At 38.6% G+C, this 72089-nt stretch overlaps 5 non-coding genes across 5 annotated transcripts; 4 read left to right on the top strand and 1 right to left on the bottom strand.

The window, feature by feature from the left end:
* Window positions 1-512: 512 nt before the first annotated feature.
* Window positions 513-584, bottom strand: Trnah-gug. The gene has a single exon. It is a non-coding gene; the product is annotated as a tRNA-His (tRNA).
* A 17455-nt stretch (window positions 585-18039) lies between these two features.
* Window positions 18040-18111, top strand: Trnag-ucc. Its single transcript has one exon. It is a non-coding gene; the product is annotated as a tRNA-Gly (tRNA).
* Window positions 18112-18876: 765 nt separating this feature from the next.
* Trnag-ucc lies at window positions 18877-18948 on the top strand. The gene has a single exon. It is a non-coding gene; the product is annotated as a tRNA-Gly (tRNA).
* Window positions 18949-38980: 20032 nt separating this feature from the next.
* On the top strand, window positions 38981-39052 carry Trnag-ucc. The gene has a single exon. It is a non-coding gene; the product is annotated as a tRNA-Gly (tRNA).
* Window positions 39053-40462: 1410 nt separating this feature from the next.
* Trnas-uga lies at window positions 40463-40544 on the top strand. Its single transcript has one exon. It is a non-coding gene; the product is annotated as a tRNA-Ser (tRNA).
* Window positions 40545-72089: the final 31545 nt, after the last annotated feature.

Below are 72089 nucleotides of genomic sequence, written 5' to 3' on the forward strand. Positions count from 1 at the left end.
TTCACGATTTCATCAATTAATATAAGTATGTGTAATTCTTTGGTGAGAGTTTTAAATATGAAGTTTTGATGGCACCCGAACCTTCCTTTACATCATTATACCTCCGATACGTGGCAAACCTTATCTACAAATGGGCTAAATCGGACTAGACTCTTATTTCTCACGTTTCTCAGGCAATATACATATGTATGTATGTATATCTATTATAACGATTTTAGAACTTCTGGTTGATTTTAAACCTTATATGTATATCGGCCAATATAGAAGATATCTTAACAAAACGAGTTAAATAGATTTTCTTAGATATATTGAAATAGAAAACATACCGAAAGCATAGTCATTAGGTCAAATATCAAATTTGTGGCTTTTAGCTATCAACTTCTGCCACATATACCATTTATACACAAACTGTTGAATTATTCCTTAAATTAAAATTTAAAATTAAAATTAAATTATAAATCAAAAAACAAAAAACTCATCTCCCTCCGTGACAATGCGCTACTTGAACACATTGCCGTGACCAGGATTCGAACCTGGGTTACTACGGCCACAACGTAGGGTCCTAACCACTAGACGATCACGGCTATGGGAGACATGTATGTCACGTGAGCAAATTGCACACAACTGCCGTTAGCCAGCCAAGCGAGTTCAACCTAGCTAATGAAGTCGTCATCAATTGTTGTTGTGCTTGTACACTACGCTCGCCCCACCACCTATGAAAATCAACAGTAAATTCAGACACTGCTCAACCAGCTTTTTAAGCGTGCACTGTCTTATCGACTCTTTGGAGAGCGCATGTGTACGAAAGGTGAGTAATGCTGTTACATATTGTTGTTGCTTTGGCGCTGATGAGCTGTCTAAAAATAGTTATGCGTATCACTAAGCGCATACTAGGCAATGCGTATGAGAATGGTGATTAAATTATAGCGACAATTTATTTTTGGTTGTTTATGTGCTACTCATTTGAAGTAATCTTTTATAAGAACAACAATTGTCTGAAAACTTGACTCTTTTGCCCTTTAGGAAGCTCTTATCAATTTTAAAATATTATTATATTTAACTTTACATTAATTTGGAAGGTTTGTTTTAAATTTGTTTATTTAACTTCGTACTAAATAAAGAATTAGCCTTGTAACTAATAGTAGTGAATGTCCATTATATACATATAGCACTTCAAGCAAACCTTTAGAACTGCTAATTAATGCATATATTTTTCACTAATATCTTCGAAGTGGACGATGAGATCAATGTACATACATACATATGTATTTATATTCACCAGCCCGATTATACCAGATTTAGATGCAGGTATCTTACTAAATACATATGTATGTATATGGATTCCATGGAGAAACTTTCTGCTATTCCTTTGATCTGTCTGCAAAAATATATTCAGAACTCTCGAAGCCTTTAAAAGTGGAATATTTGTCATTGTTTCAATTATGTACGTCCAAGTGCCATGTCTTGAAATTCTGTTCTAAACTGACCTAACATAAACTTGTTGTACACTGAAACGTTTCACAAGTTCATTTTGAAATGTCTTGGAAACACTGCTCTTTAGCGGTATTGTATGGTATTGAGGAGAGTGGGTAAATAGTAAAAGGGTAAGGTCAAATATCAAGTTTTTATTAAAAAAGATCTAATATTTTGTTTAACTATAAATTTTTTAAGTTTTTTCTATTTCTCTGTTCCCTCGTATGGCAACATATTTTATTTAATTTTCGGTCAGTAACAACCTTAAATTATTGCTTGACAACTTTTCTTTATTACAACTCTTATTTTTTAGAAAATAATTTAAAATAGTTCACAGTATTCGTAGTCGCCAACAATTCTTGAGGAAGGAATACCTTTTCCACCTTGGTCTGGTTCGAGACCTATCTAAGACCTCTGCCGTGCTGACACAGAACTGAATTTTCAATTCTACCTAATTTTAGGTTTAAATCGCAGCCGCCACGTATTTCCCCAAAGGACTGAACCCAATGATTGAAGCGAACTTCTAGAGCTAACTGCTCTCCGTGATGTCAGCTTTAAGTCTCCGGTCAGACTTGGCTTTTGCTACTACCAGTTGAGCACCCATCAAACTCAGTGACTGGTGACATTTGTCGCTTGAACTTCAAATGTTTTTTCAGTAGAAGGAGACTCATTCAAAGCCTGAAAAAAACTGATATTATGTTCAAATCGAGTATTACAGCACTATTTCTGACAAGACTATGCTGAAATTTCGAGGCAAACAAAATATGCAGACACGATGCGCAGCAACTCGGACTGACGTATGGAACGATTTGGCGCATTGCTCATCATTCGACCTTCCTAAGCGACATCGCTTCGCTCTATTGGTTCTTGAAAAGTTCCAAGAAGATACAACGTCAAATTTTGTTCAGCAATGAGGCCCATTTCTGACTCAATGCTAACATACACAAGCAAAATAGCCGCATTGGAGGCGAAGAGCAACCTGGAGAGATTCAAGAGCTACCACAACATCTAGAAAAACCCCAGTTTGGTGTGGATTGAAGATGTACTGAGAAAACACTTTGGTGAGCAGATAATTTCACGTTTTGAGCCGGTCGATTGACCACCAAGATCGTGTGATATCACACATTTAGGCTTTTTCCTGTCTTAAGTCTATGCGGACAAACCCTCTTCGATTCAGACCTTCGAGCTAAACATCGTCAGTTACCGGCTGAGTCATCGAAAATTTAGCTCAACGGCTATGTCATCTGAGATGTAGCCGCGACCAGCATTTGAGAGAGATAATACTAAAAAAATAAATGCCATATAATCTTCTTTCAAATGAAAATAAATATTTTCCATTAAAATTGAAGGTTCAGTGTTTTTACTTTAAAAAAGTAGGGATGCTCGAAATACATCACCCTTTATTTCCTCAGTTAAATTTAGAAACAACGTGGAACTATAAAATGTTTAAACTTTCAGCCTCAAAAATCGTTCGCCTTCATTAGGTCGGTAGTTATATGAATTATCAGTCTGATCAGCTTAGCCGATTAAGCAGTCTTAGTTTGAGATATCTATCTGAAATTTAGCACGCATAATTTTTTCCAAGAAGCCACTCATTTCTCGGAAACGCCTATATCGGAAATTTGACATGGAGTATTACCTAAGGCAACATTATAATATCTGAATCCGACTACTCTAGCATACTGCTGCCTTACAACCTGAACGATCAAAATCAAGATAGAGATCTTAGTATACCTTTTATGGTATAAGAAATACAGCTGTGAAGTGTATAATATATATTTCTGATTGAACGGCTTAGAAGCAACTGCGTCCATTTATTTGACGATTTAGCAAAAAATCATTAATTAAATACAAAAACAGAGCTATGGATGCGCTCATAAGCAATCCGGTCACAATTTCACACTTCATTTGTGTCATCAATACCCGCACGCATGCACATCCCATACATATACGTACATATGTAAATGGCAGCAAGTTGCAACACACTGTGTGGCAGAATTCTGCGTAATCTCTGGTCATTTAATCAAAAGCTAAGGCAATAAAAAGGCACCAGCGGTGTTGTTGTTGTTATACTTTAAGCTTAATAAGAAGCGTTAATGAACACGACGAAAGATCGACGGACGGATGGACGGACAGAAGGAAGAACAGGCGATAGCAAGGGAGCGTATAGAGATTTTTTTTGTAAATATATATGTATGTAAGTAAAGATGTGTGTGTATGACTGTGTACTTTAGGCCGGTGGTCGCATTGGCTGTTGATTTCTACAACAAGTGGCAGCCGTCTGATGCAAGTGTAAGTGTGTCTGCAAATATGTGCATAGGCAACTTGCAACACGTGAGTTGTGCGCATGCGAAAGGACCCACGAAACGCAGAATCCAAGGCAGCGAGCAAAAAAGCAAAGCAAATAAATGCCTTTCGGTGAATTCGACGGAGTAAAAATGCAAAACAGTCGAACGCAGTCGATCGTGTGGCACAGAGACATATTATTTTCAATATTTGCTGTTGTTGTTGGCGTTTTTTTTCGCAATGAGAAGCGCATGTTGCACATGCGCATGCGCAGAATGTGCGAATTTGATTGGTGATTTCATGGAAACAACGTGCCGTTTGCCTCCGGTGCTACATGCATACCTTGAACGCTATCAAGCAGCTTGCCACACACTCCACGGCACACTCGTCAATGAAACAGCAAAACGAAAAACCTGGCCGTGAGGCCTCGATTTCAGCTGCGTGACTGTCTGGTGCTTATGAATCGCCCATAGTGGCTGTTGTTGTTTTGGTTTTTGTTGTTTGTGGCAGTCACACTGCGTTCTGTGGCACACTCGTTGGGGGCTTCAATCATTTCGGGAACTGGATTTCGCACGCTGTTAAGTGCGCACACGAGGCATCAACTGTGAAATGGCATGAAAAACGTTGCACGCCGCCGCAAGCGTGTTGCATGCACACGCAACGGTAACTGCCAGCCTTCGCAGCGAGAAGAACGGTAAGAAGAGTGCAACAATTCGCATTCTTATTGAATTTATGAACAACTTAATAACATTCGACCAATTAAATGCCGAAATGCAATTAATCAAAGTTCGCAATTGAACTGTGTGCATCACTCGATCGTGCATTGTGGCATGCAGTTAGTAGTGGCTGCCACATGTCAGCTGCTCGGTAGCCCCACTAACAACTTATACTTATTGCAGTAGCTGACAGTTCGCCAGCAGCCACTCGAGATGCGTGCGTGCCACATCGATTGGCTGCGCCGCTGATGTATCTGCCACGGCTTCTGTGCGAGTGTGAGTATATGTGTGTATTGGTGGCATACAAACTGCAATGCCATGCAATGTTTGCATTTCGTTAACGGGGCAGCAGCTCAAGGCACGCATGCGCTGAAGGAAGACGCAACAAATGTTGTGGCAATGTCAGTGGCAGTCGCACAGGTGCTGTGCCTTTTGTTGCAAGTGCATTTGGGCAACGCTCGCTGCTTTATTGCACTTTCCACTTAAAACAAAGGTGCGAGGAAGGTGATAGGAAGATTTAAACCTTTTTTGGGTTGAATTTTTTTCATGGGTTGCCATATACCTTATGTTTTGATCTGTGTATGTGTGCGCGGAGACTTGCCCCTCGTTCGACAAATTTTGTGCGATTTCATGTTAATCGGTTTGTGGCATCTTGTAAGCCATTAAATATTCGTGTTTGTGTAGTAGGCAGAGATAAAAGTGGAATTAAGCTTAATGGAGAATTGAAATGTAAAAAGTACAAGTGGTGAATTTAAAAAGTAAGACAGTAGTGTAAATAAGCGTTTTAAGGACTACTTGCAGCACAAACGTAAGGGTTGCTCAAAAAATCAAAAATTAAAAGAAAAAAATATTTTAATTCACCATATATTTTTTTTAATTTTTTCTTTCTTCAAGGTGGCAACGCTTTATATATTACCTTAAATCAAATGAGTATATAACCAAAAAAAAAGAAAAAAAGGAAATATTTTAATTCACTTTATAATTTTTTTCTTTAATTTTTTTCAAGGTGGCAACACTGTATAAATAGCACATCAAATAAAATTAGTATACAACCAAATATTAAAAAGGAAAAAATAATTTATTTCGCAATAATTTTTTTTTTAATTTTTGCTTTGATTTGTTCAAAGTGGCAACGCTTAATACATATTACTTTAAATAAAATTAGTATGCAATCAAAAATTAAAGAGCAAATTTTAATTTAATCCATAATTTTTTTTATTTTTTTTTTTATTTTTTTCAAGGTGGCAACGCTAAGTATATATTATTTTAAATAAAATTAGTATACAATCACAAATAAATGAGAAAAAATAATTTATTCCAAGATAATTATTTTTTCTTTGATTTTTTTTCAAGGTGGCAACGCTATATAAATATTACTTTAAATATTTTCCAATTCTAAACATCTCGGGGAGTAGGATTGCTCTAACCATCAAGTCCAAAAACATTTTAGTGGACAGCCAAGCAACAATAAGGGTTAAGGAATCAGGCAATAACTAGACTCTTAGTAGATAGCACGGTTAATATCATCTTGGTATTATAGTAGGGGTTATCATTGGGCACCTACACTTACGTTTCCATCATATGAAAATTGCGAAAGTGAGTTCCGGCGGAATGCAGTGCATGCGTGGAAGATGAGGAGACGTTGACTTTGTGAATGCTCACCCTTCAGCAAATTGAAACAGGATATCTTCCAAGGCCCACCATGATAAAAGTCAGTTTTTTTTACAAAATCCACTTAGTTGCTGAATAAGTTTTAATTTGGTTACCACACTACGCACTATGTGTTTCCGACTGTGACCTGGCACTCCTGCTCCTCATCTTTCAGGCAAATAATGAACCAACCAAGCATGCCACATAAAAACCGGCTTTCCATACAAGAACTTGAATTTTATTGGTCAGTTTGTATGGAACCTATAAACTCAAGTTTTCCAATGTCGGCGGTTCCATAAAATGACCAGCTTTTTGGTGAAAACATGACGTGTGCAAATATTGAGATCGATAACTCAAAATTTCAGGGACTACTTCGCATATATACAGAGGTAGACACATTCCCCTCCTTCCCCTCGTGTCGGTCAAAGCTAAATCGACTCAGCTCGACACACAAACTTTTAAATACATACATATATACTTTATAGGGGTCGTCATCAAAAGGGGGGTCAATTATCCGAAGCTGTTTTCTTCTTTTCATTGGCAGGGTTTCCGATGAGTCGGCGTTACGAGTTTTTGAGAGAAAGGTTCTGCAGAAGAATTATGGTCGCACTCGACGGAGCGATGAGATGTACGAGATATTTGACGACATTGACATAGTTCAGCGAATTAAGAGACCGTGACTACGCTAGCTAAGTCATGTTGTCCGAATGGATGAAAACATTTTAGCACTGAAAGCTACTGAAAAGTTCATAGAAACGCAGTACCCGCCGGTTGAAGTAGAGGAAGAGGAAGACTTCCACTCTGCTGAGAAGATCAGGGCCCGGATATAATTGATATTTCGAATTGGCGCTAAATTGCAAAAAGAAAAAAACATCTGGCGCGCTTTTGCTAACTCGTCTATTATCGGGTAAATGTTGTCTACAGCAGTAAAGAAGAAGTATAAATAATTCATATAAAAATGAGAGAGAGCCAACCCTTAGGCTACATTGTAAGTTGACTTCATTTTCTAGCATTAAAAAGTTATCATAATCTTTCGCACTAATCGGGGCATATAGTAAAAACTTACCCTTTTTATTTCCTGTCTTCATAATTCCTTAATTAACGTTCATTATTTATCAACTCAGCATGTAACAACACGCACTTTTGACTTTGGGGCGTTAGCTCGAGACCCACATTTTTTAGCAATAACCCAACACCTTCTTAAATTTATTGATTTATTTCGCTTCTAATTGCGCGCGTCTCTTTTTTTCTCACGTTGCCATCGGTTAGTTAATTGCAACACCTGTAAATATAAATATGTGTGTATGTTTGTGTGGTTGCACATGCAACACACTAAATGCCACTTAACATTGACAAGGTAATAAACAAATGTAGTCTATCTCGAAGATATACCATAATAGTTTAATTTCGGTCATAATTTCTAAGTGTAGCAACAAGTGGGAGATAATGAGGGGCAAACAATGTGCTATAAATTACAACTAGTGTAGAAGTCACTTGTTGCAATGCCACAAATGGTGGCGCAAGTTAAATTGAGCAAACGAGTGGAAAATCGTAAGCGGAAAGTTGCATATGAGTAGTGTTTGTGGTGCAGCATACAGGGTGTATCAGGCATTCCATTCTGTCCGCTTCAGTTTTGAGAGCATTACATCCATTTAATTTCATAATATTCTTTAATTCGTAATAAACGAATCAGATTCGTGGTAAATTAGAAGCAGAAGATTTGCAGATGATCATTCAGCCGGACTAAGAACAACTACATTTTCACGCATGTTAATCCAAATCTTCATTATCGCCTTAAAAATATACTCTTGAGTCGATGCAGATATGCTAACACTTAATCCAATTTTCCATACACTTCTTATAAGCTTCGGCTGCCAAGCCAAGTCTTTTGGTATGAGAATAGCATTGACACTCTTCATTCGGCTTGCGCAAGCAGTTTAATTAGGTTAAGTTAATCTGGTATGCCAATAAACCACGCCTAGACATGTTTGGTCCTTTGTGATACCGGATGGAGTTCAGTTGCTAAGTCCAAAAGTAGTCATCGTTGAGGTGGGGCCCCAGATGAGGACAAGTGCACAAGAGATGCTCCATTCTTTCCCTGGTGCCCTGCTCTAGGCATTTCCTGCAGTCTTCCCTATCTGTCAGTTCCATCCTGCGGGCTTGTGTCGCCACCAGACAGTGAACAGTGAGTACTCCCATTATGTTCCTAAAGTCTCTTCTATCGGGTACCAGTAGGAATTCCGAGTACTTCCGAACTACCGCTTTGCAAATGACTTTTGCAGTTTTGCACTCAGTTCCATCGGGTTTTTCTTTACCATGCTTCTGTCGAGATCATCATATAGACAATGCATGGGTTTCGAAATATTGATCACGATTTCGGCCGCACGCCATTCTTGGCAATCTCGTCCACTATTCCATTGCCCTCGATGCCTTTGTGGCCTGGCACCCATTACAAACTTTTTAAAAGCCCACAAAAGAACCAATTCAGAATCATCTTATATCTAACCTTTGAGTTTATAACTTCTTCAACTTCTTCAAAAAATGAGTGGAATTACAAAAAGTTATTGGTTTCCGAGTATAGACATAAGATAATAACGATTATTACAGAAGAGAATCCATTACCATCTTATATAAACTCGATCAATATGAATTTTCAGACGGTCTTTCACTAAAATCTAAGCAAAAGTATTAGTTCGGTTAGTTAGTTTTTCTCTGGCGGTTTTGAGATGTTATGAGGAGTAAGTGGATGCTATATTCTCTTACACTGATCTTTGGGACACTGGAAAATACGGAACTATTAAGGCGCTTGTTCTTATAAGAAAAAATTATATATGTCTTATTTAATATTCCATATCTTAATAGTTCTTTTTCCTAGGTCGACTGCGAAAATGGAGATGGTGTCATATATCTTTTCGTTGAAGTCGTTACGGAATAATAGAGCATGCCAACAGAGCTCCCAGGTATGATCGTACGGAATGGTTCGGCACTCGTTTGCTGAGGAGGCCTACAGAGGCGAATGCATTATACCTTTCTGTCACTTGAAAGCACTCTTGGAATTGTATTGGCTGTAAGATTCTGCGATTTTTTAGACTTAATTTAGAGCTGACGGTCGATTACTTATATATTTTGGTTTATATGAAGGTTGTTGCTAAGAAAGAAAACTGAATAAAACTGCAAAATGTCACTTGAAAGCTCACCGTGACCAATCTTTTCAAGTCTTTTCAAGTTCTTTCAAGTTTTCTCAAGCTTTTGTTCTGAGACACCCTGTATATAACTACGAAGTTCATATCCATATTCATGACTGTCCGTTTGTACTACATAAATGTGGCACTCTTTACCACGCATCGCAATTAAAATGTAATTTTTCTTCCAACACACAACAACAATAAATACATAAAAAAATTGCAAATTTTTATTGCGAAAAGGGCGCACTCGCCGCCGAAGTGTGTAAAATGTGCAAATTATGCGCAAACAATGTTGAAACAAATGAAATGCGAAGCATTTCTGACAAGCCTACAACGGCGGTTGCGTTGCCACAACAACCATGCGCGTGTCCATGCCGCTGCAACGCAGCGTTGCAACATTGCAGTCGTGCAACAGTGCGAGAGACGCAAGTTGCAACAGGCGAGCGCATACTGAGACAAAGGTGTTTGCAACGCATTTATGCGCGTATAATTAATAACTCAATCCAGGCGGAAATATGTTTGTGCAACAACACCACAAACAACAGGAACTACAAGAAAATGCGGCAGCAACATAAATGCCTGTGCTGCGAACATGAGAAATGCATGAATTGCGCTTGTTGCATGCCACATATCGGTGGATATTTAGATTTGCAGCGCAAGTGGCGTTCTGTTATGCGTTAACTTGTTTGCTACACACATACAAACTTGTATTCACATGTGCTCCAAGTTATTTTGCTGCGTGCAACAAACTTTTTTTATTACTTGTTGTTGTCGTTCGCCTTGTGTTACAACTTGTACGTAATCAATTAAAGAGGTAATAATTATTTACGTTTATATGGACATGAGTGCCGGGCAGATAAAAATAATCTTAATTATGTATTAACGCTTAATGAGCGTGTTCGTGAAAAAAATTACATAAACAAAAACAAATATATACATATGTATGTATGTACATGTGTATTCATATCAGTCATATTGGATGTCAGTGAAACACGGATAGGATTGAGCTCAGGCGACTACCGGTTTACCGTCACAGCTGGCGGATAGTGGACGGGCGATGCTAAGTACGTTAGTTGCATATAGTAATACATAACCCCCAGACCAAGAATTGCAGGAGGGGAGGGCTTTGGCTCAAAACGCCACATGCGTTCAAGGAACCTCCGACGAAAAGGCAAGAAGATGCCGCCCTTAAACAAGCATCCAAATCCCCCACTGGGGTCACACTAAGGGAGAAACTACCCTTGAAAGGGAGGCAACAAAGTGACGAGAGAGCAAAAAACAGAGGGGATAAAACAGCGATCAGCACCAAATGTGCACAGACGACTTGTAGTCAATGAAAACACTGGGCAAGCGTCCATAATAATCAAGGCCTGTAAGTTTTTGATTAAGGTGTACTGGAAACCCAGAATGGATTAATTTGACAAAAGACTTGGGCGACCAGAATTATATCCCCTCACCAGATACGAGTGACATCTTACCGAAATGGCTGGCAGGCTGATACTGTTCTCACCTCTGTTTCGTTGAAACTCTTTTAGGCCTTCAAGTAATTTCAATGCACGTCGTCATAATTTTTTGGCCGTATAGTTTCAGTTGAAACCTGGCTCTGAACATAAGCTCCCATAAGGACTTGTGTCAACACTCGCCTAGCCTCCTTGCCTGCATACAAAACCACGGGGCTCATAAAGGGCAACTGTTACAACGTGCGGAGATAGCGGCTTGAAGCGGAGACCCACATGAAAAAAATGAATACACCGCAACAACAACAAAAACCCCAACAAAAAAAACAACAAAATAAATATGGTCAAGACGAGAAATACGTTACCGTCTTCCGTTAAAGTAATAGGATACTTAGATCTCCTATTTTCACTATCACTGCAAAACAATCGGACGAAACTGGATAAAAGATAGCCTCAAGGGAAACTCCGGCCACACACGCACCATCAGCAAAACAAGGAGAAGGGAAGAGCTCCTCAGTTGGCACCAAAAAAGGACATCAAAACTTACTGAAACAAGAATGCATTACTCATATGAGACGAGCAGAAGAGAAATCTTTAGAGAAGTACAAGGGTATCGAGGAAATTATGAAAGGATGTTAATATCGGAAAGGCTCAGCTAGGCGAACTCTTCAACGTAATCAATAATTACCGTAGAAACTGGCTCTTGGCAGAAAATGAGAAACGACGGGGACATCTAAGCAGACGCATCACGACCCCCGAGTCAGCAACCTCGAAGCGGCGCGCAACAAGCCCTGTGGAGTTTCGAGAAACATTGCGACCAAGAAACAAAAAGGACGGCCTGTGGCAAAATGTTTTGCCTCAAAGAGAAAAGAACACCCACGTAAAGAAAGGAACAGTGGAGGAAGCACATAAAAACACAAAAGAGAGACAACAAGAAAAATATAGCCGCAAGTCAGAAAGCATTTATGTAATATAATATCCAAACGAGGTCGTGATCATAAAGCCAGCAGAAGTCTATAACTACGCCGAGGTCCTTGAGAACATCCACAGCAAGGTAAATCTTAAAGAACCAGAGCTTAAAAACAAAGGGATCCGAGAGACAAGAGCTTCAGAAGGGACAGATTACAAAAGCCACCTTCTGCAAGGTATGCAAGACCATTCTTCAAGAATCTGAAACTGTGGCCGACCTTAATCTGTGCAGATAACACCTTAGCCTGCAGTGACCTGTATAAAATCCCATCTGTATAAAATCACACTAACTGCTTTGATTTGTTCCTGCGGAAAACAATTAGTTTCTTGAATCATTTTGTATCGAATTTTTCCTAATAAAACTCGAGCATTTATTGACTGTGGAGATTTCCTCTTCTCGTAGCTCTTTTCGTATTGTATAGGGTCCGCAACGAAAAACACCTCTAAGTTAGGAGCCTTTAGAAGAACCTATAAAGTAGGTCCAAAAAAGTATTTACACCCTCTCAGATACCATAACTGGGCATTGGTCATTTGGAGAAGATACGTTAACAAGAAGAATACCCTAAAAGACTATGTGCCACAGCTGCAAATTCGTTAGAAATAAGGAAATGGTCTTACGCTTCTCTGTGAGTGCCCAGCTCTATTAGAAATTGAAGAGTGTGCACAGGTTCGGTTAAAAGGTGTTCGGAAGAATGTTTGGATCTATTTTAGTTACATAAATTCCATTAGGGGGTCTCTCATCCGAGACTGTTCTGTTCTTTGTTACGTGGCAAGTCCCAAACCCAGCGCACAACCCTGGGGAGGGATGTTTCACCTTCTCACTTCAAACGGATGGTTTTTTGGCTACTTGGTCTAAGACCGAAAATTGTGAGCTGCTTGAGCACTTTGACTTTGACTTTTTCACAAGGCTCATCCTCCGGAAGGCTAGCTCATGTCGTCCGCCTGGATGAAAATACTCCAGCTCAGAGAGTATTCGACGTAGTACCCAACAGGGAAAGCAGAGGAAGAGAAAGACCTTCACTCCATTGGCAAGACCAGATGGAGAAGAACCTGGCTACACTTGGAGTATCCAATTAGCGCCAAACAGCCAAAAGGACGAACGCTTGAGTTTAAGTAATGAGCCTTAGTTAGAAGTTGCTCCAGTCCATCTTTAATATAATTATGGGACCTCGTCAGAGTTTACTCGAGGTATTTATAATTAAAGAAATGTGAAATATCGCCTTCTACTCACACACATATTCATTGTCCGAACACATATATTGCTAAATGAAGGAACATAAATAGGAAAATGTCTAAAAAATCTGAACGAGAGGCAAACTAAGAACCTAATCCTTAAAACTGATTAAACCATCGGAAGATGAAGTGATCCCGTAGGCAAAATTCAAATAGTTTGTTCCAAAAATAAAAGAAAAATCAAACACAGACGAAAACAAAGCAACTCCACCAACAATGCGAATTTACGGTTGACTCCGAACTGAATAAAAAACGCCGAAACTGCGCACCAAAACGCAACTGCCTATCTATAAGTGCGCGCGTATGTGGCGCCACGGATGACAAAGTAAATAATGAATATGCATCAAGCAGGAGAGCAGGCGGGCAGAGCGCTGCAAAAAGGACGAAAGCGCCGGCAACTCAACTAACCGAACGGACCAATGCGACTCGGGCAAGGAGGGCAAAAAAGCTCAACGGAAGTGACCACTGGTCAAAGGCCGCTGCCAATTTTCATTTTATGCACGCCGAGACGGCAAACAAACGCATACACCAGCCGGGCTCCATCAAAGGAGTAGATGCAAAAACAACGAGAAAAGCAAAAACGAATTGTGAAAATGCGAAGAAATTCTAAAACTAGAAAAGGAAAAACAAAAGTGAAGAAGCGAAAATCCAACTGGCTTACAAATGCACATGTGGCACATACGACGCTGCTGTTGTTGTTGTCGTTAATATTGCTGATGTATGGCGCGGAGCTAAAAAGAGCACAAGCAGAGTTGCACAGCCACCCAAGCAAGATTGCTGCCTAACACACACGCCCTGCTGCTGCTGTTGCTACTCCCCGCTGCCTGTCGTTGGTGCAACACGAAACGTAAAACGCATAAAAACTTGATGACTCGCTTGCATGCTGCGTCGGCAGCGGCTGGGCGCACCCAAGGGGTTGCACGCGGACGATAGGCAGACAATCGAACGAACGTGCCACCATAAACTTGCCACACGAAATGCGTCGCACCACCAAATAACTGAACTGCTGCCGCAGGCATAAGGCCGGGCAGGGGGCGGGTGGCGGTCGCATGTGGCAGTTTTGCAGCGCATTGGCGCAAATGAATCCTGTCGGAGGCGATTTCCTGTGTGCGCCTTCGTTTGCGCCTTTTTATGCAACATCCTATATGTACGTGTATTCCCCGTCGCACACTAAAACACACGCATACACTCGCACAACTGCAGGCACACCTTCAAAAAGTGAATCGCAAAAAAGCCCATCGCCGTTGCTGATGATTAATCGAATTAGTTTTTCTTTCTTTGCTGCAAAACAGAATTTCTGAATGCCACACATATTATTGCTGCTGTTGTTGTTGTTGTTGCTAATGCCATTTCATGCTGTTTGTGCATGTCCTGCGCACAGAACGCAGCACTCGGCCGTAGAGGAAAGACAGCGTTGTGAGCGTCTGACGGATGCTGGGCAGGAAAAAAGTCGAGAAAATGGCAAAATCGCATAACTGCAAATTGCATGGGCGTTTCAAGTGTTTTTTTGTTTTTGTTTTTCAATTTTGGATTTTTTCCCCGGCACATTGGATATTTTTGTTTTGGCCTTTCTTCAATTTGAGTTTAGTTGTTGCTTTTTGGTGCATGTGGCAGACGCGGCTACCACATCCATAACGAGTGGTCAGTAAAGAGGATATGCAGGAGGTGCCCATATTTAGCATTTGTGCTTGTGTGCACCCTGGAAGGTGTAGTAAGATACGGTCTTACGGTTAATGGAATGATAAAGTGGGAGGAATAAAGCTCTACCTTCTTATACTTTTTGTGAAAAAGTAGAAAAAGCTTCATTAGCTTTGTGTATATATAGCTAAAATCAACAAAATTCAAAGTTTTAAGAGAAAAGCTTTTTTTTAGTTCTAGAAAGCTGTTTTAGTTCGAGGAAGTTTTTTTCAAAAATTAAAAACTTTTTCTTGAGCTTCGGCCGACCATTATTAATAAAAACTTTGTATGATAATATCTAGATGTATTTGAACAAAATCCAAAAAAACTGTAATTTTTTTAAGTATTTACTGAATATAAAAGCTCTAGAGAATCCTCAAACTTTATGTTTTACCATTTTTTACCAAGCAAGCATTAATTTATCGCCGTGTGAGCTTTTACAGTGCTGTATAGCACACAAATGCAAAAACAACTTTGTGGCGAAATAAAAGCTTTATTTGAACTTTTTTATTTTTTTGTTACACTGAGAGTCCAAATTTTCGTGGAATATAGTCCTTAGTCTTTTAAGAGTTTGAAAAAAATTAAAGCTTTGCCAATTGAGCCTTAAATAAAAATAGTTTATGAATATGAAAGCTCTGTCCATAGAGCTTTCCTAAAACTTTTAGAAATTTTGATTGTTTCCAAACACTAACTACCAAACAAACAGCTGAGAGCTTTTAAAAAATATAGTTTTGTTTTTATTTTTTTGACTTTTACCATATTTTATGCCTTACATCTTTAGAATCCCAAAATCTTAGTTTGGTAGCATAAATGTAGGCAACAGTTTTTAAACAGATATGTAGAACGTGCTATTAGTGCTTAAAAACGACTATCAAAATAACGTAAGAGAATATTCCCGCTATTTAACTGTCACACGTTTTCTCCCTTCACTCCCTTCGTAGCATCAACCAATGGAACTGAGACCAAATAAAAAAGTGAAAACATATTTTAACTCGCACAAAATATTCTCTTCAAGAAAAGCCGTAAAACTTAGTCGTAGGGGGAAAACTGCTTACCGTAAGTTGCGAGTGCCAAGAAAATTGAGGTTATCTATTGTTTTAGAAGTAGACGCTTTAGCAAGCAGCAGGCTGGAAATGGGTTGCAAGCCGTTCCTAAGTGAATATTTCACAACAAGAATGTCTACAAGTACATATCAGCAAGAACGAAAAATAAGGGTCATGCAGAAAAATTTAAACTGAAAAGGATTGAGTCAGAAATGGAACTTTTTTTGACAGATTTCTGACCGAAATAGTTTCAATAATATTCTTATTTCAAGTTCTTTGTATCTTTCTTGAGGTTCTGATATATATACATATGTAATACTGATTAAAATGATTATTCTTATCGGCAGTTTAGTTACTGTTCTTTTTATCCATATATTTTACAATAAACATATATCCTATACTTAAAGTTATCTATAAATTTGATTGTTTCGTGAAACTCAAAAAAAAAAAAAATTGTTTTTAAATTTTTTATCGATTAATTAATGGCTGATTAAATAAATAGTAGAAAAAACACAGCAGTTCACCAAAATATAAATTAAAATATTTAAAAAAGTGTTAATTAATAAATAATTTTTTAAAAGCAAAATTATAATATAATAATTTAAGTCGATAACATTTTATCGACGTCGATACGTTATGGGCTTGAAATTTAGTAGACATTTTATATTTTAAATTGAATTAACTGTGTGCGAAATGTTGGTAGAAAAATTTTGTATACCACGGTATAATATTTGGAACTAATAATATCGATAACATTTATTTGAAACATCGATAACATTAATATATAATAAAAAATAAACAAAATGCCAACGACAATTGCAATTAAAATGCAAGCGATAGAAAAATGTGTTATCGAAAGTTATCGATATAGATTTATCGAATATACAAAATATCGATATTTTTGCTAAAAAGAACTTTTTGATAAGATGCGTTTTTTTCAACTATTACAATTACAAATTATCGTTACTAGACCAAATTTCTCAACAGGTTTTTCTTTAGCCAAACTTTTTAAGATTTTAAGTAGAACTCTTCGTACTACCCACACTTAATTCAACGATTTTTTTTTGTTTTTGCATTTTATTATTGTTTTTTATGTTTTTCTTTTCAGACGCGTCACATTTTCAGCGTAGCCCTTCGTCGCCTAAGAATATTGCAAGCAGTCTACTGCGAAGAATGCATTTACACTCTATGTAAGTATGTAGGTACTTATGTATATATAGGTATATATTTCCATATATTTGTATGTAAGTAGTGAAGGCCCCTGTATAGATGGCGCAAGTTTTTGGCAAAGATTGATGAATTCCACTGATGATGGCGGCAATGATGATAATGATGCTAGCGTTAAACGTAATAAGGTTGTTGTTGTTGTTGTTGTTGTTGTTGTTGTTGTTGTTGTTGTGTCACCCACATTGCCAGGAGAAATACGGTCTTATATATACATACATATATAGATATTACGAACCGGGCAATACTTATAAGCACTTTCGAGCTGTTTCCATTCGCAATAGTCATATTTGGGCTCTTATACATATGTTCGTGTATATGGCGCTTGTTCTTCTTTTAGCATCTTTGGAGTTACCTTAATCCTTCCACCAGCAAGAAATAAATCGCTGCAAAGGCACGCGTCGAGGTCTATGAGCGATCTCTCCCCCACACCCACTCTACCACTTCGCACCTCACCAAACTCTCCTTTCCGCATTGCAACACATTAGCAGTTTTGCTGCAACGCCTTGTTGCAAGCATCGTTTGTATGTGTGTAATTGTTGTTTGTATGACTGTTGGCCCACGTTGCATGCCGCCATGACAGTTGATGCTTAAACTCGCATATTTCGTTTCGTTTCGTTTTGTGCGTGTTTCCTCTGCTGCGTGCGAACTGCACAAAGCTTTGAACTCTCCAGCGCACCGCAACAACTTTAGCTTAGCTTGGAGAATAATACTAGCTCAAAAGCTTAATTTGTTAGAAATTTACTTTTTTTGACTAACATTTGACAATGCCACGAGTATTTTTATGTTTCGTGCTTTGAGGGACGAAAAAATTATATTTGGGTCTTGGAAGATTAGATAGCACTTGTAGATATGTATTCGTGCTTAGTCTATTTCCTACTAGTTCGAAAGCTAAGTCTAGAATAAGCAGTCGAGCTTAACAAATACTTATGTACCAACTATATATTTCTTCTATGTCCATAGTTATATATTACTCTCAAGTAAATAGCGAGGTCTCTATTTCCACAGCTGTTAGATAACCCTAAATTTACTGTAAATATAATATTTATATAAAGTAAATAAAAAAATATATTATATTTTATAAAAATCCCAGACACCAAAACTGTTAGTTCAACTTAATTTATGCGCGTCGGTGGTGTAATGGTCAGCATAGTTGCCTTCCAAGCAGTTGATCCGGGTTCGATTCCCGGCCGACGCACACTTTTTTGTTGTTGAATCGGAAAAGCTCTTGCTTGGTCATTGAAAATTATATTTATCATCTTAACGGGATATGATCCGAGATCATGTATACAAATGATTACTAGATAAAAGTATTCTCATAATTGAGCCAGGCTGGCTGTTAGCTCTAAGTGCACGTATACCACAATAGAGAGCTTTCGGCCGGAGTAAGCTTTCGTTTGAATTCTGAAATAGTTGTATACCTTCGATCTCTATATAGTACGTAAAAGTTTTTCATTTTCCTTGTTGGAAACTTTTATTCGAGCTTTCAGATATTGTAAAATAAGCTTTTGGCTGAAAAGATTATCCTTTGAAAGGAAAATATCGAAGTTAAATTGGATCTCTAGTCTTATTTTTGTTCTAATCTCTGTTCTTGAACTATACTTCTCTTACTTATCTGTTAGAATATCAATGGTTTGATTACCAGGAGATTATGGTCTTCTTGCGGCAATGTCAGTTAAAAATCTCTTTACAATATATATGTAGCTTACATATTTGGAGCAATAGCTCTTCTAGAGTAAGGTAGTACTATTAACTAGATAAGGTTTCCATTTCCAATCTCTTCATATTTCAAAATGACATAATCCAAGTGCATAATCTCTTGCAAACTCTTGTTGCAGTTTCGCCTGATGCCATTACTTTAAATAGCATAAAAGCTCGGCTTAACAGTAACTTAATCGTGTAAATAAAAATTTAATTAAGTTTAATGAAACATCAAGCAACACGCCGACATTCGGAATTGTTCGCGTCGGTGGTGTAATGGTCAGCATAGTTGCCTTCCAAGCAGTTGATCCGGGTTCGATTCCCGGCCGACGCACAGTTTTTTCTTAGAACAAGAAAACTATTTTTAGTGGAAGTGATAAAAAAGCTTCAAATGGGATCCAGCTGACTTACAAGAAACACTATTAAGCTGGGATATGGATATTGAAGTGGCATTGGCCGTACGGAGGCGAACACTTAACTTTGCGAGCTTTGTTCTCTTGACTGATAATACGCGGTACGCTACTCGTCGCTCATGCCAACAAAGGACCGAAGTCCAGGCGGTAGATTGGAAAGGAGTATGTTGATTGGTTGAAAAGGTGGAGCAGGAGCACCAGACCGTAGGCCGCCGCACTTAAGCCAACATTAGGCCCGTTGTGCTCCCTGGTGGTAACCAAATTAAGTCTTATCCAGCTACTCAGTAATTTTCATACTTAATTTTTTCCCCCAAGCTGCTCAATGTTTTTTAAGTTGGAGCATTGGGAGCAGTAAATACATATGTATATCCCATATCATCCGGCTAAAGGCTGGGCATTCACAAAGATAATGTTTCAGTGTCTCATAATTACCTGCACCTGCCCTGCATTTTGTCGAATCCGTTTTTCCAAATTTGTGAAGGTGGGATCTTAAGGTTAGGTGCCCTGTGAAGACCGCTAGTAACTTTCTTAAAGTAGAAGCTGCCCACCATTAACATTACCCTATGTTCTGTATTGCTAGTGCTTCAGAACCTGAGAAGTTTCTCTGAGATCCGTTACTTGAAACAACACTTGAAGCAGCTGAATGGACTGCATCAAGTTAGGCGAATTGTGTTCCTAGCCAACTCATCTGTCTTTTCGTTTCCTTATATATCTATATAAGTAGTATGTCTATGGTAATTCTTCCAGACAACTGACAGAGACAGAGATGGCTGTCATTAAGTGCAGCCACGTTCTTAGAAGTAAGTGTTTACTCTGACAGATAGGCAAGGACTTCAGAGTTAATTCAATGTATCCTCGAGCTATGCGTAGAGTCAAGCTGAACTAGTTACCGATTGAATTCAGCAACGTCGTTAAAATTAAAAGAACCTAGCCTTAAAAAAGAATTGAGAATTGCAAGTGTGATGAGCTTGCATGGAAAGATTCTATCATTGAGTTAGAGTTCTGCTATATTTTTGGGGTTTGCTGTTGTTTTGTAGGTCTTATATGAGCCCAGTAAGCGCTAATCAGCTGTCATTATGAGCGAAATTGACAGTTCGTTTTGGGTCAGGCTGCATCGCAAGAGGTCTAGTCAGCTCTCTACTCTCAGTGGAGTATGCCTGCCCCTAGTTTTGGAGGTTCTGACCGCCTTTAATGCGAGGCGTGAGGGATGGAATTGCTGAAATTGCTTGGAGGATGAGGAGGTAAAATAATAAGATTAACAGTTCCGCTATCGTAAGACAAGAGTAAAGCTGATACACCTTTTTCACAGTAATTGAAAGAGCAAGCTGCATAATAAATGTTGCATAAATAATAAAAATGTAGCAAAGTTGTCTAAATGTGAGTTAAGTAATTCACTTAGGCGATTGGCTTACAAAGTGTCGATGCCAACATTAATCACTTAATCAAAATAAAAATTATAAAATCTATTACACCAGCTAATCACTTACAACAACAACAACAAGAATAACAACACCGGTAACAACAACAAAAAGGTATACAATAAAAAATATTTGTACTTAACGGCCATCATCCGAGTTAATAGCTAATGACGGTGATTAATCAGAAAGCCTGATGTGGTCAACATATAGAGAAAAGGAATTACAACAACACATTTTATGCCACTTAACTTTAGCTGCAATTAGTAACGGTTTTTTGCTTTGTTTCCCTTTATGCTTTATTTAAGCTGCAACAACTTAGAACTGCATTTCTAAGTTTTTCAATTTCACAGGCAATCGGCGCTGGTCGCAAAGTGTGGGCCCAAACAGCGAGCAAGCGCCGAGTGGCAAGTAAATAAGTGCAGTTGGAATTAAAATCTTTATAAGCTCATATAAATACATATACTCTTAAATACTGTACACTGGTTTTTTCTTATTATTCTTCTTCTTCTTCTTGTGCTTCGAAGCACATAATCATTCAGTGGAAATCGGCCGCAAAACGCGCACAATTCATTTGCAAAATCGTCCAATTGTGGGTAGGCTGTGTGCGCACGCGCAAATGGCGCACTCAACGCGCTCAGCATGAAGCATTTTGCCAAGCGGCCTGGCAGGAGATTATCTTAATTCACGTTGTGGGAGACGACAACAGCGACTACACAACTAATGAGTGCAAGAAACCGTGCGCATCGTGGCCACCAAATGAGACGCTGACGTAGAGGCATGTTATTGGAGCGCGCACACACATACACATATACATAGATAAAGCTATAGGTTCGTACATGCACTGATAGACCCTTAAATGACTGACTGATTGGACCTTTTGACTGGTTTGGGCTTTAAAGAGGCATACAAGCTGGCTTGTTAATCAATTGCTATACCCTTTATATTCATACCTGTATGTACTATATATAGCTATATAAAGTAGAAAAAGTGCGATAAATATGTTCATGTAAATTTTGACCTTTTCTTCAACACTTGTGCCTTTTTAGTTGCGTGGTGCGTGCGTGGCATGCAACTTCGCAGAAACGCAACACAATTTTTTTTTATATTTTAATTCAGTTTTTATCACGCACAGTGGTTTTTAACTTCAAATTGAATTACAAATCAGTAAAGCTTTATGTGCTATGTTTAGTTTACCTGAAGACTAGTTTAAGATTAATACTATATAATCGTTGTAAGATCATAAATGAAATCTTTAAAGAGTTATTTATAACTCCTCTCTTACTTTTTTAAATGTTTTTTATAGAGCTTTCCTTATTGTAAGAAGAGCTTTCATCCAGATAGAGCTTTTCGAGAAAATCACATTTCAAGGGAAACTCCCAATCATTGCAGTAGTACATAGAGACTCTTCTTTTTCTACATTGGAAGTTCTTATTATAGCTTTCACTAATTGTAAGAAGAGTTTTTAAATGAGCTGCGGAGAGAGATTTCGTCTGCAGTCAGAAAAATAAAAGTAGAAAATGTAATCATCATAGCAGTACATAGAAGTTCTCCTCTTTTTTTGGTTTATTGCAGCTTTGACTAATTGTAAGTAAAAGCTTTCGTCAAGAAAAAACTTTCGTCAAAAGAAAGCTTTCGCTTGAATTCAAGGAAATAAAAATTGTATAAGTACATACAGCTTCTTCCACCCTTTGTTTTAAGTTTTTGGGGGAGCTTTCAGTTTTTGTAAGAGTAGCTTTCATCCGCTTCGGTATACTCGAACAGAAGTTTTTTTTGTAAGAAAAATACATTTTATTTATATATTATTATTTTACATCTCAAATCAGAGCTTTCATTAGAGCTTTCACGAATAGTAAAAAGAGCTTTAGCCCGAATGAAGATTTCGCCAGAATTCTGGAAAATATTAGTTAAAGTAGATCCGACCACTATAATACTATATATAATATCTTTTGTCTTTCTTTTTTGAAAGCTTTTATTGGAGCTCTCAGATTTTGTAAAATAAGCTTTCGACCGAAAATAGCCTTCGATTAAAGGAGTATCTCTGAGTAAAACTGCATCTCACGCGCTATAACCACGACTTTCAACAAGCTTGATTCATCAAAGGGAAACCGATGAGATGTTTACCACATAAAGTGTTACCTTTGTTAACCGAGAGAATGAGAGAATCTAATTTCTCCATTAGTTGCTTAGTCTTAAGAAAGTCTTATTAGGAAAAGTGATACTAAATTTTATGGACTTAGAGTCTATTAATCAAATTTTCGGATCGTTTCACTTGAACTACTTCTTCACCATTTACCTCTTGTTTCCGACTTAACAGCTTGGATCTTTCTCTGGGCCGTGTGTTATTTTCGGAAAAAGTGCATTTTTAATTAATGCAGATAACTTAAAGTCGACGGAAGGAAATTTCGGCAATCAAGAGGTTTAGGATAGTAGGTGACTGACCTTCTTCGTCCGAGCCTTGCTTCGAGGCTGAAGGTATTGCTTCTTCGCAAACAGATATATCCACTTATCCATTGATCCACTAAACTTTTAACCTTCGGCAGTTAAGTCATCGTTCACCTCTTTTTTAAGAGACAGAACACTGCAGAATGAGTTGATGAGCTTTTCTTCTTGTTGTTAGTACCACTGGTTTGCCTGTGCTTGTTTTGTGTCACTTTTAATTAGGCATAAATTACTTTGACCCTGAGAGGCAGAAGTACAGGATTACTTACACAAATACATACATACATATGTACATGTATTCATACAAATATTGAAATTTTCTCATGCTAAGAAGTAAAGCACTTCCAGCACGCATAATAACCCACACACATATACATAAAACGCACACGTGCTTGGGCGTCTTGTTGACCGATTGTTTTATGGCTCAAATAAACGCATAATCCATTGCCCAACAAGAACACATAGAGCACGAAGAAGTACAGTTTATAATAGCTTGTAAGGAAATGCCACCATCGCATTTTATGTGGCATATAAAATGTGCAACATTATGATTTACACAGTGCGCGGAGTAAGCCACTGAAGCTAATTGAGTCATTTCTTCGTGGTGTTGGCGCGAGCGTGCACCATCAAGAGGCAGCATGTCAGCGGATGTATGGCATTATATTTACCTACGATGCACCGTAAAAGAATAAGGTGAAGTACATATGAACATATATACTATATCTGGATATATACATATATATATAAATATTTTTGAAAGTGCCTGGTGCTACTAAACACTACCGACACTTTAAAAATGGATGAAATCGGCTGGTAACTCCTCCCACTTCCCATATAACGGTTCAGTTAGAAGCTAATACAAGTGCGATAAGTCTATAAATAAATACATCTCGGATGACACAAGTGGACTTAATAGCAGCCTTGGTCAATATTAGGCGATGAGTGAAAATCCATATCTCAGGAACTACTCGACCGATATCAACTAAATTTAGTACATAATGTTATTATGACATTCCTATCCTTCAATGTAAAAGTAAGCTAAATCGGACTACAATCACACTTATTTCTCATGTAAAATAGTTCTAAATTTTGTATGATTTTTTCACTTTCAAGCACCATTAAATGTATCGGAATAAAACTCTGCTCGAATAGTGCTTCTAAGATCTCCCACTTTACGACCAAAAATTGGTCCAATTCCAAAACCATTCAAGCCCCCAGTCCCCGAATATGTGGATCAACGTTTCAATCGCGAACTTTTTACCAAAAATATCGGTCAATCCGTAAGCATATAAACTCAGAGAGAATATGTCACAAATGGGTTGAATCGGATCAATCATCTTAGTCCACATATACCCAATAGAAATATGTTCGAACTTTCGCTTGGTTTTATACCGCAAGTATCGGAAAATATGAGTTATCTATCTTCATAAAATTGAGAGAGCATAATTTTCTAATAACGGTTCATCGTTCTGCCTAATATGGATAATTTAGGGTGAAAACTTAACCTAGACCTCATATGAATATATGAAATATTCGGTTACGCCCACCTTAAGCCCTTTCTCATTTGTTATATATGTATCTATTCAATTCTACGCAGTTTTTGATGTTGTAGTAAGCAACTCTTCGATAAAAAAGTACGGTGAGGTGAGCTGCAATCTTTCGACATATGGATCCAAAATAATACACCGAAGTCCAAAACAATTAACTTATTCAAATAAACGTGTGTACGATAAAAATGTTCACTTATCTGGTAACGCTGTTGCTTGAGTGAGCTCTGGTTCCAAAAACATAAAAAGCGGTTCCTTACTATTGACGGGAAGACTGTGGTTCCATTCAACTTTTAATGTCCGAACACTCAAAGTCCTTATAACTCGCCCAAGGAAATAGCTGGTGCTCGTCATATGTAAGCGCTACATACTTTTAATCTACGAGGGCTGCTATATATATTCTGGCCTAGGGCAACACTAAGTGCAATCTGACATTTCCATTGGAAAGTTTGACATTTTTAGCATAACATCACTCAGAACGTTTTGTCATTTAATCGTGAATTGTTTTATTTGCAGGGAATTAAAAAATTCATATCGGCCAAAAAATGGAATTAACTCGTGAACATTTTCGTGCGATCATTTTTCACAACTTTCGACGTGGATTATCACGACAAGAGTGCATCGATGAACTAAAATCTTTGTATGGCTAAGAAGCACCATCCTATAGCACTGTGAAAAACTGGGACAACGAATTCAATCGTGGCGTGGAATTCCGTGAAGGTCGTCAGCTACATATCGTCACCTATGCAAAATAACGTAACATCACTTTTCATAAGTTTACAGGCGAAGCGATATAATAGAAACCACTCATATTCAAACCAAATTGGAGTTTTGGTTATAAATGGTTATATATTGGTTATATTTGACTGCGGGAGCTGAAAATTTTCGTATTTCGCACATAGGAAAATTGTGTGCTCCACATTCTCGATGATCTCGCCTCCGCAATAGTCGCATACATCGTTGTCTTCATGTTTGAATCGCTTCAAATATGATTTGAAACAGCTGTGTCCAGTGAGAACTTGGGTGAGGTAAAAATCTACTTCTCCGTGCGATCTATTAAGCCATAGTTCCAATTTAGGGATTAGTCGGAATGTCCAACGGCCATTTCGGCTGCCTTCCCATCGTTTTTGCCAGCCCTTTACCGTATCTGCTCTGGCTTCCTCTTTTTGGGTTCTGAGCGTTACTATCTCATTTTAGCTAAGAGGTCTAGCGGGTGTAAGCCAGCGATCACTAGGGCAGCGTCTTCGGATACCGTACGAAACGCGGAGCATACTCTCAATGCGCATATGGTGTACGTGGAAAATAGGCCGCGTCGGTATGATTTGACTTCAAGAGCTTTCTCCCATATTTGGGCACCAAATAGAGCAACTGACTTTAATACTCCGGCTATTAGTCGTCTCCTATATGAAATTAATCTAGTAATAAGAAGGATCAAGACCACAGAATCTCTAGGTAAATCCGGACCGCAGAGACCAATACTCTACACTACTCTAGGCGGTACTAAACCTAATCTTGAATCTTGTAGTATCCGGGTAGAGCTACATATCGTCACCTATGCAAAATAACGTAACATCACTTTTCATAAGTTTACAGGCGAAGGAAAAGCGATATAATAGAAACCACTCACATTCAAACCAAATTTGAGTTTTGGTTATAAAATGTTTATATATTAGTTATATTTGACTGCGGGAGCTGAAAATTTTATGCTACATATGTATGTATATGTATGTGTATATGGCGATATACATATTATTTTGGAAACGCTTGGATCCCTAAAACTCAGAAAGATTAAGCATGTAAGTGTTTTTGAAGGATTCCTCCAGTAAAGAAGTGTACCGAAGAATCAATGAAGAGTCCATCATTATTAGTTTTTAAGGAACTTATGATAAAAAACTAATAATATACCACGGAGTGCAATTTTCAGGGGTCAATGTACCATACATATATCACTTGGGGTTGAAATTCAACAGTGGTATCATTGGTAGTGATATTCGTTTGCTGTTCGAAACAATAGGTTTCTGTAAGTCTAATAAATCCTCTTAATATTTAAAGAAAAAGTTAAAAGAAAAACAATAAAAGTCAAATAGTATAAACTGAAAAAAGGATAAGTCTAAATTGCACCAGATAAGATTAGGTTAACTTAAGAGATCGATTCTAAAAGGTATCTCACTTGGACAGCTTAGACTGTCGATCCATTGTAGTACCTAACACTCCTATAAAATAGATCATACAACCCTCACAAATCGACAAAGCGTTCTGACCCTATCACAAATTTGTTGAGATGGATTATGCCAGTTTCAATTCTGACTCCTGGTTCATCGAAGGTAAGACTGCCAAGATGTTTCAACCTCAGTTGCAGTATCACCTCAGTAAGTATTTTTTTGAAGAGTTACCATATACATAAAATATCACATAAGAAATGGTCAAGCATGATGAAACTTTTAACACCGTTGCCAAATTTCAGAAATATGTATGTATGTATAAGGATCTTATCCCAGTACATAAAGTCAGAAATATTGATTTGATTATGTGACATTTAAGTATATTTAGGTAGATTGTCAAGTAGGGTTGCCAATCTTTAAGAAATAATAATTTTAAAATTTTCCTTGCGTTTAATCCCATACTCAAAAACGTGGTCTCTATAATTGAAAATTTATATGTCTTATAAGAATTGACTCAAAAAAATTATCTTAATACATGGTTGCCAGATAATACGTATTTAGTTTTTATACCCACTAGGGTGCCGATTAATTTATTAAAATGCGTAATTAGCTGAACAGCATGCCATGTACATATGTATATAATAATATATATTTAATCAAAAATTGTATATAGAATACTTAGTATACACGATTGCAAATCTCAAAAATTGCAAAAACGAGAAAATTACGTATGTATCTCACAAATGCAACTACTAAAGTAGTATTTATGTGTGTATTATAGTTTCTACATACTTATATATGTATATAGTTGCTCGCCCCCCGACCGGCTTGCGGGTCGCTGAAAAATTAATAATTTTCACAAAATCTTTTGGCACTTTGACATCTCGGTTTGCTTTGTTCCGTGGCGTTCACTTTAATTTGGTAATTTTTCTTAGCCACCTAAGCACCGCACACCCGTCATCTTGCTTCCAAACTGGGTCTGTGGCACCCACTCAGTGTGCGCGCCACTTTGACGCCCGCCCAGCAAATATCAGCGACGACGCTTCATTTCCCTTACAAGTTGAGATTCTTTTGGTGTCGCTGATTCATTTTTCTTGTTGCCTCAGTGACGCGTCTTGCGTGTCGGTTACACGTCTTTTTGCCGTCCACCACCGCTTCCTCTACTTAGTTCTTATTTAGTTCCTTCCTTTGTCAGCTTTTGTTTTTGTTACTACTTCTGTGTTGTTGTTTGTCGTTTTCTTTTTTCTGCGGTTATTATTGTTTTTGTTGTGATTATTTTCGGTTGCACTTTTCACAGTGAAATGCAAGCTTAGCCCGAAAATTTATCCAAGATGGCGCCAAGAAAAATGATATGTCATAATTTGTTGGCGTTTTCTGTCAACTCAGCGGGTGAGTCAAACAGAAACTATGCGCGAACTATGCACATACAGATCTAACAGTATATGTAAGCGTGGTGAATAACTTTGCCGTCTTTGACATGTCCTTCAGTGGGTGGAAAGGCAGAAATAGAAATTCATAAATACTGACAATGAGGCACAAGGATTATGTCTAGAAGAAGTCATATGAACTGGAACGAGGTTACCGAAAGAAGTCTTACATATAACACATCAAAGCGTATTGGGCTTCTTCTTCTTCTTTTATGCCTATCGAAACCTATAACATATCTTGTGATTAGACCAAAGAACTTTGCAAGTTCCTTAAACATATTTATAGGCTTCGACTCTTCTACAATAGTTATGTTCTGCTTTCGTTATCCGCCGACGGATGTTGAAACCATCAGTACGGTTAAAATCGCTGATTAACATTCGCACACTTTCAGCCTTTCTAAAATTCCAGTAAATCCATTTTCTGGTAGCTTTTGTAACAACAAGAGTAAACGTAATTGATAGGAGATCTGAAAGCTGGTTATAAATGCAGCGTTTTAAATTTACCTTCAGCCCATTGCATTCGAAAAATGTCCTTGCCACCTTCTCCAGAGTCCATTGTAAATCCAACACAATTTAGGATCAGTAATTATTTATATAACTTAGTTTACCAATCTAAATTTTAAGGCGGTCTCTGAAAATAATGAAGCCTTTTCGGTTCTTGACCTCGAACTTTCTCTGTACATACAACTGTTTATTGGAATGGAAGTTATTAAAATCTCCATTCGAACGAAACTTTACCAGAAAAGTTTTGACGTCTCTTTAGACAATTATCGGCGAAAATTGACGTTAGTGGTTTCCTCACTGTCTTATTCACTGAAACATGGCGACCTATCGTTTATACGGGTGAAAAAATTCATCAATTAAGCTACCGCAAAACCAGACCAAAGAGCTTATAACTTCTATTTGCCATCTTTATGTTCAACACCAAAACTTTAGTTTGTTGTATGTTAATAGACCGTTGTCGGAGAGAACGTATCTGAGTTAAAACACTCATCCTTACTTGGTCCGGTTTTCTGTCGAAAGTTACCCAATAATCAGAGAGCGAGATCCTTACAAGGTTTGTCCGGAAAGTAATAGGACTGAATCGATTTAAAAGAAAATTATTGAACTAATCGTTACAATTTTTTAAAAACTTTCAATAAGCTCCTTCTGCGTCGATGCAGCGCTTCCAGCGTGATTTCCGAGCATTGAAAGCTTCACGGAAGGCATTCTCCGGAATGGCCTTGAGAGCCGAGGTGAAAGCTTGGATCCTCTCTGTTGTCTCTAAAGGCTTACCTTTCATCGACCTGTATGGCGACTGCGGAAGCGTAGGGATGCCGCGTAGTCGTGGTGCACCTTCCAATCGGCTGCGATGGCTTGTCGGATCCGATTGACCCTTCGTTTGAGTCTCTTGCGGAGGAATAAATTCATAGTGGACGATGCCTTCGATGTCAAAAAAGACAATGATCATCTTTTTCGCTTTGGATTTGCTCATTCTTCCGGTCTTCACAGTGACCTGTTCCCGGCCCTCCAAAAAGGCCTGGTGCCACTTCTTGCTAAAGCAACTTCTGGATAAGTCTGTTTGATCATATCAAACGTCTCTGTCGCAGATTTACCGAGGTTCACACAGAATCTAATCGCGTACCTGTGCTCTATCGAACGCTGCATTTTCGGCTTGCAACACTCACAGAAACACGTTGCGTGAAAATGTTTGTCCTGATTCTCCAGGTGCTTGGAGATAACTGACCAGCCGCTCGTTTGTTAGCTAGGAACGCACTCTTCCGAATCCAGTCGGCGTGCGCACGTTCCGAAGTGCTGTCGCGGCGAAAAAAAATCAGTCTTATTACAACCCTATATTGTTCGCTGCTCAGCAGTTTAGCTTTTAAGAAACTCAAGAATTTCAACTTTTCCCAAAATTTGTAAAATTTAATCCACATTTTCGTATTCGAAACTGAGCCAGAGCCATTTTCAGCTCAGAGCGTACACTTCCAGATATCACTCAATATACGTAATTGTTGTTGTTGTTTTCCTCACTAACCTATGATCTTTCTCACTACAATAACGCCGAAGCATCCAATCGCAACTATTATTGACTATTACCTATGCAACGCTTCAATCCGTCGAGCCACAAAAGTGACGCGTTGACATCCTTAATTGGAGTCCATTATGTCAGCTCACACATCGCTCACGAAAACAGCAAACACACATTGATGAGAGCACATACTCTCGCACATAGTGGACGTGTGGCAGTAGCGGCGGTACGCAGCTTACGACTTTCGGCCGCACTGCAAGCTGCGACCCGCCAAATGCGGTCGATGCGGCACAGCGGCTCTCATGTCGCTTCACACTGACCGGCCTCGATGCGTCTGTCAGTCAAGTCGGCCGAGCCGCAGCAAACAAACGTTCAGGCAATAGTTTATGGCTAGCGCTAAGCACTTAACTGTCTGCCGCGTCCTTGTAATGGTGAGCAACGGCTACAAGCGGCATATGGCATTGTGCTGGCGAAAGACAATCAAATCTTTGCCAATTGAAACTGAAATTGAAATTGAAAAATTTCACAAAGCGAATCTCTAAGGTCGCATCAGTGCGACGGCCGACAATAGTAGCTACAACATAGCACAACAACACACGTTGACCGCCGATGGGTGGCTGACTGGCCCACCACATGCGGCAGCGCGGCGGCTTGAGTAACTACTGCTGATTTTCCGAGGCGGCTGAGAGACGAAAGCAACGAGCAACGATATGTTGATAATGATGTGGCAAGTGGCAGCAGCGACAATGTTGCTGTCGTAATTACGTGGCTACCACCGCCAACACTGTCGCTTTCACAAACACACACACTCACATACATATATCTCTGTGCTATTACGCCGCAATCAATCGGCTGTTTTCGGACTGCATTGTGGCACTATCGGCTGCTGGTGATGGCGGTGGCCGTAATTTGATTATGCTGAACGCAGTGGCAGGCGGCATATTACGCAGTCTGCCGTTGACCGCGTAAAATCGTTTGCCGTCGTCGCCTGCACTTTGCATGTTGCCAGCAGCGTTGCATTTCAGTGCACAGATCCGCGGAGGTGAGTGTGTGTGTGCGTTCGCGAGTTGTCACTGTCATTGTTGGCGTGTCAGCGTCATCAATGCCATTGTTAGTGAGAGAGTGGCGGTGACGCTTGTCAACTTGAAGCGCCAGTCGCGCGCGGAGCTCGCGCACACATCGTCCTCCAACTGCAGGCTTGCATTCGAGCGCCGGTAAGTGTAACGCAAACGCGTAATTTTAGTTTCAACTGTTGTACTATTGTCGGCGGCGGGGTAAATCCATTGAAATCCCAGCAGCGCTGCGTCAAGTGGCTCGTTGGCACCGCTGCGTCTGTCTATCACTATGTCAATACACTGAATTCGCGTGTCAATCAATTTGAGGTACAATGATACTCAACGATGTTCGAGTTATTATCGCTTCTCGGTTACGTCGGCGGCTGGTGATTTGCGGTGGATGAGCGCCTCCAAAACCGCGCGCTCTTACTCTCACCGCTTCTGGGGAGGTGGTCTCCATATTGAGTTTACTATGGAAAACTGTGAGTTTTTGAACTGCGGTAATCGAAACTAGTGTAGAGTTACCGAGTAATCAATGAATAATAATTATAACATATCGGAGAAGTATAGCAGGCCATGACTTCAACTCATTCAAAAATTTGTGGTTGCCGGCAATGTGTTGCTGGGTCCTTATATAATCGAACTTCATTTAAACGGAAAGCTATGAAATGTTTAGATATCTTAAGAATCCAGAGGCCAAAACCTCGGCTTCATGGCATTTTTCGAAGAACGAAGCTAAAAACGAAGGGAGCTTCAGGGGAATCTTAAGATTCGAATCAGCTAATCTTTGTACATATAAATATCTTTTACCAAGGAGCGATTCCAGTTCTTATAACTTTATTTTTAGTAAAATAACTAAACTGCTGATCCATGGAATGAATGTTTTCAAGGACGCTCCGTATCAAACCGGTATCAGACATCAATTAAGTACGTGCACCGATGATCTCTACAGCTTCTTTCTAATTAATCCAGATATTTCTCGGAATCTTTCCCAGAATTTCGGATTTTACCAACAAGTTATTTTATGATTAGATCAGTTTAGATACCTGGCTGCAACGATAATGTAGAAAACTGTAAGGCTGATGGGCTTGCTAGAAGCTTAAGTCTCAATAACTGCGGAATGGGAACGTGTGGCTCCGTTATTTTCATATGGAACTTGGCCGTTGGGTCAGACCAGCGCAGCAAGGGTTGGTCAACTACCAGAAACCGTGCAGTCGCAAGGCCTTACTAGGCTGAGGCCACAGGTTTCATCTTTAAATGATTGTAGGAGTTCTAACTGGACTCCGATCGGGACTTATGCCATAAGATTAAACATCTTAGCGGATGTCAGCTGCATCAGCAGTGTGAAAGACGATGAGATAGAATCCTCACAGCACTTCCGTATCGAATGTTCCGCTTTTGGCAGATCAAGACAAAAATACCTCGGATCTCATACTTTCAGACCTCCAGATGGAGTGTTGTGTTAGATGCAGAGCGTTTTGCCGATAACTGATATCCCAATAAAGGAAATTCCATTTGGCTTCACAAAGGACTGTATATAATAGCCTAAGTGTAATCCCCCGCCATACTGTGGGGTCAGCCATCAAACCTAATCTAATCCGATGTTCCAATAATTGAATAAGCAACCATAGGGAGACACTCCGGGTACTCTTGGGAATTTTTTGCCTCGACAGCATTTTTACTTACAGAAAATTCCCTACACTTTCAAGGCTCTCTGAGGGCGCGCGTCATAATCTCGCATTTATCTTAAGAAAAGTTGAATTTGCAGTTGTCATGTTGTTATCTCATCACGGCGGCACTTCAATGTCGGTGGAGCGCTTACAACCGTTTCTTACTGCCACTTTATTGTTGTTGTGAGTAATTGTTTATTAAAGAAAGAAAGAAAGTACAAAAAAAAAGAATCACAAATATAAGGAAACATAAAGAAAGTGTAGTCATATTGGCAGGCAAACGTCAGACACACAAGAATTGCAACGAAGACATAACGGCGCCATAAGCTCGTGCTAACCAACGAACAGCTTCTCCACCTGTCGCACGACGGAAGGCGAAGCAGCAAGAAGGTAATGAATAAAGCGAGAGAAAAAAACCAAAAATGACAATGAAAAATTCCATCAGAACGTGCCACAAGCGTTGGCGCACAGCACCGTTCCGTAATGACGTTTGTTTCTTTTGCCAAAACGAAGACGTAATGCCTACCGTCGCTCGACTCGCGACTCACGGCTGCCTGCCACATGGCAAGGCACATTTTAGGTCCGTTACCGCCGTGCCACATTAGCAGTAAACAGCGAAAACTTTTACGTCCTCGACGTCTTGATTGGCGTTGGTGGTGGCAGTCGCGACGTCGGTTTGGACTGTGGGGATCTTGCCCGCCGCGTGTTTTTCGGCAGTTCGACAGCTCGACAGTGGCTGGCTGAGTCTGAGTGCGAGCGCGCGCTTTGTTTGTTGCTGGTTCTTTGATACTTTTGCATGTTCTCTTTCCTCTTTATTGCATTTAAGCTTTTTTTGCTTGATTCCTATTCTTTGGTGCATTTTTTTCTGTTTTTGCTTTTGGCAATTGTGCTCTGAATCGAGCTTATGGCAGGTCGTGCTATCTTCCAAAAATATATGAAGAGGTACTCATATGGTTATATACATATGTATGTACATGTGGGGAGGTCGAAAAGCTTACCTTAAGTACCTTCTTTCATTGGGGCTCCTTAGTGTTATTAGTTTAAAATATGGTTCTGAAGATAGTGTAGCCAGACTGTTGGCTCAATTTCTAGTGGAGCTGAAGACAGTGTAACCAGACGATGGACTCATTTTTAGCCCTATTTATTCCTGTTCTAACCACAGCTTTTAAACTCTTACTCAAAGTAGTTCAAATTATATACAACTGATCCCGACAGTATCTAAATGAGGATTATAGCAAGTCTGATATAAAAATATTTTTAAATGCTTTCATGTTTCGACAGTCAATTCGAATCGATAAAATCCCGAAATTATAGTATAATGTTTTCGGGATCATGCAATTTCGGGATTACATAATATTATTATGCTGTAAAATGTTCCAAACCATTGAATCACTAAAGACAAAAAATAAAAGCGGGAACTATCTGTAGACTAATCGTACGTTCTATAGAAATTTAAACCAATCCAATAAACTTAGAACTAGCAAGAGAGCTGTTTTGTGGTCTTAGAGTTACCTTCTTAGATCTTCTGAAATTTCGTTCTATGGAAATTTTACACAATCCCATTTAAAACTTTAAAGATAGCGGTTTGTGATCTCGGGACTGTATTCTAAGAAATCCCGAAATTTCGGGACTCACATTTCTATGTCCAGAACATTCTTAAAAATACTAAAAACTTTTTCGCAGAAAAGAAGCTAGTAACAATAACCATTAAAAACAATATTAAGAAGATGGTGACCATGTAGGTAATGTAGTGAATATGTATGTACATATGTACATACATACATACATATGTATATTTATGAGATAAAGTTTTAAAAGTGAGCTACAATAGTTTCTTCAGTAAAAATTTTTAAAAGTAGACCTTTTGAGCAGTATGAGAGCAGTATAAGCACACTGTCACCGAAATGAATTGAAAATTTTCAAAATCCCGAAATTTCGGGATTGCAAAAGTGTGCACCGAATTCAACGGCTGGTCATTTACTTTGCTTTTCAGATTAATTTCTTCGTTATTACTATTTTTTTTGATAGAAAAGTTCGATTAAACAACAAGATTCATACAAAATCAACCCTGCATTTTTCTAAGCTTAATAAATCTCCATTTGAAGCAATGATTGAATTCTGCATTTTAAATTTTTGGAAGAAAACATTTAAGTCAATATGAGATATTTATAAACACACGGATACCGAAAATAATTTACAAGTTAAAAAATCCCGAAATTTTGGGGATTGATAAAATTTGCATCAAATTCTTGGGTTCCCTTGTTTCTCTATATTACTAATTTTCTGATAGAAAAATTCGACCAAACATTAAGATTCATCCAAAATCAACCCTGAATTTTTCTTGGCCTAATAAAGCCAAACTTTAAGCAAATTTTAATTTCTTCTAATTTTATTGTTATTTTTTTTCTGTATTTAATCGTAAAGGTGGTTTTGCAAATATTAACACTACTTATATGTATAGCGGTAATTATTTTTCGACTCCGCCAGTTATCGTACTTTTCGCTCACCCCTTGCGAGTAGCGGGTGCCATTCGGCGTCGCACAGCCTTCACCTCTTCACTCCCTGTCACTGGCACTGCCACTTGCCATCACACCTTGACGCGTCCTCCCGCCACTCACCGCGCCACTCCGCACTGCGCCGCTTTTGTTTATTGCTGGATTTTTCATATGTCAGCTATAAACGTAAATTTAACTGCTGAATGACGTCTAAAGTACGCGAAATTTTTGGCAATTCCACTCAAGCGCCCCAAAATGCACGTTGCCAACGCCGCTGGCGGCCGTTTAGACTTGCGACTGTTATTGTTGTTGTCGCGTTTGTTGTTATTGTTATTATATTTGCTGTTGTTGTTGTTATTGTTATTATATTTGCTGTTGTTTTTATTATTTTTGTTTTGTTTGTTGTTGTTGTTGTTGCTATTAACATTGACTGCGCTGGCATTTAATGTCTCAAAAGTATATTTTTGGGCCGCTTCCATGGGGGCACGCACACACACACATACACAGCCATCAATGAGTATACAGTTATGCAGAAGTTGCACGTCGCTTGTTAATGTTGGCTCTAAGTTTTTGTGTATTTTTCGCCGTTTTTGGTTTATATAATTTTCGATTTTTTTTTGCATTTTGTTTTAAATTTTTTTTGTATATTTTGCTACATTCTCCCCCCTTTTTATTTCGGTTGTTTGGCATTTTGTAATCCTTTTCCTGTTTTGGCGGTTTGGTTTCATTTGCTCGCAGTCGCTTTGCTTCATTTCAGTTTGGTTCGGTTTCAATTTGATTTCGTTTGTCGTGTGCTGTTGTTGTTTCCGGATTAATTTTTGCTATTCCGCTCTATATGCATGTATAAATATGTATATGTGTTTGTGTGTATGTGTGCTTGCAACCGCTTCCTTTGCCTTACCTCAACGCTTGGTGTGTCCTGCAAATGCTCAAAGAATGGTACGATTTTATTCCTTTTAATTTACTAAAGTGGCTTATTAAGGCATATCACGAGGTTCACTGCGGCTTCACACACACACATACACACGCACACATGCATAGATATGGCACGTAGAGGCATTGCGACGACGGTACTGAAGAAGAGTCGTACGGACGACAAGGCTTAAGGCTTATCGTTTGCGCCATTATTTGGCTTGTATATATGTATAATTATACATACACATACATAACTACGCAAATACAAACATACACACATATAATTACACATATACAAGCCATACACTTACCAAAAATAGTGCAAACCCCTCTCTGTAATTTTTATTTCCACCGTTTGGTGACTGTTCTTTGGCAGTTGTTTGTTTATTTTGTAATTGTTGTTGTTGTTTTTTTTATCTTCTTGTTTTTCTTGTCGTTTCCATTTGTTTACTTTGCTTTGCTTTCATTAAGCTTTGTTATCCTTTTTTCGCCGGCAAGTTTTTGCCAAATATTCACTGTATAATGTGTCGTTGTCGTCTTCGGTTGGCCTAACGAAGGTTACGAAAATCCACCAAAAAACCGCAAACTACATGAAAATGCCATGAAATCAAAACAGTAATACAAAAACAACAGCATGCTTTTATGGGCGAAAGTAAATGATTTAAAATTGAAGTACCCCTCGAGGTATGAAGACGTTAAATTATGATTATTGTGAAAGTTCTTAAAGTTCAGACGTAATAAAGTATACTTTTAGGCGGCGAAAATACTTGGAATGGCTCGTAAATCTTTTCGGTGCAAATTTCACGTTGCCATTTTTAATATTTTTGGATATATATTTACATACATTTAATACATACACAGATAAATGAGTTGAGAAAAATTTAGTTTATGTGAAGTTGGGTAAAGTAAGGGTATTTGAGATATGGTGTAGCGTGATGCGTAGTAGCATGAGGTACTTATGGAGTGTTATAATTTCAAAAACATTGATTTTCTTTAATTTATATTATCGAATGAAAAATATTCTTCAAAAATTTGAAGTATAACCCGCAAATAATTTCGGAGATATGAGCGTGTTTGTAAGAATTGTTTAACTTAATGTAATCAGCTTCCAAAGCTTTAAACACGTATCTTTCGAACTCCTGTTTTCAGAGTCTGCGAGGAAAATTTTCCCGAACAGTTGGACCGATCAAGCTGAAATATTAACTCGATCTTTTTAAATAAAATTATTATGTAATGCCCCAGGGAATAAGATTTTCGAAAATAACGATCCGAAAAGTTAACATAAGAAACGATCAGACTATGATAAAGTGAGATCGACATACGATTTGCAATGATAAGTAAGGTTAGACATGTGCTTAAGAACCGCTTAAAGTGAATGAGATTAAGCTTATCCCATGCTAAATTTTACTAGTTCATGTCGAATAATTTATTGGTCCAGGTAAATCTGCATAATCCCAAAAATTTAATCGATTTTTCGAATAACAGGTCTTTTAATAGGGACGCTATAAAATTAGAATGAGAGGAACAGCAAACGACGCCATATTTTTCCCGCTCTTTTGACATTTCTCTTTAGTAATGTTCGTTATTTCATCGATATAAGATCAAACAACGTGTCGAGATTATTACAATTTTCTACCGAAATTCGGAGTCAGTGGCCTCAACTTTAAAAGCGCTACGTCTAATTTATGGTCGTAATCATCCTGTCAGATCAACACTTGAGGGTCTAGTGGAAAAATTTGCTTCTCAAGCACAATACAAAATGTTCTCGTGCCAGTGGACAAAGAAGTGCCCGTAGTGTCGAGAATATTGCTGCCGCTAGCGCATCCATTGAGGAAGACCCAAATCAGTCCCTTACATGTCGTTCTCAATCGTTGGTCAACTCTGCAGCGTCGTTGTGGCAAAACTTGCGCACAGATCTTGGCCTACATCCTTACGAGATCAAATTGACGCAAGAACTAAAGCCACTTGACGTCCAGAATGCTCACGAATTGGGCTGAGCAGTAACTTGAAAATTATCTGGATTTTTATTGAAAAATCATCTTCAACAGTGAATCTCATTTCTGGCTGAATGGCTTCGTCAATAAGCAAAATATGCGTTATTGGTTAGGCAGCAAATCGTACTCCATGAGTGATCATTGTGTCTCTAAAAAATTACGGTTTGGTGCGTTTTATTGGCCAGCGGCGTCATTGGGCCTTACTTTTTCCGTGATGATCAAGACCGACACGTTACTGTGAATGGACATCGCTATCGCTCAATGATAACCGAATATTTTTGCTCCAATTGGACAATACGTGGTTCCAACAAGACGGCGCCACAAGCCAAACAGCGAATGTCGCAGTCGATCTATTAGAAAACAAGTCGAAAACCTGTCAAGAGTAGTTTTTAGGAGCAGGTTTTTACCGGCTGATACGCTCAAAGGTTTTGAAACGACTATGGGAAGAATGCATAGAGTAAGTGTATATTAGTTACTCAAAGTAATTGTTGATTCGTGAGATTATTCTTTTTATTTTGGAGGGTGTCTTTCGATCTTGGCTATTTTCTTTATTCACAGTTCCTAAATCACAATGAAAATACACATACGTGTTTCATAACCACGATCTTCAAAGTATGCATATGCTATATTAATATGTTTTGAAAAACTTCATTTCGCGTTCGAATATTTCAAAATTATTTAATTTTTTTTTAACAACAATAGCTCTCGTTCGCTTTAAAAGAAACTCATTAAATTTACTAATAAAATATGTATGGACCTACATATTTCTATTTTAATGTAGTTTCCAACAGAAGGAAACTTTGTCGGATCATTTTCAGCTGCGTCGGTGGTGTAATGGTCAGCATAGTTGCCTTCCAAGCAGTTGATCCGGGTTCGATTCCCGGCCGACGCACAGATTTTTTATTCAAGAAACATGCTTTTTAAAGATGTTTTTTAAATAACAGAGGCATGATCATAACCTCATAACCATTAAACTTCTTACTGGCATTATTGGAATATCGGAATCATTTTGAAAGATCATTCGAGTTTAAAAAAAAACTGACGGCGTGATTGGTTTCAAAATCACTAAATGTTTTCGAAAAACAGTCTGTGAAACAATGCTTTCCGACTACCAGGAAGCAGACGATCCATCGGCCGAATATCATGGCAGAGGTGAGCCGAAGTCGAGAAAACCACGTCAAAGCAGATCAAAAATCAAGGCTGTGTACTGTATTGATTCTTCAGAGTTTTTCGCCAAATTTTCAACCAATGTTGTACCGATACCATCTTATTTAACTCTGTGTGACTTCAGCAATCTCAAACGACCGCTCCGGGAAACCATTTGAGTAAATTGAAGACAATAAACGTGAATCGTTACGCGCATTGAAGGCTATTCCGGAAATTGACATTAACGACTGTTTCGAGGAGTGGACAAATTTTTGGTACAAGTGTATCGGAGTCAAGAGGGAATAATTTAATAATCTTAAAATTATGAATAAAGTCTTACTATTTTTTGCAAATCCTAAACAAAAACATGTTTTATGACCGAGTTTTCTCGTAAAATAATCGATTTTTCGAATGTCAGGAATCGATTCTTAATCGACTTCGACTACTGAAGATCGATTCCGAAAAATCGATTATTTTACGCGAAAACTCGATTCCCGAGTAGAATCGGAATCGAGTTTACCATCCCTACTGGCAGCCATCGCGTGCACATACATATAATAACCTCCGCACAATAACCACCACATAAAAATGATATTTTTTCCATGTTATTTATATGGAAAACAGAAAATTTGAAACAGGCACCTCTTAATATTAATATTAAGAGCTCATCTTTTGAGTGACTTTCTTTTTCACATTTTCGAAAGTTTTTAGCCTGTTTTTCAGTTGAAAAAAAAGGTTGCCTTAGAATGGCACACCCTAATATACATATGTACATAAGTATACACCTATAAAAGTTCAACTATAAACTATTTAATACAACTTAATTCACCAAATATTTATATACATATGCTTGTATACATATGTACATAAATAAACGTAAGTATGTTTGTAGCATTAGTGTCTATTCGCTGTCTCAGCGCTTATGCTTAAACAATTTCATTCGCTTAGTAACAGTTGCTTCCGCTTAAGAAAATAACAACAAATAAAGCGCGGCAGCTGATTAAATAATACTTTAAAGCAACAAATACGGTATATAAATAATGATTTAACAAAGTGCTAGCAACATTTAAATGACATAGAAAAACAACAACAATTATACACACACATTTACACATACAACTGGTAAAGTAAACAATTTGTCATCCAGATTTCAGCAGCTGCGGTGTCCGAGTGGTTAAGGAGATGGACTTGAAATCCATTGGGTTCTACCCGCACAGGTTCGAATCCTGTCCGCAGCGACACAACTTTTTTCGTTAAATATTCTTATAACAGATATTTTATAAATCGTTGAAGAAAATCTTTCTAAGGTAGTTAAAGAGATCTTGTATAACTCTGCACAGTGAGATATGAAAAATATTTCTCTATAAAGGCTGGTAGGCACTATCTTAGCCTAATAAGTAAATGTTCAAAGCGCAGAATAAAAAAAAATTAAATGAGCAAGCAAAAGCGAGATATTTGGCTACCGATGACCTAATTTTAATATAGTCAGACAGATTGTATGTATGTAAGATAAAGATAAGTAGATAAATAGTGGCGCGATCACTGCGTCGGTAGCAATGAACGTTATCGAAGCTATATTCATAGAAACAGTTAGTAGCATGAGAATTTATTCTTCATTGTGGTATTATAGACATATAACGGGTGATTCAAGCAGAGGAGCTTTTTCAATAGTCTTTTTTTGACAGATCACGAGGGTGTCATGTCAGACTGTCATGTTATTTTTGTTCAGTATTTTTGGCATTCCATCTTGGAAAGACTTACGCTTGAACAACATTTAAAAATCGTTCAACTTTATTACGAAAATTCAAGTTCTGTAAGGAATGTGTTTCGCGCGCTTCGTTCAACTTATGGTCAATATAATTGCAACACCATCACTCATATAGGCTACTTCCAGCACGCAGTGAAGAAAATATAGCAGCCGGAGTTGAAAGTGTACACGAAAAGCGTGGGAGTCGCCGTTCGCAGCGACTCGGAATGACGTATGAAACGACTTGGCGCATTTTACGTCGAAGGTCTTAAATTGAAAGCGCAAAAAATACGGCTTGTACAAAAACTGAAGCTCCTCGACTTTCCACAGCGACATCGCTTCACTCTATGGGCTTTTGAAAAGTTCGAAGAAAACCCGACGTTTTCGAGCCGAATTGTGTGCAGCGATGAGGCCCATTTCTGGCTCAATGGGTGTGTAAATAAGCAAAATTGCTGAACGAAGAGCACACTCCAGAGATTCAAGAGCTGTCGTTTCATCGGGCCAGTATGGGGTTAAAAGTTTTAGAGCCCTCTATTTGTCAAATAATGTCACGTCAAGGCACGTTAAAAAATAAAGGGAAAAGCATCAATAAACAACTTCATCCACTTTCTTAAGATGTCTTCTATAAACAAGTAAAACTTCAACCCCGCCTATATTTCATATTGACGCTTTCAACTAACGGGTTTTTCAATAGGGACGCTACAAAAGTAGACCGATAGGGACAGCAAACGACGCCATACTTTTTCCCGCTATTTTAACATTTCTCTTTAGTAAGGTTTGCCATTTCATCGTGAAAGGATATACGATTCAACAACGTGTGGAAATTTTTAAAATTTAGTACCAAAATTTAGAGTTAGTGGCCTCAAGTGCGCGTAGTATCGAGAGCACTGCTGCTGGGTTCTCAAGCGTTGATCATCTCTGTGACGTCGTTTCGGCAAATTTTGCTAAAAGATCTTGGCCTACATTCTTACAAGATCAAATTGACGCAAGCACTGAAGCCGCTTGACTACCAGAGTCGTCGTATGTTCGTGAATTCGGCCGAGCAACAACTTGAAAATGATCCGGATTTTCATCGAAAAATCATCTTCAGCGATGAGGCTCATTTCAGGCTGCAATCCACACGTACTACATGAGCTACCATTGCATCCCGAAAAAATTTCGATTTGGTGCGGTTTGTGAGCTGACGGTGTCATTGGGCAATACTTCTTCCGTTATGATCAAGACCGGCACGTTACTGTGAATGGGAATCGCTACCGCTCAATGAAACCGAATTGGATGATATGGACTTGGACAATATGTGGTTCCAACAGAACGCCGCCACAAGCGACACAACGAATGTCAGAATCGATTTATTGAAAACCAAGTTTGGTGAACGTGTTATCCCACGAAATGGCCCAGTCAATTGGCCGCCTTGGTCGTGCGGTTTAACGCCGCGAGACTAGTTCCTGTGGGGCTACGTCAAGTCTATGGTCTATGCCAACAAGCCGGCGTTGATTGATGAACTTCGCACGAATATCGAACGTGAAATTGCAGCAAATCGGCCGATTTATGCCTGAAAATCGTCAAAAATTGTGTTCAGCGCCTGGACCTTTGCAAGCGTGCCCGTGGTGGCCATGCAAAAGAAATAGAGAAATAAATAATTTCATTGTTATGCGAAACCGTTTTTGTTGCGCTCTTATTTAAAACTCCGTTATTATAAAAAGCTTAAAAAGGTTTTGAAACGCGATTTTGATCAGATAATGGTTTCGATTGAACTGCCAGCAATGAAAAAAAAAATTACTGATATATCAGACAATAACATACATATCTTAATAAGCTGAAGTATGTAGATAGTATTATATGGTTGTTATGATGAAGCCTTGATAAGAGCTTTCATATTATACTGATTCCAACCTATCAGTTACTAGTTTCAGCTTTCAGGGTTTTTTTCACATCCTACTACAAGCTGGAAAGATTTCGTCTAACTGGTGACTTACTTGTATCATCATGCTGAAGACTAGTCGCAGGGTTGCATTGGTGGTCATTTCTAACTGTGTATAATCGCAGAGAGTACGAGTTCTGTCGATTATTTTAAAAAATTTTCGAAGATTTAGTCTAATACATACTTCGGTTATGGTTAGGCGTATAGATACTTTTAAGTGAAGAAACTGGGAGAGAGCTTTTCCAACTCTCAAAGAAAGAAAATGCTCAAAAACAGAACTGAAGAAGAATAACTGTTTCGCAAGATTTTTTTCTGAACAAAATTTTGCCAAAAATAAACCTTAATCCTTTGTCAACAAGGAGCTGCACTCGCGTGCCGCACTGTGGGCACAAATCATGCCCCTCGCCTGGGTTATGTATGTGTGTTTGTGTGCTGCCACCAATCATTCGCATGCCAATGCTTGCACCATTTGCGCGTATATGCAGACGACCCTAAATAAATACCAGCATACTCACACACATACATATATATGGTACATACTTGTATATTATTGCTGGCACTCATGTGGCCTTTGGCTAGTACGTGTTGTCCATATTGCCCCATGCAGCTAGATGCCACCAATACCAGCGCATACACACGAGACTATATTGTTGCTGTTATTGTTGCCGCTGCGACAACACAAAAGCTGCCAATATGCATATCGACAGCCGGAAAGAGCTTGTGAAAAGCAGCGAACAAAGGTGCTGAAGCTGATGCGGCGCAATAACGGACCAACAGCACCGGGGACAGCGGATTGAGGGGTAAAGAGGCGACTGGCAGTACAGCGGGGGTAGCGGACAGTTATCGGTAACTATTGAAGGGATGCAAACTTGTCGATGAAGCGGTTGCACGAGTTACATCCACTATGCCACACACTGTTTGCAACACCCCCAGGGAGGCCTATTTGCTGTGTCAGCAACTCGATTTTATCTGCGCTGCTGCCGGGCGCTTAGAGGACACCTGCATTGGAATTTGCGCAGAGATGCTGGTGTGGCACACAAACCCACACACAGACGTTTTGTATGTGTGTGACAACATGTGCTTGTGGCTCTTAGCCGATTTGGCATATGTTGCATGCTGTATGCGGCAGTTGGTGGCAAGACAAAGACAAAGCGGACTGGCGACGCAACGGACCGGCCAACTAACAACGCCAAAGTTCAAATCTATGAATATGCCCCAACACATATACACGCACACACACACAGCAAGGCGCATGGGTCGACTTGTATTGCGTTGGGTGACCTCTGCTGCATGCCACCCGCTCTGCGTTTGAATTTTTCATTGCCACACAAAATGTTGCACGTGCGCAGAACAACATGCCACATGCCTCTGCATGGTGGCGCTTGTAGGTGCGCAACAAAATGTGTTAATTAAGCAAAAGGTAACAAGCGACACACACACACACACACAGCCATACCGTTACACGAGGCAGTGCCGAGCAAGAGCGGTTGGATACGAAGCTGCGCGGCGCACAAGTGTAGGCAATGCGGCAGCAATTGATGATAAGCTTTGCACATATGTATGTATGTGCGCATGTATTGGTGTGTTGGTGCTGCAGACGGTGAAAGCGATGGGTGAATGTGTCTGCAACACAAGGATCTCCCCTCTGCCCGCTGCTACGCCTACAATCGCGCGAATGTATTTGCAACAATGGGCCTACAATGCGTTGGATCTGGCTCAACGCTCTTACTGTTGGGTGGCTGGACCACTGCAACATATTGCTGCCGTTGCTGGTGGTTGTAATGTGGCAGGGTTGCATGCTTCGCTGCTGGGCTGCTTGATTGGCGTTGAGCACTGGACATATGGGTAGGAATATGTATGTGTGCGATATACATGTGTACATACATATATATACATGTATGTCTGTGTGTTGCAACAACAACAACCGAATCGATAACAATCAAGCAGAATAATTCGAAATTGGAAACTACAAACAAAACGGTGCAACCAAAATAAAAAAGCAAATAAAACGAGAGTTTTATTTCTAAGAACAATAGCGAATAAATGGAGAAGGAATGTGATAAACGATGAGCGCAGACAATGGCGTAGGTGCTGATGGGTTGGCTGTTGGGGGTTGGGGTGTTGACAATCGACAGGAAACGGAAAGGTGTTGCACATGAACTCAAGTTGAAGCTTACAATAGAAATTAAATGTATGTATGTATGTGTGGATACACAGACACATACATAAATATGCATGTGTATGTGCGACTTATGTTTGTGTAGCGCTGATAATGCCTTAAACAGCAAGCGCGCGGCAGGGATTAGCAGCTTGTCCTTAGAAAACGGGCCTGTTGTCCGTGGTGGCATGAACTACATTGATATATTGTGTATTACAAATGCTCTGTGTTCCTTACCTGTCGTTATTTCTCGCTGTGTTGGTTCATTATCAATTGTATTGATAGAAGTATTAATGTAATTCGTCATTTACGTACCAGTAAAGAGAGCAAAGATTATGACATTATTAGCATATTTGATACAGTCTCATGGGTTTAGGTTGCAAGAGCTATTTATGGATTTAGAAATTTTAAAACCCAAATTTAAGTTTGTAATGATAACCTGAAAATTAGGTATGGGAAGAATAGTTCAGATTCAAAAAATCTATAGCTAGGCAACATTAGGTTATATTGGCCAGCTGTCACACCATACACAGACCGACTGGTTCTTAGTAGAGATGCAATACAATAATTAGAGTTGAAGCATTCCTCAGACTTACGTCAACGCTTTTTGCGAACTTTAAGAGCAACTTCATATCTAATTTTGATGATTCATCAAGTCCTTTCAACTGCGAAGCTTCTAGATATCTAAGACGAGTTCTAGATAAGGCTGCACATTAGTATAGGAAGTATTCCAGTGTCTCTCTTCAAAACTGTGTAAATTAATATAATGCATTTTTCCTTCGGCGCTCATGTCCTTAAAGCATGCCATCATCAGGGTGAGTCTTCAGTTAGTCCTTTCGGAAATTTTATTGCATATTATATTTAGTGACTTTTGTAATTCCTGTTCTGGTTCGCTAGCCAGACGGATGGCACTTTTGGCAACTGCAGCAGCGATTTCGTTTACTGGAAGTCTTTTTTGGCCTGGAACCCAGTATAGCAGCTAGCAGCCACCACATCTACTGCCTCGCTGCTGCTAAGAACATGCTCTGACGAAATAAGAAATAATCTTACCTCGATTGTCACCTGGCTATCGACGTATGTATTGGTCTTCCTTATGTTGCTTTCTGCGTTGTCTATTTCAGCCGCTTTTCTCACTTCCGCCGGGAAGATACTGTAGTATTTAGGAAGCTTGTATGCTTGCCTGAGATCCAGCTCTAAGCTGAATTTTTTGCAGAGAGCTGTGTCAACGTCTGATGTGTTTATGACATCAATCATACTATGTCACAAACTCTGAGTCATCGCTCAAGAATTGATATTCTTATAGCCGTAATTCGTGACTGATCTCCTCATATCGATATTCTATTCCTTATTGAATTACCTTATAAAAGTTCCTATCAATACTATAATATAATCTGTTGAGTGATTTTTCTGGCAAATTCGTAAGATAATTTCTATCGAGGTATACGTGTTGCCGAAGAGCCAAATAATTATTGAGTAGAATGTCAGACATACTCATGAGGAGCTTGTTGATAAGATAATACTATAGACGTTCAACACAGTGACCAAGCAGCCTAAACATAGTCTCCATTAACCGTTGTTAAGCCATAAAACCTCTCTATGAAGAGTTTTTCAAGAAATGGACCAGTAGAGTCGCATAGGCTTCAATTGGAGACATTCTGTAGGCAAGTTTATTGAATGAACTAGTAGAACGTTTAGTTTTAGTTATTTCAGATCACAACTTGATGAAGTTTAAATAAATGAATGAAGTTTAAATAAATAGAAATAATTGACAACAAAATTGGATAGTGAAATTGTATCTACTTTCTTTTCTTGAATAAAAGTTCTTTAGTGATATTTTTCAGAGATGTTGCACGAAATTAGAATCAGTTGTACATATTAGCAATTCTAACGAGCACTAAGATTTTGTTGCCACGATCTTACGTTGAAATAAATCAAGAAAAACTTTAATGTGGTAATCGCTGACATCAGTTGCAGGAAGAGAAAATTATCTCGGCTCCTCGGTATATCGACATAATCCCTCCTTCGGGAAGGATGACCTTCAGTTATTGTTTCGAAAACTATTGATGTAGCTATAGTCGTCAATTGTAGAAAAAATTTGTTTATTTTGGATCTCACACAATTCGTCGGTGGCGCAAAAAATGCTTGTGTCGTTTGGTCAGGAGAAATGTTAAAAAGCACGATTCGAAACACGCCTTTGACATTGTCGCATAGTGGACTTATGCATATATGTACTTGTAATTCTAAAAATTTACAGCAGTTGACTGTTTGGGTGTTTTAAGATGAGCCGAATCCAACAAAAGGTGTTCGCGCTCGAAGCATTTTCAAGCAAATGGTTGCCTGCTGTTTTGGAAAAACTGGACCTGTTGCAATCATGCCACTGGAACATCAAAGACCAGTAAATTTTGAATTGTGTATAACAATTTGTTTGTCAGTTTTCTTTCAATAAATCAAGAAAACCAACTGCTGAAGACGGATCACTCTTTACCACAACAATGCGAGCTCTCATACATCCCCTGAATCGACTGCATTTTTGAGCACTCAAAACAGCGATTTGATGAGTCATCCTCCGTATAGTCCTGGCTTGGCACCGAATGACTTCTTTTTATTCCCAAACGTAAAAAACTGAGAGGTTAACGTTTATCTACATCTGAAGAAGCGGTTGATACGTTAAGAGCACATAGTTTGGAGATTTGGATCGAAAATTGGTTCTAACGCATGCAAAGGTGTATAGATCCTAATGGAGAATATTTTGGAAAACGACAAAGCGATTTTCCATGATTAAATTTTTTTTTGTTCTAAAATTCCGAAATATAAAAGGCAACCTAAGTAAGTCACTTTGAATTTTAAATGCTAGTCAGTTTGTTCTCATGAATTATTTTTCTAATTCGATCATAAATTCAACTATCAGGTTTCTTTTAAAGTGGTTTCGCTGATTTTTTTAAGTTATTTTTAATAGTTGCTTTCAGAGTTTCTTAGTCTAGGATATATTGGGAAAGCCCTTCAGGCTAAATTTACCTGAAGAAGGATAAAATCACACTGTAAATATAAATGAAAATTCTCTTCGTCGGAAATACATGTCAAGAGCGTATAATTGTTATGTCAAAAACTATATTAATTCGTTGCCAAAATAACTCCCATCGAACGTTTTATTCATGTTTAACCGCTGAATGAGCTTCTTACCATTTTCAGGCATTTTAATACAAATCTTTAACTTGCCTTCAAAATAGGCTACTGAGCCAGTTGGTATATGGTCGGCTGCGATGGCCTTCGGTGCCTTTAGTGAATTTTGGTGTTCTCGGCTCGGCTCATTTTTGTAGCGCCACTCGCCAAATTGTTGTACAGTTTCGACGTTATATTCATAAACCCTCATCTCGTCGTTAGCAATGAAGCCAGCTACATTATCATAGATATATTTTGGTACGAGTCTAGCATTGTTGGGCATCATACCCAAATCACTAATCAAAATGTGTTGCGTTGATCCTTTCAAGCATTGTTTCTTTAACTTTTTTGCTATTATTGTGATTAACCGAGTTGAATGATGATGAAAAGATTGTTGAAATCCAAGAAATAAATTACATAAAGCTTTGTGAGCGCAGTTTTTATGAACTAATGTGGACTTGATCAGTTGGTATATCATGAGGTATCAATTTAGTGATTAAAACTTAGCTATACTGAAGCGGAAGTAAAAAAGGCATATCGTTTTTGATATCGAGTTAGTTATTTAGTTACAACTGATAGCATCTGACAAACTTATATGTAATATGATGTATGAAGTATTATAATCATAATTCAAATCTTATTCCTATAATGTATATATGTATGGTATTTACTTATAAGCTTTCTAGTTCATAAGTAAAGTCAATTCATTTAAAGACACAACCAAATCGCTAGTAACATATGAAAATAAATACACGTAGAAATATTATTACTCATTCAATATATGCATGTACATATGTAGATATGTATACATAACTACATATAGTATACATATACACATACGTATGTAAGTATATGCTCCAACGTGTATGTATGTATATAAATATATCCGTCACGCAAAGGCTTCTATTTCGTTAACAAGCTTAAAGCCGCATTTATGCAGTCGTGTTCATTGCGGGTGCACAACTGACGCATCGAGCAAACTATATGAACATACGATTAGGTATACATATGTACAAACATATGTACATATACATATGTATATATAGTTTGTGAAGCAACTCGCTGGCAAGCCAACCGAATAACCAGACAACCTACCAACCAAATATAATCCACTAACGGCGCTTGGCTTGCACATGCGAACCAATATATAAGCAGGCACATGAGCTTATATACATATATACAAATATATGTACATGTTTATTTATATACACATAATAGCACAACAGCAATCGCCCACGCAACGCATTGAGACGTCGATGAAGCTGACGTTGGTGGCCAAAATAAAGGATACTAAACCAACTGAAGCAGCAAGGCAAATATATATACTCGTATGTATATATGTATATACCAGTCGGTGCGTCAGTTGATCCTTGCAGTAGCGGCACTTAACTGAAATATTTACGTTCCCACTGCGCGCACATAATCCTTTACGCAAGCAGGCGGCGGAGGCGACAGCGGGAGCGGGCACACGGCTGGTCCGAAAAGGCCTTTCTGCCATAGCACACGGACTCGGCCGGTGGGGTGCGCTGAGCTGGTTTGTCGGTTGGTCGAGTGGTTGGTGTGGCATTGTGCGCGCCGTTGGTCAGCCGCCATGGAGAGCTAATGTGCTTCGTTGTCGACTGCCACTCACTCGACCGTGTCTGCCTACAACACACAAGCCACACAAGCCTGCTAAGCTCGATTGCTGTACGTGACTCGGCTAGTCGACGTAGTTTTACGTTGCTGTAAGTTTCCCTTCATCATGCGCCCGCCTTCGTCTTTGCACCGCACTCTTGTCTCGGTGTGCCGAGAGTCCAGCAGTTTTTTGTACACACATTTTGGTGTATATCTTTCATCAATATCGTTTGCTTTCCATTCCTTTTTTGTTGTTTTTACTACCGTCCTTGTTGTTTGTTGTTATTATTTTAGTAATTTGTTTTTGTCCATCGCATACGCAATCTCGTTGCAATAGCTGTCCCTAACACGGTTTCAACCATACCCAGTTTTCTCCAGGCCCAGCAACCGTTATGTTGTCAGCCTGTCCGTTCGCTTCTAGACACCACCATAACTCGGGCACGATACTATTTACTCGTCCATACAACGGGTGTTTTTTCCTTTACAGCAAACTCATCTCTGCCACACGCACCCGCTGTTGGAAGCTCTACACGTTGCCCTCCTTCTGATTCCTTCATTTCATCCAAAATACACACACACATACATGATATTTCCCTCAAAATCTGCGGCCCTAAGCGCACTTCCTCCTCGATGCGTCTTTCAGTGCCACCCACTCATCCGAGACTTCGGTGCTACCATCATTTCTGCTGCAGCCATCAATAATCCCGAATTTTTTGTTGCCTGTTTTTGTAGTTTACAAAGGTCGACTGCGTTTTCGGAGAACAAAAAGGACGAAGCGTAGCACGAAACTCAACCGGCGACCGTCCAGCTTCATGCAAGCACTACAGCTCGCTCCCTAACTCAGTACGAAACGGCAGCCACCTAACCGTCGCCTTGCCGCAGCACTGTTTTGACTCCACAAACGGCTGTCCGTCCATTCGTCTGCACTATCGCCTGACGTTGCGTTTTCGTAAACGACCCACGCACACCCACGTACACACGCGCACAGCAGGCCAAACAAATATCATTTACCGTTACCATGTCCATCAAATGCCCGCTAGGCCGGCTCTCGCAGCCGAAAATTCGGACTGTGCGCATTTGCCTTCGACGGCCTCATAGCCGCTGCAGCCGAACGCTTCCTAGTTTCTCACACCCGTCACACCGTTGGCCAATCGAAAGTACGCCTCCTGCGTGTAAGCGCCCCTCAGCCCTGTGTGGGCGTGGTCAAAGGCATTGCGTGTCGACGGCACGTAGGGATTTTCCCCTATTTTCTACAATCGCACTCACACTGTGTCACATGTTTGTTTGTTGTGGGGCGCTCAGCCGAAAGTGTGTTCTTGTTGTTGTTTATTATTACCGTGTTTTTTTGCACTTCGGCAGTCCATCATCGGCATAGGGGCATTTTGGCAGAAAAAAAAGCGAAGTTTCCCAAAGCCACCTCGCACGCTTGTTAATATTTGACTCCAAAAATTCACTAAACTTGTTGTTGTGCGCTGCATAGTTTGTTGTTTACAAATGACTGGGGCTCTCAGCGCTGCCAAGCTCTGGCTGCTCACTGCAAACGCGACGCGGCTGTAAATGACGGCGTCGCCAACGTCGGCGTCCACTTCGTTGCAGTTGCGCTTAACAGCATTTCCGCATCGAACCGCAGCACTCTGCGCTGCACTTGCAACATTCAAACCACTCAAATTGTGGGCTTGCCACTCTCGACTCTCTTTGCTGCCATGCAATGTGCTCTTAACAGCACTCTGTTGCTATTATGTGGCATGTTGCAGGCAGTTGTTCGCTTGCAACACGCGTCATAGCGCTTTGCTGCAGGTGTGTTGCGCCAATGAGTGGCTTGTGGTATTGAGTGAGTGCACCTGCAGTGGTTTCAGTTTTACTCAATGCGCTTTCGTTGTCGCTAAACGCTGTGTGTGTGTGTGTGTGTTCATGTCTTTCTTTGACTTTGGTGTCGTATTCGCATATCCTTGCATTTCCAAGTATGCACTTTTTTCTCTTCTGCTTTTTCGTAGACTTTGTGGCAGCAGATAACCGACGGTAGGTGACAACTGTATTGCCGTCGGTATTTTGACAGTTATATTTTCATTTGTAATGGGTGGAGTTAGCGAAAGGAGAGGGAATATACAAAGATTATTAGATATTTTCTTCTGGGAAGTAATTTTGTTTGACTTACATATAAATGATAAACTCAATTTTAGATTTGTAGCCTTAAGTAATAAAATGTTGGATATATTTTTCAAAATTCCAGAGGAAATCAAGACATTTTTCATGGGTTTCCTCGGGTAAAAACAGCTATTTTTCAACAATTTTTTTCTCATATAAGAAATTAAATATTTTATTAGAATATTTATTATTACATACTTACACTATTTTAAATAAAAAAATTCTGAAATTTTTGGAAAAAATATTATAAACTTTGCCATTGCGACGCCATTTCCGGTGACCCCTCGAAAAAATGCATCCGCGTCCGAATGATAACTCCTTACAGGATCATCTAAAGTGGACAAAAATACGTGCTTTAGTCAAAACCTTAACCTAAAACTTGGACGAAGGGAAAAAAGAAGCTGAAAATTGGGTTTTTGGCAGACATTTCTACAAAAGAAAAATTAAAATTTCAGTGAAAATTTCGCGATATTTTTATTCCAAGTGTTTGTAATCGATAAAAAACCTTCGCCCAAGTCTTTCAGAATTGTATCTCAAAGACCTGTGTAAAATTTCATGAAGATCGGTTGGGTAGTTGTCGAGAAATCTTGCCAACCGACTTCAAAAACACAGTTTCGAAGAAAACGCGTTTAAAGACAGCTAGCGCCGAGCGTACAAGTCCTCAAGGCTATATTTCCGAAACTATTGTATTACTCGGATCAACTTAAAAATTTAAGACAATAGTATTTCAGAAGTGTCGTAGAATTTAATAAGTCAATAAAAATCGATTTTTTGAACCCGTAGATCCATGCAACCCCTTAACACATTGTAGACAATACAGACTACACTCAAGGTGTCGACTTTCTCAATCACTATAGCGATAGGTTCAGTCAATACTATTTTTTAAGGTATTTTTAAAGATTTGGCTTGATTGATTTTACATTGACAAGAATCAATATGTGTATATTCATTTTCACTTAAAATTTGGTTAGACTCTCTTACCCTTGGTGCTTTTTATCCGATGACCCGGTGAGGTTTACGTCTCCGAGCTTTTGATAGATTGATTATCTAATCTAAGAAAAATTGAATTATTCATAGGACCAAGCTAGCAATATCCTCTTTTCCGAACTAATTAGTAACCAATGCCAGCCATCTAATCTAAAACGAGAAGAAATATACCCAAGTTCTAGCATTAGTACTCACCTGTACTTCTTCTTAGAGCAAACACTTGGTTGGATCGTGATCGTTCGTATACTATATATAGGCATGTAGATTCGAATTTTTATATATGTTTGCTCGTACAATTTCCGAAAGTAATCTTCTTCTTCTTAATTGGCGTAGACACCGCTTACGCGATTATAGCCGAGTTAACAACAGCGCGCCAGTCGTTTCTTCTTTTCGCTACGTGGCGCCAATTGGATATTCCAAGCGAAGCCAGGTCCTTCTCCACTTGGTCCTTCCAACGGAGTGGAGGTCTTCCTCTTCCTCTGCTTCCCCCGGCGGGTACTGCGTCGAATACTTTCAGAGCAGGAGTGTTTTCGTCCATCCGGACAACATGACCTAGCCAGCGTAGCCGCTGTCTTTTAATTCGCTGAACTATGTCGATGTCATCGTATATCTCGTACAGCTCATCGTTCCATCGAATGCTGTATTCGCAGTGGCTAACGCGCAAAGGACCATAAGTCTTTCGCAGAACTTTTCTCTCGAAAACTCGCAACGTCGACTCATCAGTTGTTGACATCGTCCAAGACTCTGCACCATATAGCAGGACGGGAATTATGAGTGACTTATAGAGTTTGGTTTTTTTTTTTTTTGTCGAGAGAGGACTTTGCTTCTCAATTGCCTACTCAGTCCGAAAGTTATTAGTTAGTGGAAAAAAGTGTATGTAGAATATCTCAGATGATTTTTTTTCTTTCGGTTAAGTTTATTATTCAAGACTTTGGTAGTATTGTAGTATATTTACGAAATTAATAGTATACCATACTGATTTGTCCAAGTGGTTCGTACAGATTTCGAGATTACTTTCCGATATTTTAATTCTGGTAGGTTCATTTGCACTTTCCTGACTGTTCCTACAATCATTGAGCCTTCAAAATAGACCAAAAGTACCAAAAATATACTAGGTGAGTTGGAAAAAAATAAGTTTATATTTACAGATATTACTTTAAATAATGTCCAAATCATCTGAATTCTCTCCTTCTGCTGCATTTATGTACCTATTACAGATTGCTTCCTCTGAGTAGAACCCTCTTTCTCTAGTCATTATTTAATCTTTCGTCGCTGTTCTTTTGAAAAATCGATCTCGTATCTGTATTTTTGGACAAATTGTAGACTTGAAAACAAAAAAAATCGGAAACGAAAGACAATATAACCAAAATTAAGGAAAATATAATTAACGGGCGGAAGGAGGGGGAGGTGCGTATTTGAATTTTTAAGGGTTGAGAACATTTTATCTCTATTTCCGGTAAAACTAGAAGACCTATAAGAAAAAGTTATATGAGTATAATGTAGGTAATGAAAAGATCTATAAATTTTGTATGCAGACTTTTTTCACATAACCACAAAAATTTATGTCAAAAATTCAAATAGCCAAGTTTTTGTAATTTGTTTATTTTTATCTTAAAAAACGTTTCTATTTATTCAATTTACTTATGTCCCAAACACACTGTGATTCTTATAGTCATTAAAAATGTTTTTTTTTTAGATCATTACAACAAAAAAAAACAATTTTTTACAAATTTCTGATTATACATAGAACATAATACACACCCAACATATTCTACAGTTAAAATTTAAGATTTTTATTAATTAAAAATTAATAATTTTAATGAATTTTTTGCTCTTCGGCAATTATAAATGCCTGTGCAAACCCTCTGTTAATTGATTTTTAATGTATTGTCTTTATTGCAATTAAATTATGAATATTAATTAATTTTTGGCATAAACTCTAACTGCAAATATATTTTATGGGGACACAGTGGACTTATAGCAATATACGAAGTTGTTATAAAACGAAAACGAGTAAATTTGTCTTGCACCGCCCAGAATAATAGTGACAAAACATTTCTCTATTTTTATTAATTTAGTAGTTGAGTGACATAAATGCATTATATGTATATATGTACATTAGGATGAAAAAAAAACAAATTAAATATTTTAATCTCTTGCTACTCTGAAAAATAAGTTCTTAGACACTTCTACAAAAATCTCTACATTTATGAGTGCTTAATTGTAAGGGAAGGTCATCCGCCTTACAAGTTTCTATATTTTTCCTAATTTACTCTACAAAATGGTCTCGCACGTGGAAAGACTTTCGTAGAGGTTACAAAATATTTCTCAGAGTTTGTATGGAAGCTATATGCTATAGTAATCCGATCTGAACAATTTCTTTGGAGATTACATTTTTGCCTTAGAAAATGATCTATACCAAATTTCGTGAATATATCTTGTCAAATGTGAAAGTTTTCCATACAAGCTATATGTTATAGTGGTCCGATATCGGCCGTTCCGACAAATGAGCAGCTTCTTGAAAAAAAATTGACGTTTGCAAAATTTCAAAACGATATCTTAAAAACTGAGGGACTAGTTCGTATATATACAGACAGACAGACAGACGGACAGACGGACAGACAGACGGACATCGCTAAATCGACTCAGCTCGACATACTGATCATTTATATATATACTTTATAGGGTCTCGAACGATTCCTTCTGTCTGTTACAAACTTCGTGACAAACTTAATATACCCTGTTCAGGGTATAAAAATATACAAAATCAGTCTCTCACACGTCGTTCTCAAGCGTTGGGCATATATGTAACGTGGTTGTGGCGAATTTCGCGAAAAGATCTTGGCCTATACCCTAACAAGATCAAATTGACGCAAGAACTGAAGTCACTTCACCACCAGAACCGTCGTATGTTCGTGAATTGGGCTGAGCAACAGCTTGAAAATTATTCGGATTATTCGAAAAATCATTTTCAGCAATGAGGGTCATTATATATGCGTTATTGGTCATGAAGCAATCCACACTTACTCCTTGAGTCACCATTGCATCCCGAAAAAAATTGGTGCGGCCCATACATCATTATTTTTATTAATTAATTTCAAGACACCCTTCAAACGGCATCCTTCGCAAAGCTATTTGTAAATATAAGCAATATTTCACCTCTTTATCTTTTTATTTGATGTCTATATCCCATTAGTTTTTATCTTATGAATTTTTCAGACTTGAAATTCGGGAAAAGGTGGCAATCGTTAAAATATTTTTATTTTGTTTAATAATAGCTAAAAATTTTCAGAAAATTACCGTTTATTTAATTCAGTTGCAATGAATAGTACTTATATTTCTTCAGTTGGCGTCGAGGTTTGGATAAATCTATATACGTTTAATGATCGGTATTACTTGTATATAAATACATATGGTGCATTTATACAAATACCATTAGTATCGAATAGTAAAATCAAATTCTAATAATTTTCGACTGATTCCGTTGCACTGAGTTCCTCCCACAAATCACCTTTAAAAATCAAAAGACTTTATGGATTCCAACTCTGTATATTTCAGTATATTTCACAATAATACATTATGGCATTTTAAGTGTCGAAATTCGTTTAAATTGAGAACAAATGAGCTATAAAAAATGAGTATTGCAATATTTAAGTACAGGGTGTCCCAACATAAGCAACTTCGGAATTAATTGCTAAGCTTGCGGACTCAATATTCATTATTTAAACGATTAGCTCATCTTATTCTTCTTTATTGGCGTAGACGCCGTTTAATGAGTATATATTTGACATTCGGCAATAAGAAAATCCCACAGAAAGGCGAAATTGATGATTTCCTAAAAATTTAGTCAAAATTCCACTGTAAAATAGAGGATAAATTGCTTCAAGTATTCATTTCTGACTTTTAATCGGGAAGGACAGATTCAAGGAGATCCACACTACAGCCTTCGACGAAATCAGTGAGATTTTCAACTGATCTTTTCGGTTTCGGTTTCTTCAGCTTTGACTAATCTCTGGATCTCCATTTACTAGTAATTTGAGTATTTCCGATATCATATCCAAGCATACTTATCAATAATGATAAATGTAGGGTCAAAAGCCTTACAAGAAAGTTCTTCTCCGGCCATACTCAGCGCACTTTTCTACAAAAATTATAGCCTTTGGTAGACTGAGAAATAACGAAAATATGTATTGATGAAAATGTGTTGCATCAATCCCAAAGACATCTTCAGAGTTTCTGCTCTCTCTTTATGAATTTTTGTGAACATTTTCCGTACTATCGGAAAACCCTATATTATTTTTTCTAAATACAAAACCGCTTTCCGAGCTGCAGTTGTATGTATAACCGCGGAGTAGCTTTTAAAATCCATGAGCAGTTTTTGTATTTAACCGTTATGTCACTTTGTCACTTAGCCATTTAACCGCCACACCTTTCACTGCACAAATCACTTCATAACTAATTACATTTTATAACTTTTGGAAAAGGCAACAAAAATACAATAACAATATTTAAATAATAAACCGTTAGTTTGCTTAATTGACATGCATATTTTTTATTTGTCAACCGAACTGTCAACTTAATGAAAATACTCATAAATAGCACAATCACATAATAAAATCATTATTAATTATTGCATGAATATAAATATATGCAGCGGTTTGTATTCATGCATATATGTATGCCCTTACATACTAATGCACAAGTAATAACAACTCAACTCGGTTTTGAGCCATTTTGAGGCATTTGTAATAGTTGAAAGACGTATTTCGGGTTTTTGTACTTTGGTGCTACATATTCCTCGTCAAAAATTCAAATAGCAAGTTTAAGGCTCACTTTTTAACTGTCCCTTAACATGATTTTGTCTAGTATCTTGAACTCCGCAGTTCCTATATGTTTTAGACGAGTTCTGGACAAAAGAATAGGAGCTGTGCCAGCGTCTCTCGCATGGCTATCTATCCCAACCGTCTCACATGTGATGCCACCAGAGATTAGTTCAACAACTGTCCTGTAGTCTTTTCGAGACCACGTAAGTAAAAAGCAATCAAGTTGTCTTACGGAGCTTTCGCAGAGGATCCTGGCGTTCCTAATTCGTTTTCATCTCGTCCTGATCCGTCTGACTGCCCTTTGGGAATTTCATTATGCTTCGCAGATGGATGACACTCTTGGCAAATTCAGCAACTGTTTCCTTTCCCGGAATTCCTGTGTGGTCTGGAATATGGTATATATATATGCAGTCGCTTCCCGACAGCCCCTACATCTACTGCCTCCCATCTAAAGGAATTCCTTAATACGATATGAGATTATAGCCTTAATTGCCGCCTGGCTATTGACGTATATATTGAACTTCCTTATATCTCAGCCGCTTTCCTGACTGCAAAGACTTCCGCTTGAGAGATTTTTGATTCCTCTGCGCAGAGGTTATAAGTTACATTGGTGACTCGCATGCTCCTGCGTCATTCACCTTCTTTTAGTTTGACCTGAAACGTTCTCACCCAAATAAAAAGTGAGTGCAAATATATTATACTAGAGGGCCCGTCCACGCTTCACTGTGGCTGATACATAGATAATACTACTACTACCATTTATATGATTTCTATTAGTTGGATTATAACTATTAGTTAATGAGATATAGCATTTTCTTGAAGCAACTTGTATTATTTTACAAAGAAATTGATCATAGATAATTTCGTGTTTTAATAAACATGGCTTTTTGGGGGAAAATACTGTTGAATTTTGGCTTAGGGAAATCCACTGTTGAAAAGATATTTGCTAAGCTGGAAACAGGCGAAATGAGCAAAGTAGGTGCCTCGCAAGTTCATAATCCAACAAAAACAACGAATAACTGATTCTGAGAAGTGTTTAAGTGCTCTCTAATCGGTATAAAGCCTAAATTTTTCGTCGGTGATAGAAACACAGCTCCATCATTTCCCACTGGAGTCCAATCGACAGTCATTCTAGTTTATCACGAAGTTTGTGTTTATCACCAAGTTTGTAACACCCAGAAGGAAGCGTCGGAGACCCTATAAAGTATATACATATATAAATGATCAGTTGAACAGAGTCGATTTAGTCATGTCATGTCTGCCCGTCCGTCTGTATATATACGAACTAGTCCCTCAGTTTTTAAGATATCGTTTTGAAATTTTGCAAACGTCATTTTCTCTTCAGCAGCCGAAGTTAACGTTTTTTCTTGTTTTACTTTGCATGGTGCGGATCAAAAAATATATTTTTCATATATTATATTATATAATATATCTGACCTGTGCCAGATTAGAGTTTTATCTCTAAATGTAGTGATTAGTATGGTACTTTATATGTTTTCGAATAATGGTTGTTGATTGTTGGATTTCTTCTCGGATTGGTCAATTGGCGGGATTTGGTAAGGATAGAGAGGCAGAGAGGTAGGTTTCAATGAGACAATACTTTTGTCACAATTGGTCTTTTTGACAGCTGATACTTGATTTATACTGAAATTGGGTTACCATTTCATATTAAACAGACTTACTTTGGAACAACGCTTAAAAATCATCATGATTATCGCTTACTTCGTGCCCGAATTGGAGGATCTTGACGGTGACGTCATTTGGTTCCACCCAGACAGCGCAGAATGCCATGTAGCCAACGAAACAATCAATACATTGAAGGAAACTTTTGGTAAGCGTATTACCTCGCGCCGTTGGCTTTAAGTTAGTGTGATTTAACACTGTTGCGCAACTTTTTGGAGGGTTATATGTAGTCGCTTGTCGTCGCAATTAAGTTCGAGACAATTGACGCCTCGGAGGCAATTGAGAAGTAAATTCCTCTCTCGACGAACAGAGACCAAACTCTACAAGTTACTCATCATTTCCTTCCTGCTGTATGTAGCAGAGGCATGGACGATGACAACAGCTGATAAGTCGGCGTTACGAGTTTTCGAGATAAAGGTGCTGCGGAAGATTTATGGTCCTTTGCGCAGTACCGTAGTTGATGGAACGATGATACTATGGAATATACGACGACATTGACTAAAATCCTTTTATTCAGTTGAAACAAGGTTACACCAAAACAACTCTAAGGGAACATTTTAATTAGGGTTTCAGTGTTCTGTTTTGTCAGCTAAGAATACTTGCCTTTGATAGATTTGTTATTATTGTTATTATAGGAAGGCAGTGATGGGTATGACGTGCATATGCAACAAAATGGCTGACGCCTGTCAAATAATGTACAGTTACCTTGCGATTTGGATATCAGTTGTCAATTCGCTGTCACACTCCAATCACATATTAGTTTTTGCTGCTGTTGCTATTGTTGTTGTTTGAATATTGCTGACGTTCCAAGTTGTTTCAATTTCAACCAATCAAAAACGTGCGCTTATTACCGTAATTGATTTAATAGGCTATTAATTTCGAAAATAACAAAAACAAAACAACAACAAAAATGACAAAAAGAGCAGCAGCAATTGATGGCTGCAAATCGAAAAAGATTATTTAGTTTAAGCAACGTTTTACTATGGTGCATGTGAGTGTGTGAGTGAAAATATTAGTCTGTGTGTGTGTGTGTGTGTGCAAATGAAGTGCCTTTCAAAATTTGACATGCAAAATAAACGTGACATGCCAAAACGGAAGCAATAATACCAAATTGTTTGTACACCAGCGGACAATCGACAAATACACCCCACACACACACATACACACGCACACAAACAAAACAAATAAATGTTAAATTCAATACTTTCGCAGGTGTGTGTGTGTGTGTGTGCATGAAAATGAGACGTTTTGATTGAAACAAGCCATTGGGGCATGTTCTATGTGGCAAGTGTGGCAGCAGCCATCTTGCGATTTTAAGTTGTTACCATTGTTATTGTTCTTGCCGCTCGTATGCAGTTTATTAATAATTTAGTAGCGAATGCATTGTGTCTCCTCAGCCCCAACTAGAAATCCTATCACTTTTGACTTCAGCCACTTGAGGCACCGGCTCCGTGCTCCTGGCTCCAGCTCCGTACTTTGCCAGGATTTGTTATGCCGTTATGCCTGTGATTTGTTATTTTAGTGCAGCCAACTGCCGCGTGAGCCTCATGAAATTATTGTTGTACCGAAAACATTTCCGGTGCAGACACGGACAGACATGGGTGGAGCAATTCGAAACAAATCGAAACTTAAATCCAAACAACTTGTCAAAGCATACGTTTCGGCGTGTACCACGAGGCGTGTGGAGGAGGGTGCAGGGTGCCGGGGGCGCTGCATTGCATTCCAAATGCGATTACTCGTAAATTTGTTTTCAATTAGTGTGGAAGAAATAAATAACTCACCGATGAAATAAATAACGAATAAATAGTTGCAATTTCTTGCTCGTATTGTTGTATTTTGTTGCCGCATTTTTGTTTTTGTTTTTCTAAATGTTGTACTTGTAGCCGGTCGCCACAGCGCTACTTAATTTGGACTAGTTAAAGTTTTATTAGTAAACAGTTAATTTTCGAATATCAATTGGTCTCGCAATTACCGTTAATTGACTTTTTAGACCAAAGAAATTACATATAAATTGATTGAAGTCTCATTCACTAATGGTGCGCATTAAAATATTCATGATTCGGAAATTAAGTTGCGAAGAAATTTTAAAAGCAAAAATAGGTGCTTAGTATTCCCTGCAAGAGCGGCTTCGCTGAGACATTGGAAACCGCAAAACAAAAAATAATAAATTTTCTTGTGAGTCTTTTTTTAGCTCAATGGTGCAACAGTGTGCTCAAAAATTTTCAAATAATATAATTGCTTGAATATAAATTAATCATACGAATTGAAGAAACTGTTCCTAATTATCTATGAGCCTATATATGGAGGTAAACTTGCCTAAAACCGTTGAAAAATCTTATACGATTTATGAGTGAAGAATAATGCAGGGACATTCACTAATGTACACTAAAAGGTGATTCATTCCGAGGTTCGAGGTAAGAACATTTAATTCAAAAATGCACTGAAAACTTTGTAAAGGGTCATCCATTTCGAGGTTTCCTCTATTTTAAAGAAAGGACACAGAAACTCCAAGTTTAATAAAGAATATTTATTATCATTCGAAAAAACATTCTTTGGCATCTATTTTTTTAAGATTGTCCTTTTCAAATAATGGCCGCGGCTACGTTTCATATGGTCCATCTGTTGAGACTCATTCGAGCATTTCGACTGGTAACTGGCGAATGACGCAAGTGATGTTTTGCTCCAAGGTCTGAATCAATGCGGGATCGTTCGCATAGACTTTGGATTTGACATATCGGGATCAGGAAAAATTTTAACGGTGTAATATCACACGATCTTGGAGGACAGTTGACCGGCCCAAAACGTGAAATCATCTGTTATTCAATAAATGCATTGACTGTTGTGATGTGTGGGAAGTGAAGCCGTCTAGATGAAACCAAATTTCACCGACATCACAAGCATCAATTTCAGGTTTGTAATATCATCATCTGTTATCGTGGCACGTTAAACGTTGCCATAGACGGTTACATTCTCATCGGCTTCACTTTTGAAGAAATATGGACCGATGATTCCACCGGATCTTAAACCACACCAAACCTTGTTTTTTCTGAAGGAAATGGCAGCTTTGGCATCTCTTCACGGCGCTCTTCATCCTAAATGTGGCAATTTTGTTTGTTTAAATACCCATTTAGCCAAAAATGGTTCTCATCCCTGAACAAAATTTGGCTTGAAAACGTCGGATCTTCTTGGAACTTTTCAAGAGCGAAGCGATGTCGCTTAGAAAGGTCGAGCGGATTTAGTTCTTGCACAATCTGCATTTTGTACGCTTTCAATTTAAGATCTTGACATAAAATGCGCCAAGTCGTTCGACAAGTCAGTCCGAGCTGCTGCGAACGGCGCCGAATCGATTCGACACATTAATCTAATGAAACGAGGTCTTTTGTGGTTTGAATTTTTATTTCAAATCACCATCAATGAACCAAATAAACTTAAATTAATCCCAAGTTTAGTTTTCAGTAGTCATTTTTTGGTGAGCTTTACCAACGGGTCCAAAATGGATTATGGAGTAGGGGTGGGCTCAAAATATCTTGACATCCCTTTCTCTATCTACCAAACTCAACCAACATCTTCCAAGCGGAAGTACTGGGTACAGAGAAAGTCTGTGGAGTTCTATTAAATAACTACGAGCGGCATTGCTGGTCTTGTCGACGTCACAGATCAATTTCAGTGTAGTTAACATTTGCTAGAAGGCCTTAAGCACACCAGCAGGGCAACTCCACCTGTATATATTTTGGGTTCCCACTAACAGGAATATTTTCTTCAACGAAAAAATGAATAACTTGAATAAGCTGAAAGCCGCTTTAGACGAAACTCAGACGGAGTTAATACCATGCCACCAGAGAACTATCAAATGAAAGTTTTAAATGCATTTTGAACAAATAGGATGGAAATGAATAGCTAAATGGAAGATATCGAAACAGATATGGCAAGAGTTTGACAAGACCAAAACTAAGGATTTATTAAATAGGTTCAGAAATAGTACATGCCGACTTACAGTTACTAGAACGAGGCACAGGAATTTTGCAGAGCATGCGCTAAAAACAGAATATTGAACTAGTAGTACTGTTATTATTGTTATAGCGTCAGGAAATATTCCTGAAGTATTTGCGAGACTTAGACTGTCGTGGGAACGGGCCTAATAGTCTTCACGCAAAAAATTTTATCGGGCCTATTTTGCGCCGTCGTCACAGCGATCAATTACGAGGTGACTTTTCACAATAAAGCTATGGATGGGTGGCGCCATTTATTATTTAGACATGAGTGTCCAAGACATGTTGTTACTTTGACTGTTGTCGAATCAGATATAATTACACAAAGCTACAGGGAAGACCACTTCGGAAGAAAACTGACAAATATTTGGAATAAAAAATTGTATTTATATACATTAAAGCTCATATAAATATTTTCTAATATTATGATACATACATATATATAGAACCCAAGTGTATTAAAAATACATATTCAAACAGAAATGTAGCCAATAATAAGAGTTGCCATAGCAAATGTTGTACAGCGAGTGCATTTGCACTCAATTAACCTTCAAAAGCTGGAATGCTAAATCTCACGCGCACCTTATATACAGAAATTTATATATATACATATAGCAATATATAAAAACTCCAATATTTGTACATATAGAAAGCTAAAATAAACAATCTCAGTGACACAGTCGTTGAATACTTGACGTGCAACAGCGTTACCGATACGTGCAGCATCTTGTGAATGCATATAAAATTCTGTTCTTACTCTATATATATATATATAGATATATTTATGTAAATAAATATATAAATGCATGTGTATACAGAAGCATATATGTATAAGCCACATAATAGGGTGGCTGTGTGTGATTGTCGCTTTAAAGGGGCACATCCTGTCAGCTTCCGCTTAAGCGCGCAACTTCGGAAGCGAGCATAAATATGTCGCTTAGCATGTGTGTGTATTTAAATGTGAGTACAGAGCAACTTTAAAAAGTATTTTGAAAAGTCTTATTTTTATATATTACATACAGTATGCCCGTAAATATAGACGTGTAGAAGGAGCGATAACTGGGTTAACTGTTGCTACTACCAACAACAGCAGCAACGATTCTTAATTCATTGTTACGAATTCTAGGAATGGCAGTCATAAAATGCGTTAACGGTGAAACACATAGGTGGATTTGTGGGAATGTGGGTATAAGACAATCTTGTGGGATCTTTGGTCACTATTAGGAAGACCTTGATACTAATAAAAAATATTCAAAAATATCATGACAACTTTTGTTCTATTAAACAAGGAACACAACCTTGACATTAATTACAAAATAATAATAATTAAGCAGACCCAGTTTAGTAATTTCGAAAGCTTTCAGTACAAAGATTTGAGTTCTCATACGAAGAATATAACTTCGTCAGGTTTTTCATGTAATCTTGTTTTCTGAACCATGCCGGTTTCAACACAAAAGTTCCCCATTTAATAATATTTAAAGTTCACTTCCACAATAATCTATAAATGCATTACTTCCTGTCGAATTTTTCTTTCGACAGCTTCACAAACGAGGCGAATATGCTCTGTTAGGCTAAAAATAGTAAGACATTGTCAGAGATCTTATTGGCTTCATTACAATATCGGAATGATCACTGAAAACGAGTTTAAAAGAATATTCGGGCAAAAAAACGTGAAAGCTTGATTGGTTTCTAAATTCCTACAATTTTTCGAAATACAGCGTCGCGTTACGGTCCATGAAACAATGCTTTCCGACTGCCAGGATATCATGAAACGTATAATTAGTAGCGATGAGTCTTGGATCTATGCTTACGACCCGGAAACAGACGATCAATCGATCGAATATCGTAGCAAAGCTGACCAGAAGACGAAAACACCACATCAAAGCAGGTCAAAAACCAAGGTTATGTTGTCAGTTTTCTTCGATTATCGAGGTGTGGTGCACTCCGAATTCCTTTCGATCGGTCAAATTGTCAACAAAAAATACTTTTTGAGTTTTATGCGTCGTCTGCGCGTAGCTATTCCTAAAAAGAGGCCAGACTTATAGACCGACAACACTTGGATTTTGTACCAAGATTATGTACCGACGCATATTGCATTGATTCTTCGTGTGCTTTTCGCCAAATTTTCAACCAATATCGTGCCACAACCACCGTATTCGCCCGGCGGGTTTTTCTTGCGATGATCATTTCCACGTGACTTCTAGCTATTCAGCAAACTCAAACGTTCACGCCGGGGAAACAGTTTTGAGAAACATTAAACGTGAAGGCTATTCCGGAAATTGATTTTAACAACTGTTTCGAAGATTGAAAAAAATGTGTTGGGGCCAAGGGGAAAGAAGAATAAACTAAGAATTTTGAAATTATGAACAAAGTCTTCGTATTTTTTACTCACAACTCTGCAGTTTATAGTCCACAGTCCACACTTATGTATCATTTCTGATTTTGTGCTTGTCAAAGTAGACTTTTACATCTTAATTAGCTACTTAGAACCTTAATAGAGTATGGCAAAGCGATTCACTTATTCGTTCCTCCATTCATCAAAAAAGTTCGGGAGCACCATTCATTAATCCAACCAATCAACAACGTTTCCACTCGACCATCATCCAACTGTGGATATGATTGTGTTCAGGAATAATGGTTAAAATATCTATCTATCCGTTCTTCCGTCCATCACAGAAAGTTCGGAAAAAACATGCCTTAATCCAAGTAACCAATAACATTTCCACTCGACCTACATTGAACTATTGATTTTGATTGGATTCGGGAAGTAACGATTTCTATGAAGATCCATTCACTATCCATAGTTCAATAAACTGTACTTTAGGATCTGTTGTTCTATTCAAAAAATTTTTCAGTTGTGTATTATATTGGTTAAAAATTAGTTTCTAAGCTTTCATCATCCAGAGAATCTTAAACTCTTTATTTACGAACCGGTTTGATATGAAACGCAGGCTAAGAATAACGTCACTAGATTTTCTCGTTCAACAATTCATTAAAGAAAAACCAGGATTTCTATTAATCCAAGCCATTGGTACGTCTTCTTCTTCTTCTCTTTTATTGGCGTAGATAAGGTACGTCATAGGATCCACTTTTTCGATCATCTTTTGACTTCTTCACTATTTTTGAGGAATATGAACCTGTGTTTTGACTAATATGTTGAGAATTTGAACTTACTTTCTCGCTGAAGCCAGTATAAGACTACGTTCAGGGCTTTTTTAGACTCCAATCGATAATTGTGGCATGCCACATCTTGGATCTGAGTGCAACAGCGATAAAAAGTAAGAAGAAAATCGAATAAAAATACTAAAGAAGGTCCTAGTTTGGCTAGCACTTGCATAAAATCTAAATGTTGCAACAACATAACCAACAACAACACAAAAGCAACCATATAATTTGAAGGTGAACTCGCTAGCTGACAATTACCCGCATAACTTTTATTAACTTCCGCGTAATTTATTTTTCTTGCGATGATCATTTGCTTGCCACACATAATTAAACGTAGAAGCTCATCAATTGTGAATATACTTGCAAGTGGTCGCGGTGGGCAGCGTGCGGCTGACCTTTTGTGCTCTAAATATAATTTTCAAATGAATTGTTTTGACAATGAGCAACACCAACACACACACACACACATATACTCTCACACATTTCGTGTGCCACTTTCCGTTGCGTTATTGACACAAAAACTGGACGCTGACGGTCACACTGGCTAAAATTGCGGCAAGTGACAGCGCTGCTGAGGAAGTGCGAAGGTACGGCACACACAAACGCACACACTCTCGCTCATAACTTTAGATTTTACAATTGCTATGTGTGTGCGTGCGTGTGTGTGTGGTATAATAAAATAATGGCGTTAATAATAAAATTGTCGCAAAGTTTCACAGCTGCAACGTCGCCGCTCAGCTTTTATCATTCAACGCTGCCGCTGTTGTTGTTGCTGCTGCACATTTCGCACTCCTTCGCACTGCGGATTCGGTGGCTCCGTTGTCTCGGATTCTGCCATTTGACTGCGCCACACGCGACAGCTGACTTGGTAATGAGTTTAATGGGCACAGACATGGCACACACTTCTCGGTATTATTATTACTATTGTTGTTGCTGCTACTGTTGTTGTTTTCGTAACATTGAAATGCACTTAAGTTTTGTAACGCAAACACACACACACAGGCACACGGACACATGCGCTTACAAGCATATATGCTTTTCCCACGTCGAATTTCATTTTATAAAGACATCTCTACATTTTCATGCTCGACCACGTGACAGTTCTGGAGAAATTTCAACACATACACGCTCGCATATAAATATTTATTTATGCAACTGAGTGACGGCTAGCCTGCCATATTAATCGATAATGCAGTGAAAGTTTATTTATTTTTTGTAAATTATTCTTCCTCCGAGGTCGAAATGAGTCAGAAAAAATTTAGGATATCGGATGCAAGATTTTTTTATGTGGTCCAAATGTGCATTGAGTATTAAAAATTTGAAGCCGAGCTCCGGCTCCTCGATTCAGTGCTCGATATTTTCTGTAAAATTTCCGAGAAACTTTCGTTGTTGGACCGGGAATTCTTGAATTCAACTACACAAAACATTGGACGCCGTTCTGTTGAGTCGTCATGAGAGCTCGTCGTTAGAATTAGCTTTCAAAACAAACTATGCTTTGACGTTCACTACGATCGAAATTGTAATCGATATATCATCTCTCGGTCCATTTCTTATACGAACCGTACAAGCTTCGGACAAACTATACTCATCCTCATCATCATAGAAAAAACATCCCAGAAAACTCCAAAAAATTTGTCTTTTAGAGATTTTTTGTATATTCCTTATCCATCTAAGCATTTGCGTATATTTACAGATCCAACAAATTTCATGATTGATCTCTTGAAAACTTATTCTCAATATGTTTGGATTGTTAAAAAGTAGGAAATGCCATAGTACTTAGTAGTGCCAACCCTTCTTCAGGCTCAAGTAGCGCTAAATGCGCCACTCTGATACATCATCATAAGCCCTTTACAATCTTCTTATCTATGTTTCCTTGAAACTACTTATCTTCGCTTATGCTCAGGGATTCCAAGAGTTCTCGGTCGGGATTGTGGGCTTTATAATTGGCCAGTGCCCCGTTATGGTGGCTGCAGGCCTGTGTATATCTTCCCTGGACCTATTTAATAAGTCTTTAGTTATTGTCTTGTCATATTTTAGTCATATCTGCTTCGCTATCTTACACTTAGTATTAGTTTTCCATCTGCCCTTTCGCCTGCCAGAGAGCTGAACGCCCTCGCACATTAGCTGGCGCTGGAATTCATTTTTGGATGGCCTCGACAAAGTCTGTGTATGTATATAGCAGCTTTCTGAATTCTGCCGTAGTTACTCAGTAGAACTCCACATATTTTTCTCTATGCATGGTACTTCTGCTTGGAAGATGCTAGCTGAGTTTGGTAGATGAATAGAATGAGAGAGATATATCAATATCCTCAGAGTGTACCTCGTCCCTACTCTGCAGTTCATTTTGGGCTCGTCGATACAGATTGAGATAGTATGCTCCTCCCCTACTAAACTTATTCTCCATTCACAGGATATTATCACCTGGAAATAACTATTGAAAACCAACTTCGCGAGGATGTAGTCTGATTTATTTAAATACATCTGTCCATAACTCTTCCGGTTTAAACCACCTTACTCGTTGATTTTTAAGCAGAACATGCTGCTACTTTTCGTCTATGGGCTGTTGATGATTCTATTCGGGAATTGCAGTTTAAGGAACTCCTTTCAAGTTATTGCCTAAAGTTCACATGAAATAAAACTCATTAGATTATATTGGATAAGTAAATGAGGATTGCACCGCGACCTAGGGTCTATTGTGCCCTCTCCTAAATCATAACGTCTCAACTAGCCCCAGCAAGTTGATAAATTCCAATATACTGCTGGTGTTATTGAGGCGATGTGAGCCCTATTTGGATACATGGATCCGAGGACCTTTTTTCTGCGCCAACAGACTGCTGTGCAGTCAATTAGCAGGTCTTCTGGTATTTCTGACTCCAAGTCGCAGATCCGGCAATTGTACAATAGGCTATGCCTTGTTAAACAACTTTGAGCTTACAATGGTCAGATCAGAAGGCTGCAAGTAGCCTGAGTTTTTATCTTGGGAAGTTGATAACATATTTAAACTTTTTAAGGTTGTAACCGCCCATTAGTAACTTGCCATGGCGCATGCCTAGGCGTTGTTGCCAATCCTTCTCCCTACCTTATAACAAAGACCTCTGCTTGAAATATGCTCGGAAAACTAACCATAGGTATGAAGAATTTTGTGTGTGGTCCTGCGACCCCTGCGCCAGTTCCCTCTGACGTTTTCGAGCCGTCAGTGTACCACTTGATTTTACTGTCCCTAAGCAGTAAATCAAGACTGAAATCGTTCTATTCGGCCTTACATTCTTCTGAAGTCAATCCTTTTGGTAATGTTATCTCTTGGAAGAGCCAGTGGTATTTCACCGCTTAGGCCCTTCATACGTTGGGAAGAGATTACCTTACCTCTGCCAAACCCTTCTGCTATCATTTAGAGTAGTGTGTGTTTGGCGACCGATTACTAGTTAAAGAGGTGTGAGTTCCAGCAAAACTTCAAGCACCGCCGTCGGCAATGTGCGTATGGCACCCGACACCCAGATGCAGGCGTGTGTTTGCAGCTTTGATAGTTGAAGTCTTACCGAAGTCTGCGATGCTGTCGGAGCCCAAGTCACCGGCACCATATGTGATAATCGGTCGCACGATCATGGTGTACAACCTTCTGACAATCCTTGCCTTGCACACCCCAGAATCTACTCCTACCTATTAGCAATTGTGGTACGCAGTTTGGCCTCTATAAAGCTCATGCTGACTAACTAGACATCAATTAATGTCAAGAAATCGTTCCAAACACTCTCAATCTCTTCTAACTGCGGACTTACAAACCCATATAGTACGACATGAAAATATGTTTAAAGTCTTCTTAGACTAGATGACCTTTAATTGTGGACACATATTTTATTTTTAAGCAAATGTTAAATCTTAGAATATTACTTACATTTTGATAACCCTTTTCGTCGCTCTAGCAATGAGCATCGTATAAAAATCAATGAACTGCTCTTTCCAAGAACCTTCAAAAGATAAGGATTACACTAAAATTTTATAGCAATATGTTTAAGGAGCACTTTTCGGTTTGCTAACTGGGTTGAGGCAGCTTCCTGTCCAATGAGCCATCATATTTGGTGTCAAGCATTGGCGACTTCGAAGATAAGAGAGCAAACATAAACTGCTGTGTCAGCAATTATGTTTTATAAAAAAACCTTTTGGTATATAAATATAGCTTTGGGTAAATAAAATTTTCAAATATACCCAGTAGGAAAATTATTTCAGTAGAAACTAATTACTCAAACTGAAAGTCTAGCAAAACCTTGTGTGGGGCATAATATAGGAGAGGCTAGGTTGTAGGGCTGATTATTGCACCAAAGGCAACGTGTGATCCCACTTGGACAGCTATGAACGCTAGTCCCGTCCAAAACCCGAGAAAGGAATATACCGACAAAGCATCTTAGGCTTATGGCCGGTATTTACTAAGGCCGGTAATATCACTTCCAGGCCACTACTTGGGTTTGACGAAGGTTTGTGAAGGCTGTTTTAAACTTAACTCGAAAGTGAGAGTGGGTAGAAAGTGTTTAGATGGTTCCACTTCGTCGTCCTCCATAGAGCTTAAGCAATTTACATCCGACAATATATTTACTATCACCTCGGGTAATCCTATTGAACTGTGTCCCGGCTCAGTTATTCAGAGAACCTCTTACGTTCCAATCTGATCTAGAAAGGACTCTCAGATGCACAAAGTCTTGCTTTAGACCAGCGCTCACCGAGCCCAAGAAGACTAGAGATCCAACAGACCGCAAGTGGACAACGGAGTATCAACTCTGTCTAATGAAAATGTTGTCCCCCTCTACCGAGCTCATGGACTATGCAGATCTAGGCCATCCCGCTGTGAGCAGACACCCAACAAGTCGTACTGTCGATTGGGTATTTTGATTCTGTATTTACTCAAATGCAATTTTTGCTGCTTGTGGCACAACAAGCGTTCGGTCACACATACTCAAAATCTCTTACGCTCACCAATAACATCAAATTTTACGTCTATTTACAAGGCGAAGAAATTGTGAAATAGAAAAATGTGTTAAAGGCAAAAGACGCAAACATCGTTATCTCCGCTAGTCAAGTTAAGGAATGACTCGAGAAAGGCGCAACGAATGCGTCGAAAATGTACGGGTGGTCTTTACGGCGAGAACGGCCCATTGAACATTAACAAGAGCGCTGCGGCTTGAGCTTGGCAGCCTTTACGACGCTGCAACAGCACATCACGTCGCTGCCACGCTACGTGAAGGACGAAACGCTACCACACCGCCGCCACCGCCGCCGCCAAATTACACATCAACAACAGCAAAGTAATAGCAAGCACTTAACGAGCTGGTCACAGGCATGAAACTGCTGAAGACAGAAGAAATTTCGGCAAATGCGCGCTGGAGCTTGGAAGCTTGTCGTC

The sequence above is a fragment of the Bactrocera tryoni genome, chromosome 4 (assembly GCF_016617805.1).
Source record: "Bactrocera tryoni isolate S06 chromosome 4, CSIRO_BtryS06_freeze2, whole genome shotgun sequence".
NCBI classification, from domain to species: domain Eukaryota; kingdom Metazoa; phylum Arthropoda; class Insecta; order Diptera; family Tephritidae; genus Bactrocera; species Bactrocera tryoni.